General features: G+C 39.5%; 2 protein-coding genes across 6 annotated transcripts; both read right to left on the reverse strand.

The window, feature by feature from the left end:
- Positions 1 to 14614: 14614 nt before the first annotated feature.
- Positions 14615 to 60439, reverse strand: LOC109853042 (ras-specific guanine nucleotide-releasing factor 2-like). Of its 3 annotated transcripts, XM_020424748.1 has the most exons (26): positions 60196 to 60439; positions 57885 to 58097; positions 55653 to 55783; positions 52518 to 52637; positions 33546 to 33652; positions 30073 to 30220; positions 29009 to 29304; positions 28262 to 28491; positions 27762 to 27958; positions 26929 to 27054; positions 26742 to 26844; positions 24058 to 24309; positions 23515 to 23663; positions 23039 to 23427; positions 22768 to 22871; positions 22546 to 22653; positions 22229 to 22444; positions 21825 to 21995; positions 21397 to 21683; positions 21080 to 21204; positions 20192 to 20212; positions 18608 to 18989; positions 18318 to 18415; positions 17949 to 18231; positions 17449 to 17646; positions 14615 to 17288 (listed from the first exon to the last, which is right to left on the reverse strand). In XM_020424748.1, the coding sequence occupies exons 2-26, from the start codon at positions 57910 to 57912 to the stop codon at positions 17076 to 17078; spliced, it is 4482 nt and encodes a 1493-aa protein (XP_020280337.1). In that variant the 5' UTR covers positions 57913 to 58097; positions 60196 to 60439; the 3' UTR covers positions 14615 to 17075. The 3 variants fall into 3 exon arrangements, with proteins under 3 accessions (XP_020280337.1, XP_020280339.1, XP_020280338.1); XM_020424750.1 differs by lacking the exon at positions 52518 to 52637; XM_020424749.1 differs by lacking the exon at positions 20192 to 20212.
- Positions 60440 to 62719: 2280 nt separating this feature from the next.
- LOC109853059 (interaptin-like) lies at positions 62720 to 70155 on the reverse strand. Of its 3 annotated transcripts, none has more exons than XM_020424773.1 (17): positions 69807 to 70155; positions 69347 to 69499; positions 68938 to 69241; positions 68449 to 68738; positions 68188 to 68292; positions 68047 to 68115; positions 67746 to 67895; positions 67312 to 67518; positions 66293 to 66701; positions 65896 to 66114; positions 65334 to 65811; positions 64533 to 65235; positions 64006 to 64263; positions 63741 to 63911; positions 63361 to 63659; positions 63189 to 63261; positions 62720 to 63107 (listed from the first exon to the last, which is right to left on the reverse strand). In XM_020424773.1, the coding sequence occupies exons 1-17, from the start codon at positions 70014 to 70016 to the stop codon at positions 63039 to 63041; spliced, it is 4167 nt and encodes a 1388-aa protein (XP_020280362.1). In that variant the 5' UTR covers positions 70017 to 70155; the 3' UTR covers positions 62720 to 63038. The 3 variants fall into 3 exon arrangements, with proteins under 3 accessions (XP_020280362.1, XP_020280361.1, XP_020280363.1); XM_020424772.1 differs by having other exon boundaries at positions 69314 to 69499; XM_020424774.1 differs by lacking the exon at positions 68047 to 68115 and having other exon boundaries at positions 69314 to 69499.
- Positions 70156 to 72089: the final 1934 nt, after the last annotated feature.

Raw genomic sequence — 72089 nt, forward strand, 5'->3', positions numbered from 1 at the left:
TTACATTAATTAAATGAAGAGCCGAGTAAATATCATTTAATATATTCCTCAAAATGAACTAATAACAGATACGTATTACCATTTAATTGAAGTTGTGGCAATTGACAAGTCGCGTATAATATGCGCGCGCGCAAAGGTTCAGTTACTGTTGTCCATTTTATTACTCTGTAATTTGTTAATTGCCATCGGATATTATTTACTTTGTACGATCAAAGGTATAACGTTGATAAACGTCACGAGCAGAAGAACAGCTTAGTAACGTGCAATTTTAAATTATCTTGCCAATTTAATAATGGTATTATTGTTATTATTTTAAAGCCAGCGATATACAATCGTGTATGTTCGTTATTTTGTTTGGGGGGAAAGAGGGAACGGAACGAGAGTTCTCGCGTGTATCAACTATAAATACGCGTCAAAAATGTAAATCAACAACATAAATGTTGTTTTTTTTGTTGACCTCGTGCTTTAAAGCTCGCGGAGATAAATCTCGTGCAAACTATCGCGCAATATTTTTTTTGCGCAAAAAACCCATGATTGACAACAAACCGAATATACGTCTAATAATCCCCTTCAAATATCCGATTAATATCCGAACAAATTGAACGGTAAATCTTTGTAATATGCGATCGGCGTATTTGCAATAACACCCAAATTAAAGCAACAAATACTTTTATCAAACAACAAACAGTTTTTACAATTATTATCAAACAAATTTGCATCATCGATAATGTCACGTTTATAAAACAACATGACGAACAAATTCATACGCTATTTCTATAATCCGGTAATTTCTTGCTACAGTTAAAGCTTTAATAGTACAATTTCTTTACAAATAGAATCTTTTTATAATGATTTATGAATTATTTTAGTTTTTTTCTTGCAAAACGTCTCGATAACAATATCGAAGCAACTAATGATAGACGTTCGATCATCCGAACAATGCGCATCGGTGCGAACAGAGCGCGGCGGAATTGATCACTTCTTTCATGAGATTGGAAATACACGACGCAATGAGATGTGCGAATTAGCGCACGGTCATGCACACATAACACGCCTATAAAAGCCGTGGCGCCTACGGCGAGATACGATTGCATTAACCGAACAGCGACGGACGTACATACATACGAACGTACGTGGCGTGGCTGCGCGATAAAATTCGCCATATATTGAAAGACTTCCGTTCGGTAATTACGCGGAAGAACATTAGCGGCTGAAATTGCCGTAGCGGTTAAATGTCGAAGCTTTACTCCGGCGCGATACGGCGATTATGCACTTCGCCGCTAATCAAGAGAGAAAGAGACTTTATTTGAATCGGGAAGCTGCGCGATAACGTGCAAAAAAATTCGACGGTCTCACGACCTTTTATTTCTTTCTCAATGTGCTGTTTTCAATTATCGTTTACGTTGTTAATTTTGCACGTGTATTGCATTTACATTTACAAGTTAATTTTACTAGTTTTATATAAAGCGATTCTTTTTATACACACAAAGTTTTGTTTCATTCCACTTACCTTTCAATTTGCTGCTTGCAAACATTTATCATTTTACCTTCCGATTGATTGAGTTACACAAGACGTTTTCGGATTCTTTTTTTTTTCTGCATAGTTTTTCTTGTATTTTATCTTTACGGGAGGAAATTTCGCGACGGGTATAAACCGCGGTATTTACCGCGCGGCTCCGCGCAGACGGTAATATCGTAATTGCTTCGGAAAAATTGGCTTACTCGCCGAGAGGACAGATTACGTACACAGATACACGATTCGACGACGAGACGACTGCAGAATTCCGGAAAGGAGACGGCGCGGGACAGAGAAACGGAGAAACCAATTAGCATTTAGACGGGTTTTGCAAAAAACAGGAAGGATGAGAATCCGGAAGGAAGAGATTCTCTCTCTTTCTCTCTCTTTCTCTCGTGTGCGCGCGGCGTTAAAGCGGATCATCGAGAATCAGCCGAACGATCCGAAAGAAAACCACCACGAAAACCGACTACGGTTATCTCGTTTCCTTTCGGGTTCGCGATATAACGGCGAATTATCCGCGGATACGAAATGAGAATCTTGCGAGTCAATGGATGCGAAATCAAAGAGGCGCGAAAGTTAGTCATCCGTAATAATGGTAATAAGTTGCCGCACAGGCAATTAAGTTTTTATTACTCCGGGTGGTTGGGACATTGTTTAAATTATAATGTATGTGTGTGTGGGGGTGTGTGTACGTGTGTCTCATTGTATAATAACCGCGTCCTTGCAATTCCGACGGAATAATCGTTTTTCGGACGTGATTTTTCGTAGCAAACGGGTTTGCGGAACATTTTTTATCATACGATTGCGGACGTCAAGTTTTTGCACTCTTCTCGCACACGTCTCGCTGAATAAATCGTATTAAATAATCATGACAGAACACGTTTACGTAATTAACCAAATTGCTTATGTAAGATTTTTTGCGTTAACGAGAATCGTGTAATGCAATGCGCAACATTAAATAACTCTAATTTTTTTGCTCTCTTGCAAATTGGATAAAACTGGATTTAACGTTCAAATCAAGTTAATTAAACTGTAACTGGCATTTGTAAGATTATTAGCAGAAAGAGACAGAGGAGAGAGAGAGAGCACATTAATTAATTGTAACCGACGCTCGAGACGTTTCTTAGCTCCATGCAGCGCGTTAGTTTGTTCGATTAACGAATCGCGTCAAGACACTTGCGAAATTATTCACAGTTGCGAAGTCAATTTGTACATTGTCGCGCACCGTGTAAAATAAACGCGGCGCTGTGGATGTGATAAACTAGTGCATATCGAATGGCCACCTTAAAATTAGCCGACAAATGTTACGACGTCGGCCATTACGTACGTGGTGCACGCGCGCGCGCGCGCGCGCGGTTGGAAGTCACCGCAAAAAGGGACCCCTGTTTAGCACCTATCGCGGCCGATACAGCACGCAAAATGGTGTGCAAAGTGCATTAACTTCCGCGGATGCAAATTCCCCGAACTATAAATTATAACGAAGTAATTTCTGCGCGCTGACCCCTCGCGATAGCGGAAGCGCCTTGGGAGCGAAACGGTAATACGAATCTCGAATTCCGAGTGCGGATGCATGAAATGATTTGAATCGCGCGGTTGTCGCAGTTTATAGTTTGCATCGGCGAAGAGAGTTAATAATTCGTTATTGGAAAGTTATTTGGCGCGTTTTCCCTCAATGAATCTGTACAAAATTGTACATTCCACATCTCGGAGCTAACAAAGTGTTCGTTAATTGAAAACGAGAGATATTCTCTTATTTATTTATTTTTTTTTTTAATTATTAAAATATATTCATATTTGTTCGGAGATTTTGTACATGTCTGTTTGTTTTTTTTTTTTTTTTTCGTTGTGTTTGTACGATTACAAGCGACGCGCACATAAATTAAAGATAGTCTAATGAAACTTGAATGAATGCATATTGCGCAGACAGTTTTTGCGGTTGCATTTATGATTTCAGAAGACGAGGTGGACGGCAATACGTGCTCGGCATTTAGGCGGGAACAAGAAAATTATAGCGCTCGCGTAATATCGCGAGGTGTGTCCCACTTTTGCTTGTAAATACAATGTTTTCGTAAAATGGCTGGCTGGGTTGTGTCGGGAACTCTACGTTTTTCGAGGTTACCAACGCTCGTACATTGCTATGTAAATGTAGCGGTAAAGCGTTCCCCGCGCGCACCGCTGTTAGACGAGTCGTAAATTCGCGAACAGACGGTGTCACAGGGGGCGGTGCTCGTCCCGCTTCCTTGCCGGATAATCGAAAATTTGCGAGTTGAACCACACCGATCCCTTCGCGGTAAATTTACTCCCGATCCAGACGGATTGACTGGCTTTTTTCTGAAAACAGAGAAGAAAGACTCGTGCGAGTTCGCGCGTTGCTTTATTTATTTCGAATGATATAAAAGCTCCCGGTGACCCGATGTTTATAGGTTACACAAAACCTTTATTGTGTAGCACATATTATATCCAACAAAGCAACAGCAGAACAGACAATATATCAAAACGTCGAGAAAGGCGGGGAAACATAAAGAGAGCGCGTCTCTTTCTCTTTCTCTTTCTTTTCCTTTTTATAAAGATGAATATATTTTTTTATTATTGCGCGGGAAAAAGCTTATAAATCGGTTTTATAAAGAACAAAGCACGCAGTGCTTATAAATAAAAAAAAATAGAAATTAATACACATATAATAAAATATTGCGTTATCCGACAGTTTTTAATTGTCATGTTTAATTATACGTGCGCGCACGCGCGCGTTTCGCGTTATTTCCGACGTAGGATCTTGTTAATTACTATAGGCAAATCCCGGAGGTATTGCGAAAACTGTACGACCACGAAAAATTGCACGGTTGGCTGTATAGCGCGGAATACACGTCTAAATCGCGGACGAGCATTTCGGTCAGAATAATCGGATGTACAATGGGACGCGAGCGGATCGGACATCGACGATCTAACGACGGACATTTCGATGTGCGCGATTCGGCTCGCGGCGATCGCGGTCGCACTCGACCTGAATATTTAGTTAATAAGCAACGACCAATTGAAGCTAAAGTGCTCGAGTTGTTACGAGTACAATTATTCTGCGTCGATGGTATATGTACCGTGCGCCCTCACGGCTGCTGTGCTGCTGCTGCTGCTGCTGCTGCTACTGCTCTCCCACTCGGGCGAATTCGTTTGATCAATCGCCCGCCGTTCGAATCTCATTATTGACGAGTCATTGAACGTAACCGAATGAAAGAAAAACGAGAAAAACAGAGAGAGAGAGAGAACGGAATAATTTTCATTATGGGGGATTTCGATTCCCTCGTGCGTATACACATACAAATTCGAGTATTTCACGCGCCCTTTATTGAAAAAAAAAAAAAAAATCAAATAAATTGCTGAAGATTTTTATTTATCGAATAACAATTTGAATTTTTGTTCTTTGCGAGATAAACGTGTACGCGTCATATTTTTGGCGCGCCGTGATAACGTGTGCGTATGTATCTGTGATACAAAGGTAATTAAAAACTTGGTTCGTATATCTCTCGTCTAATTTTTGCATCAGTTCAGTTCTTATTACTACCACAATGAATTTTTTATACGTTCCATCATAAAACACGAGAAGAGAGTTTTTAGAAGCAACCGGCTAAATTGCTTCTGTCCGTCACACACACGTGCACACACTATATTTTATACAAAAGTCGCACAGGAGAGAACGAGAGAGAGAGAGAGAGAGAGAGAGAGAGAGACAGTAAGTTTTCTACGCGGTATTTATATTGAATTTATTATATCTCAATCCGAACGCTGCTTGCGCGGGTAAAAGAAATATGTGACATTTGAACGTAGCTACGTTGAAAATGTTTTATTCAACTCTTCCCCGACAATGTATGCACGTATAGTCACATTTCTAACCGCTTACATATGTATATATGGCGTCATGTTGAATGAATGGGATTAAACAATGAGGATTGTTCACTTATATCTCTCTCTAATTATCGCACGACTTGTGGATCCTTAAAAATTGTTATTATGCGCATTCGTGCGCGATCGAAATCGTACAATCCGCGAAACGTCCGGTTTTATCGCCAGTTTTATCGTTGTTCGCGCCGTTGAAATCCCCGCGGATAATGCATCGAGTGCTTTTCGAGTAGCTTTTATTGCGAAATCACATTACCTCGGTAATGCAAAAAAGACAAGTGACTGCCGCGTTCGTTCAGTTATTATACTTGGCTCTCGCGCGTGGTACTCGAGAATTCGTCTACATCTAATTGCTTATCAAACCGAAACAAGAGAAAAAGAGAGAGAGAAAGAAAGAGAGAGAGAGAGAGAAAGTGAAAACGCGGAGAGAAGTGCAGAACGCGCGTTGCACGCATCGAAAATACCGGTGCGATGTAAACGAGGGAACGAGCCAGGTCTCCCCGTTATGCCGGAATCATAATCACGGCCTTAATTAAAAGAGCATTAATTAAAAGCGTGCGCCGCCGCTCCTGCAATTAATAAAGATCCAATTTGTTCTCGTTACTCGACAACACGCGGTCCAGCGACATTTACCGCTTTTGCAGCGCGAGACGCGCTGAATACGCATAAATGTTACGAGAAAGCTCTTATTTTTTTCTCCGAGACTCGCGGAAAAAAGGCGGAATTTTTTTTTTTTTTTTGTTAGCGACACTCGCTCTCTCGAGCGCTTGTATCAGCGTGCTTGTATCAACAATTTCCGACCGAGACTTTTCGCGCGGGAAAACTCGATGATCGCCGGAAAAATTATATTACGGTCGCGACGCCCGTCGATTATTTCACGTCGCGAAATTTCCCTCGTTAAACAACCACAGCCGTGAAATGTGTAATTTCACCCGACGAAGAAACGATGCCACCGCGATTGCGACCGCGGATGCTGCGTGCGTTTATTTGTTAAACTGGAAAACCCGACAATCCATCGATACCACCGTAAACCTGGACGCGTTGTGTTATAGTATTATATATAATATTGACACAACATTAAAATGCGGGCTTCCATCGGCTATTGTTAACAATACAATAGGCGGTTTATATTCACGAGATAATCTCACGCTGATAATTACCGAGATGAAACTGTATAACGATGCGGGGTTATAAATAATAGAGCGCCGAACACGCGCGGCCGAACGATTCGTTGTAGTCAACGATATTATGCCGGTTCGGCGCCGCACAATACAACATGCGGTTCTTTCGCGAACAATCGCAATGTCATCGATGACGCAGTGATCCAATCACCGGCGGGGTGCGCGCAACTCTCGGTGACCGCAACGGTGCAAAACGGCGACATTGATTTAGTATCGAAAGTCTGAAGAGAGACAGAGTCATTATCATTTCGCGGTTCGCGGCGAACAGTAATTGAGGTTGATCCGCGGTTAATAATTCTCATTGTTTGATTCAATAACAAGTGTTATACAAGCGTATAGGTTTTTTTTAACTCATATTTTGACGCATATTTTTTACACGTGGCAAATAGTAATTGTATAAACGTAATTAACTCTTTAACTGTTCATTAAATTGATTGAAATTTAATTACGTGCTTCTTTATTACGACCGTCAAAAGTCATTAAGATGAAAATTGTCTTGACGTTCGAGGGATATTCTTTGCGCGCTTAACGACAATCGATTTTGTTAAATTATCTACAGGCGACATTTTGCGAGAAGTGTAATTTTAGGCCGTAAATTCGTTTACGTTCGTTTTCGCGGACAATTTCAACCAATTGTGAGTCTTATTTCATTTCTTTTATTGTTGATTCTTAAAATACTCTTATCCGTTTTGCACAATTGCGCGCAAGCAAGAGCAGTCCTTTTATTCACTTTGGCTTTTGTTACGTCACGTCGGAGAGATGTAAATGGCATCACGTGTTACGTCGAATTAGCTTGCGTTAAATGTTACACACGCCATTGTCCGCGCCACAATCGACTTAATCAAACTGGAATATGTACAACAAGCGAAATCGGCTATAGATAATTATGCAATATTGAATATACGCGAACGATCGTATTTATCTCAGGTGTGTGCGGGTGAATAGAATTTATACGTCGCGCACGTCACGGTGTTCTATACATATTTTATAAACTCGATGCGAATTTACACCGTGAAATTGCAGCGCTTTATAATTTTGTTATACAGTTTTAAATATTATGATAAAATTGTAATGTACTGTTAATGCCTGTTAATCCCTGTGTGTTTACGAGAGAAAAAGTTCGCATTGCGTGAAACAATATTTTTATACATTTAGTGTATTACTACTTATTAATTATATTATTTGTTTTTTCTACAATTCTACACACGAGTGAAGAGTAATGTGCTTTCTTGCTTTATTCAAGGTAAGTTACAAGACAGACTCGAGAGACAAACGATACGTCTTATCGAGACTGTTGCGATGTCGCGTTGTTGCAGTGCGTTGCCACTGCAATCAGCCGGAACGGACGAATGCAACCGTAAAACAGAAGCGCAGAATATGTCGCGCGGAGAAGTCGCCGTGGCGACACAAAATAAAAAATATATGTATATACATCCACTGTGTGGCGGTATCTACATGTAAATGGATTGTTTTAATAACACTGAAAGCCGCGACGCGCATCGAGAGACGTCGCCATCAGTGTGAGCACACAGTTTCGCACGAACGAAGCATAAACGAAGGCGATGTTGTTTTGTGTGTGCAGCTTTTGAGATATCCCTTGCGCCGCGTTGGGAGGGAAAAACCAACGAGCAGTCGCAATCTCATTGACGGGAGACTTGCTCGCTTGCGAAGGAGAAAATTTGCGCGCTCAAGAAAGTCTTCATTAATCTTTGATAATTAATGCGTCGGCTTCCTCGCACTGTTTTCTTTCGGCCTGACGTAAAGAATACAAAGTATATACCCGGCGTAGACAATATATGTATGTTCTGTTTTGTTTGCAACGTGTAAATATATATTTTAAAAGGATTTCTTCTCTTAGAAATATTCGTATTTTTTCTTTCAATAAAATTTACAAATGTACTTGAATAAAAAATTCTTTTAGAGTTTTCTTTTAATAAATTTTATATATTTATTTGTAGTCGCGATATCTCGAAAGTGTCAAGAAATGCGACAAAACAAATCATTTTACTCGACGCTTAGAGAAAATATTGAAAAATTTTATAAAGTGTAAAATATAAAAACCAATTTGTATGTGAAACAAAAAAAAGCAAGTATATGAAAAAATTTAATTTTTGTCTCCGAGGAATATGAAAAGGAAAGTAGTAGGACACAGAGATATCCGACACAGTGTTCTTATAGGTGCATCATAGGGCCGCGCGTCGCAAGTTCAACGGTCCGCTTTTGGGGATGGCTCGACGGGTTTACCACGGTTTAATGGCAGTCGAGTGTCCCGTGTACGGTTTGCAATATCGCGTGTTCAGCTGTGATAATTAAGTGTTACGGTTCTTGGTTCGTTATCCACTTAGTCGCCGCAATTACACGCCGGATTACGCCGCACATTCGGTAAAGCAAAGTAGCAATTTGTTCTAAAGCACCGGCAATCCAGATGAAGTATGACAGTGCGGCCGCGTGACCCGATTAAGACGATTATTATCTAAGATTCATTATTTGTACGCACACGCATTTGTAGTGCAAATATATTCGCGAAAAGACGCACGCATTTTTACAAAAAAATTAGATATCAATGTTATCTCACTGACGTGAAGTAAAGTAAACTCTTAATGGACGGAAAGCACGCAAGTTTGTAATGTGGTGTTTATATATAATGTACATAAAAATTTAAATTGAAAAACATTTCTGTAAACAAGTATTGTGTATTAAATCGTGTTGATTAATGGGGATGCAATAAAAATGCAAGAGAAAATTTACAGAAGAATATTTTCTATTTAATGTATACAGACTGAAGATTTTATAAAATGTTTAATAGACAATAGACAGTTTTTAACGATTACTGTGTAATATATTTAGAGATAGAGAGTAGCCTTTCTCTTTTTTTATATATTCTTTCTCTTTCTTTAGAACAACGAAATATTTCAACTGTTCAGTTTGTGTTTTAGCGACTTATAAACATTTACAACATTAAAATCTTGATTGAATCAAAGACAACAGCGAGACATTGTATGTATATACATACATACACATACAAATGTGTGTGTATGTATACACATATGTATATATATATATAGATAGAGATATATTTTACATTTATAACAGCTAATATTTTTTTTTAACTTTCGTGTTATTTACTTTTCTTTGATTCAATCCTTATTTGACTCTTTGATTCCGTTCCAACTAGATTAGAGCAATAATACAGTGTGTTGCGATAATATATAACATTACTTACATATTGTTTCATGACGAAAAAACAAAAAACAAATTATCGAGAAAGTGGCGGACGTTGCTGTTGTGCAAAATGATTTTTGTTACGAGAAGTTTTCTTTTGTTAATATTGGGGATATTTTTTCACGAAGCTCTCGATACATAATCTGACTTACATATGTACTTTGAGTACGTAAAATATACAGAGACAGATATTTATGTACAATGTTTAAATAAATCGATACATATACAATTTGTCTTAAATAGTTATATGATATAAGTATATATATATATATATATATATATACTTATATATATATAGATATACTGTATATATATACTGCGATCTACATCTGCAAAAATCAAATTTGTTCAACAGAGTCAGCGCCGCGCACTCTAAAAATCTTTCTACATTAGTACGAATGATACTTTGTTAACATTTACTCACAACCATCTGATGATTTGTGACGATTAGTGTTTTGCTTAGTTTACGTAAAGGAACATTATTACTTGCACAAAAATACACGCGCGGATCCATTCATTACACGCTTACATTACACGTACAGCAAGCCACACAATAATGACAACATACTTTTCATTTATCTTTCTTCAACATGTATTAACAATAATTAAATTACTACTCGCACAAAAAATTTATCTAGCTATATTCTCTTCTCGTCTAAACATTTCACAACTATTTAATTGTTAGGTGTGCCGGAAGAATAATATCCGAAAGATCACGTGCGAAAAGAGATGGAAAACAAATTTTCTACACACGTCCGTACACTCACACAACTGAATATTTAATACCGAAGATAATGTTTAGATAATTTTTTTTTTTTTATAAATTTAAATTTGTGTGAAGGTTAGGTTATTCGGAAACACGTGGATTTTAAACAGTCGGTTCTCTTTGTCGAAGAGATCAAACACAGTCACAAGTTCTGGAAATATATTTCTCTTTGCCCCTTTCTTATTATATCTTTCTAAAACGACATAATCTATTCTTATCGCTTAGAGTAATGTACTTCTCATTGAAGTAACAAGAGGGATGAGTGTAGCGAGCGAGGAAAGTTCGCAAAGCGGGAATACCGCGGATATCGAAGACAAGAAGTTATACCGATGCGGATACACGCACACGAGGACTTAAAAAGTCACGAATTCTAAAGCCGTGCTCGTTTCCCGATCCAACAATACGGTTTTCGCGAATCTGGTTTGAGTGCTGGTTAAAAAAAAAAAAAAAAAAAAATAGAGAGAAAAACGCGAACGCAAAACTTTTTACTTTTGCGCGCGCGTGCGGTATTTCTCCTCTACCGAAAATCCTTTCTATATCGCAGACCTCTCCAACCTCTTTCGTACGCACTTAACCCGTAAAACCGGAAATAGACGAAAAAGGAATCTCGCGCAATCTCGTTGTTCTTATATATATATTATATATATAGAACACAGGGTGTTTCAAATCTCAGGGCTTATCAATATATACAAGGATAACAATGTAATCGTGATTGTCATAAAAAACAAACTTCCAAAATTACATGTTCTACATGCAAATAAAATTGTTTAAATATCAATATTTTAAATTAATAAATATCAAAATAACTAATAGTAAATCGATACGTTTGAGGAAGTAAACAATTGAAGAGATTGTGATTTTTCCCGCGCGTGTGACTATTCAACTATACGCTTATTTAATTGTACGCTTGCGCTTGTGTCATTAAATTTGTGCATAGAGAAACGACTGAAAAATTTTTACAAGTCTTGCTCTCTGCTGTGTGATTGCACTTATATACGTTTTACAAGTGATTCTTTCGCCGTAACTAACTTTGACACTACATTTATTGTGCAGAATAGTAGATCTTATCATATTAAAAGAGATACCGCGAAATATATTCGCAGCGAATATTGTGCAGTTGCGATTGACGATTCAAACTGATTAATTTTATAATATATGTATATGTATGTATCGTCGTCGCAATGTTTGTTTTTCATCGAAGAAATATAAACAGACAACTAAGATAAAAGTACCAAAATTGAGCGGAGGTTCTAACATCTAGAAACAGATGGAAAAAAAAATAGAGAATATTTTAATAAATATTAAAAATTTAGAAAAGTATAATTTTTTAAACAAAAAAAACCTAAAACTTTCAAATAAAAAATTTACAAAATATTTTATCACACACGAAAAGAATATTATGTCATAAAATTCGTATATTAAAGCGTTCGAGTATCGAATTGTTTCTCTTTCACAATTTAGCAGTGTAATAAAATATTGGATGTTTTGAAAAAGTATTTTAAATTTCTCTCTTTTTTATGTATAAAATACTGTTTTTATATTTTATCATTGTGTCTATGTACAAGATTCATGAGAATTTGTCATTTTCAGTAAGAACATTCTCTTTATATGCGAACTTTAAGTGTCCCGAAATTGGTACTTTTACCTTATTGTGTCGCGTTGATATTAAAGAACGAGGTAATGTTGGTTAAAGACGGTACTTTAGTCTGCATTTAGGCTTCTGAACGATGAACGACAGACAAGCGACATGAGATCTAGTGATTGGATGTCATATATTATTTTTGTTATTTTCAATAATTACAAACACATTCCGCGTTGCTCGCTCCTGTCATTTATCGTCCGGAAGTACAAACGCAGATTTTCCGTACCCCGCAACTAGCCGTACTGATTTTATCTTATAATTTATAACAACAGTCAGACACATATTCACGGAAGTTGAAAATTCTTAAGTCATGCTTAAGGTACACAAATGATCTCTGCGCATTGCTTGAACCCTCAATTTGAGACTATATAATATTCATATTTTACACAAATATGTATACGATAATTGAGAGATATATATATTGAGTTGTAGTAATTTCGAAGCAATGAAGTAAAACGATTAAAGGTCCGTAAACTTTCTTTTCTGAACGAGGTATTTAGAACGCTGGAAGGTACACTTGGAAACATGATCGCCGAAACGGAACAGCAACCCTGTTGGCACTTTGACAATAGAAGAACAATGTACGAAATAATGATTTTTTTCTTCAATGCAATTTGCACGTAACAAGTAATAATCTCACTTGAGTGATATGAGATACACAATTGAACACTCTCTTAGAAGATCTAGCGAATCCTTCACTTCTCAAATTATTAGCATAGAGAACTTTATCTTTTTATTTTATTTATTTATTTTTTTTTGTTTCTGACCACGCGTAGTCTATCTAAACGGATGAACATCAGGTTAAATAAACAAACAAGAATCAATTGATTGTATACAAGATTTTGCGGAACGAGAGATTACTTCGTAAAAATAATAATAAACTATCTGCTTTACGTCGAAGAATAAAACATGACGCGAGTTCAATTAGATCGGATTGTTTTATCAGGTTTAATACTTTGTAAAAGACGTTAGCCGATTCTATCTTTGTACACTCTAGTTAGAAAATATTCTTCCATGTTATACGACAGAGCTGTCTAATTTGTGATGAGCGCAAGAAAGAAAGAAATGTTACCTAACAAACGCTTACTTAGACAGCTCTGCTATACGACGAGATCTACAACAAGTGGATACACGTTAATTCAGAATGTGATATACACAATTTGCCACCAATTTCTAAACATCATCTCTCGAGTCCAATTGCACATCGACGCTTATTAGCTCTTTAGCTTTCTCATAATCATTTCGACATTCTTTGTTTATCTCACTATTGTATCGAACTATAGTCTGGACTAATCTAAAAATATAAATATGGACTCTCCAATTAGGATTGATTTTCTAAAGGTTGTTGACACGTCTTTTACTATTTATCGTGAATATTTTTTTTTTTTTTTTGTCCAAATTGGCACAAAACTTTAACAAGATACAAGCGACTTCATTGAATTGCTACTCATTCAATACTGTTTCTTGTTTCTCATCACGTTTTAATTTCTGTAGACTCAAAAAGTATCACGCATTTAATTTCAAACTTCACTTTCTAATAGAAATTCCACGAGTTTCTTTCATGCGCGTCGCAAAAAATGCAGTGCATATTTAAGTACTATAGGTATCATATACCATTTGTTTTTTTTTTTTCTTCAAGGTTTCACTGATCGCGCTAAGTCTGTCGAAGACAGATTTTCTCAAATGCCCGCAACAGATATTGGCACCAAAACCAAGTAACAGATCCGTCGAACACAGATTTGGCGGCGGATTAGTAGCAGAAACCGAGCAGGTCAGAAAATAATTGTGGAATATCTGCTCGAGATTTATCACCGATTTGTCGATGATGATAAATATCAGCAGATCTGTTGCCAAAACTTAAGCCTGAAGTCTCACAATTAATCTCCGATTTGTTGCGATATTCCGCTCGAATTTATAGCCAATCTGTTCGCAAATCAGATCTGCAAATCTCATCTGTTAGCACTTTGCTTAGTGAAATATCGTATACTCTAAAACTAGTCGTACAAGTATATTCTACAAGCGTGTTTTTTTTTTTTTTTTTTTGAACAGTGTTCTTATTTTAACACATCGGGCGTTTGAAGCCGATACTAACGCGCGTCACTTGGAGAATGCAATTGTAAAAGATCTAAAGACGCACATATAGCGTCGTACAGACTCTAATAAAAAATCTGAAAAACGCATATGTGCGTCATCCAACGCCAATGTGATAAAATTTTTATTTTACCGGATTATTTATAATTTGTAATAATAATAATTTTTGCAAATCCAGCATCCTATATGGAGGAAAAAAATTATTTTGAAGTATATATGTGTATACATATATATATATATTTAAGCACATTCTCTGCACAACATCCTGCAAACGGCTCCTACAACCCAATTTATTTCATTCATTAGTTTAAAGTCTCCTGAGCCCGAAGAATCTTCTTCTTGTTATTATTAATTTATAATAATTTTTGTCAATAGGAAGCTATACATTGCTCATTGATGACTTGTATCATTGACGATACATTATATGTTGACAATAGAACGAAACAATAAGAGAACTTTTTTCTAATTTACAGAGAAGACAATGACAATGCGTAATAAGCTCGCGGAAACGCGAATTATACAAGTCCGAATATTTTTGTTGTTTGGTTTTTATCACACCGAAAGAATAATCATTTTAAAAACGTGGATTTTTTTTATGTTCATTCATATTCTGCTAAATATATATATATATAAATAATTTAAAGAAATCACACACACGTTTTTGCATGAAGTAGGTAATTTAAACTGCGATTTTGTCTAAGAAATTCTGAAAGTAATTTTTTTTCGCTTCTTTTTTTGTGATCGTAAATAAGATAAACGGGCGATTTACGCCCAGAGAAGTGTGCAATTTTTCAAAATTTCGGTAAGTACATTAATTAACGATAGTGATTGTGACAGTGATATGCTCCGTCTAATCGTAAAATTATCAGTAGGTACGATCGATTTTGCTTCACCATACTGTTCTTCGCGCTACTGTATATTTTTAGACTTTCATAAGAGGAATATGTGCCTTTTTAATTCAGAGCTTCGTAATTATCAAAAAGAGAATCTGCACGTGAACACAAGATCTTGGAATTAATTTTCGCCGTCGCAACATGAAAACGTTTGACGTTTGCTCGCGCAACACGTGTGTTTGGAATTCCGTTGAAATTGAAATACATATGATATGGCAATACTTTCCAGATGCATGATATTACACACACACATGGTCTGCGGATCACTCGGAGATTATAGTCGCATCGACTGTTTTTTTTTCTTTTTTTTTTTTTTTTTTTTAACAATAGCTATAATTCGGTAAAGAGAATTCGGGCTTAATGTATTTACAATTAATTGGTCACGCGCGCGTCGTTCTCGAGTGACGTGTACAAACAAAAACGGAGATGGCACAGGAAGATTCACGCGCGCGAGTAAACGTAATATAACAATCATCAAGTTTTATCTCGGTTTGAGATCTCAAAATGCCAGCCGTATCATGCAAGTGCACTCTCAGAATATTCGATTTTTTGTTTTTTTTGTTTTTTTGTTATGTACATCCGTGCCAGGTTACACGTTTTGATCTGCATGCGATTCAGACTTGAAGTACACTCGCATGTTAGGGAATGCAAAAAATCGAATGTGGGGTTTTTGCTCGTCACCTTTTCGAAAGGCAGCACTCTTGGAAGGAAACCGTTCGTTTACGAAATACGCTTGATTGGAAACGCGTGGTCCGCATGCCATGATTTCCGTTTTTTTTTCGAAAACAGACATTTTTCACATAAGACACCGATATTGTGTCGCATTCCGCACGGAAACGCGCGCGTCGCGCGCGTTCGCGCGAGTGCATCTAGGAGTTTTCTTAGGGATAGACGTGAGGATAAAAATAGATGTGCGTGTATATAGAATATATGTATATATTGTTACATCCGCGTTTCGTCCGTGTCAATCTGTGTGTCCGCCGCGCATGTAGATTATAGATACAATTATTGAATGTAATAGAGGCGGTTCAGAGATAGAAAGTGAGTGAGCGAGAGAGTAAGAGAGACATTGAATTGGAATTATATCAAATATAGTTGATATGTGTATATTTCTCTGTGTATAAGATTTATATCTCGCTTGGCAAACAGAGAAAAAACTTGCATCTCTCTCATCGATGTTTGTACAAGTTTGTACAAGTTTCATCGGCAAACACATTTAATCAAGAGAAAGTTTATTGTTTTATCTGATAATGTCAATGAATTTTAGAAAACAGAAGAATAATAAAATATTTTTAGAAGAGCTAATAAAATATTCTTAGAGAAGCTACAAACTGAAAAGTACGTCAGATTGAAAAGTTTTCTTTTAAAGAGAGAGAGAGAAAGAGAGAGAGAGAGAGAGAGAGAGAGAGAGAGAGAGAGACCGGTAGTTACATCAAGTCGTTTTCATCTACTTGACGAGCGAGTATTGTTGCTGTGACAGCAACAATTGGAATAAACGGAAACTAATAAATAGTTTTACGCTATTGATTGTCAAAGTACGATTTCCGATATTTCATGTTTCTTACGGCAATTTCTGTGTCTATTAATCGATTGCGAAGAGAGGCCGATTCTGTGCGACAATGAGATCACTGTTGAGCTTAGTTTGTCTAGCATTTAACGCAAATCGCAAAACATAAAACGACGACATAGACGTGGGCAGAAATGGACGGGGCTATTGCGCGATCGTTACGATCAGTCGCTAGCACAACAAATACATATTTAATAACTCGTCGAAATTTGCGTATTTTTTTTCTTTCGATTCATTATGTACAAAAAAAGGTCGGAAATTGAAGTTAAATGCTTTACGATTATTTCTCAAGGCGAAAGTAATTTATTTCATAGAAGTGACCGAAGGAGGCAAATTGGCTAAGGTGGAACTACTCAACCTGGACGTTCTCGGCTCGATCTCCAAGGACATGCGATACAAGTCCTTCTCGTTCAGCAAGAGCGACGTGTCCAGCAGGTAGTTGGTCACCTTGGTGATCAATTCAATCTTGTAGGGAGTTTGCTGGAAATGTCGTATCTCGCGGATCACGTGAGCGATCTGAAACAGCGATCGTGAGATTGGTTCCATGACGTAGCAATTCTGAGCAACTAAAGTAGCAGTGATAAAATACTGAGTTAAATGTACAACAATTAGTTTTTTATTTAATATTCCGCGAGAAAAAAATTGTTGTGCTGATTTCGCGAAAAATATTGCTCACCATTCGCATTTTCGAGAAATTTAAAAGACCGTCCTCGGTGAAATTTGGAGTACCTTCCTCGATAAATGAGAGATCAGTGAGGTAGAGACCCAGGTAAGGAATACACGGTGGATCGCATCGGTGCAAGGCGTCTCGCAAGTTTCTGAAGCGCCCGTCGGATGAGACGATGTGTTGCAATCTCTCTATCGTCTGCTTTGTCTGAAATTTTTGTCGTATACAATTTAATCTCGTATCTTACTTGTGTAACTTTAACTGTTACGTTTACGTAAGAAATTCACGAGACGTTTGTTTTGCAGATTCAACAGATAAATATCGACAAGATCAATTGCGAACTGTGGATGACTCAAGAACTCGTACGTCTCGCTGTCATTAATGCAATATATTTTGAATATTTGTAAATATACTGAACACTCTCTTGTGTGTTCGCAATCTGACCTTGTTAAATTTATTTGTTACGTTTAGGTTGAAATTACAATTATAAAAATTTACGATTGTCTTACTGTTTTGGAAACTTTTTCCCAAGTTTTCTTGAGCCTGTAAACGCTGCTGTTCGTGAACGCCGCGCAAATTTGCAACACGCCGTTGTAATTGTGAAGAACTCGGTTGATATCGGCGACCGCGGCCCATTTCTCGATAGCCGCGACTCTGGCCGACATGTTGGAACGACGGATGATCTCGGAGACGACCAGTTCCGACACCTCGTTGAATCTCTTTGTCATCAGGAGAATATGAGGCGCGCGGATCGCCTTGTCCGTCTTCATCCACGCCTGGCCCAGAAATTCTCTGTGAAACATATAAAATTTCTATACGTTAAAACAACCGGCGAGATTTGATTTTATTATTTTTATTTATTACGGTTCATTGCTCACTCGCTAGCGATGGAGATGAATATCTGATGGTCCAGATACGTCATCTGTTCTGCGATCTCCAGCGCGAGCAGCGTCTCAATGCTCTCCTTGCTGTGAATCTGAAATTCACACGTGTTAGTTTTTTTCTTAGACATTTTTTTGGACAATGTATCTCTCGAAATGTTTTGTTACATAGTTATATCTCGCATTAAGTTTCTCTAACTTGTCGATTTCAGAGATCGCACACTCGCTTGTATTATAAAATAATATTGAGCAAAAGAAAGAAGAACAAAGTATATTTCTTTACTCACTGGTGGCGGAGCCAGCAGTTTTTTCAGATCGACTTTGGCATTCTCGGGTCCTTCCTTAGTGATCAAAGTAAGAAGCTGATTGGCGGCCTTGCGTTCAGCCGGCAACAGATTGGGACTGTAGCAGATATCGTCCAGGAACTCGATGGTCATATTCTTCAATTCCTGGTCGAGTTCGAAATCCTGGGCGTGCTTGGACACCCAGTGTCTGAGAACGTTCAGTACTCTCATTGTCGCAGCGGTCGACATTACCGATTCCTTGCGTCTGTTCTTGTCCCGACAAGAACCGCTGCGATTCGGACCGTCGTTCGGACCCTTGTCCGGTGGATTGCTCGAGCCGGAAGTCGCGATGGCGAATGCGGCCGCCGCGGTGGATGTGCTGCTCCTGAATTAATAAAATTGCTCTGAGGATGAAATATTTAACGCAACATCGTGTACGACGACACGTGAATAAAATCGAAGTTCGCGATTATTTATTTCTTCTTTATTTCATTGGTCTACGCATGTTGTTTTCTACATTCTACGTTGCATTATGCGAATCGCTTCAATCGACAAGTCATTCGCGACAGATTTTAAACATGCTACATGTGTGCTAAAAGGAATGGAACAATATCACGGAATAAAAAACTCGGTGATCGTCTCGTGTGCTTCTGCAGTGTAGTTTTAATCATATTTACTATTTCTATAACGTAATAAGCATCGACAACATAAGCGAGTAATGTGTGCGCCCTAATCGGCTAAAGTTCTACATTACTCACAAGTCAACAATGTGAAGACTCGTTAAATTTACTAATTTTCATTATATTGTACCATGTGCCGCTACTATAGTATATATATCTAGAATCAAAATTGCAAATCGGCATAATCGAGTTTCCAGTTCGAATTTCGACATTTTGGAACGGTAACTTTTTTTTTTTTATTGTTTGCGTCTTTACGATTGAACTTAGAGACAGCGTATTCACACACATCATCGAAATTCGAACTCACAATAATATTATCGAATTCTAATTTTTGCGTTTTAAATATTCAGTACTATAAGCACGCATGTTAAGTGACAGGAAGCGACTATCGAATAGAAAAACTATTTCTATTTCGTTTAGTCCATTCATAGCTCGTTTGCTATAGTGCATTTTGTAAGTGATCAAACAGACGTGATGGGCGCGCAGTATCATTGTTATAAGCGAGCGCAAGACTCTATAAATGCGTAGAGCCTCGATGAGTCACGAGCAACGCCAGTAAGCTTCGATTCTCGGTCCAGTCAACCTGTAGTGCGAAGTAATTTGCTTCGGATTTGAATTCACGGAAATTAATTTCGCTTGCAGTTTTGAGGCGGAGTATAATGAAAGGCAACGCGTGTGAAAATCACATGACTTCCTTAATCGATACTAACTCTATACTTTGTATAGAGTTCAGACACAAACACAAGCGACATTTCATTGTTATAACAACAGAATAAAAATACAACACAAGAGACATTGTTTTTCTCAAGACTTTTTCGGACAAACAACACTGCAAGCAAGAAAGAAATTGTTGTCATGCCACACGTATACAAATGAATAATGACGTTTTCAAAATGATCTCACTTACCAGATGGGTTCAGGTCCAATGCTATGAGTGACACAAAACAATACATGAAATACAGTTGAGTAGAGACAGCAGCGGGGAAGTATTTTCTTGACTCAAAAGGGATTACTTTATAGCTCGACCTTGAGGATACGATGAGAAAAAGAGAATAAAATCTTATATCGGATAAGATGGAAAAGAAAAGTTTTAAAAGGTGATAATCGTTCGGCATTATATTAATTCATTATTGGTAGTTTATTTAAATTATAAAGCAAATCAAGGTAATTGATATATTTACAACTTAGTCGAGTAAAATATATATATATGTTACATGAAAATGAGTTATAAACTATTTATAAACATAGTTACTGCAAGACAGATCGTAATAGATAATTAACATATTTACAAAGTATATTTACAACTGTTTTGTTCTTTGATGCAAATAAATAGTACAACTTGATTGTAGCTCAAATTTTTGCATTAAAAAGACTGTGGGTTTTAGAGAAAAAAAAAACAAACTTTTTGTAACGTGTGAGAGAGGAAATTATATCGGATATAAAATTATCTACTGTGTGTCCTGCGCACTACACTATTAAAAAAGTACTCAAATATTCCATAAAAAAGAGATAATACTATTTTTATCTAAATCTCTTTTCTTTTTTTTTTTTTTTTTTTAACTCGTCAATTCCTCCCTCTAGAAACAATTCTAGTCATAAACCTGATAAATAGAAAAAAATGATGTCAAGAAAAAGCTCTCATGCGTCAGAAAGCGGAAGTTGCCATTTAACGGCACTCAACACTCAGCAAGAACGAAATAGAGATAATTTTCATCGATACAAACGTTCTTCAACTTCGTAAGATACGATAATAAAATGCAAGAGTTCACACTTAATGAGAACTGTTGGAACAAACCTTCGTTGGCTCTGGCGAAAACTGGTGATGACCACACCAGCCTTGCTGGACGCTTGATCGTGCTGGAAGTTGCCCTGTTGCGAGGAGATTTCTTCTTGCATCGATCGCCTGTTCGCCCAGTAATTCTGTAAATTCGATTTACGCGTTTATCAAAATATGACGCAAAATTTGCACAAATTTTGTCGAGATTACACTACAAGTTGTCACACACGGACTACGTTATACAAGAACCCGTTATTGAACGACGTATAGAGAGAAGACTGATTGAAATCTTCTCTCGACTAAAAACTTGAAACACATTTTCTTATCACACATACGCCGGTTATGGTGGAGATCGAACTGCGTCTTGTGCTGCACGGCGGAGCGGATGCGATCGACGCTCTATGCTCTTGATACTGTTGCTGCTGCTGTTGATGCTGACTTTGCTGAATTGCCGATTGACTGATCGGCTTAGGGGACTGTACGCTTTCCTCGTCGCCCGGTGCGGCTTTCTCCTCTCTCTTTGTTTCGGTTTTCTTGGGCACGAAGGTAGGAGTTTTTGGCGTATCCGGTTTGGCAGATTCGGTTGATTGTGACGGTGAATCGTCGTAGGAAAATTGTACTTCTATAACGATCATTTTTCTCGCGTTACGCGCATCTTAGTAAAGTAACGACAAAAACACAATATGACGTGGATAAATCCAAATTGATTTTCTCACGCGAGGAAAGATATAAAATTACAGATGAGGTTTAATTATATACACACCTCTCGAATCCTCTTCCGCTACTGGCGTGTCGGTGTCTTCCGAGACTCCGCGTGAGTAAGTACCTGTCTCTTGCGGACTCGGATCCGATCCCGATCCGGATCCCGTCGAGCCGACTAGTGTTACGGAACTCAAATTACTCGGCGATGACGGCGCACTGACTACTGTAACATCTTATAGTCGAAATCTTTCATACGTCAGAATTACTCGCTTTTTTTTGTATCCAGTAGAAGGCAAAGTACAGAAAATTTTACCTTAAGTGTTTAAAATTTCTCTACACAATATCCTTTTATTTGTAAGTATTTGATTATTTATACATTTTTATTTATTTTTTTAATGTTGATAAACATATGTGTTTTGACTTTTACGTATCTATCTATTGCAAATTAGTTTGAGGGCGCCAAACCTGTGAGCGTCTCTGAGCTGGACGACACGGCTATCACTTTCGGTATCGTTAAGTGGCATCCGTCATCCGTGGCATCCTTGTTATCCACGCGAATGCTGACTTTTCTCGGTGTGACTGGAGATTGCGACGCGCTGGATGGACTGGACGCTTGTGGTGTCGGGCTGTGCTTTATGATCGGTGCTTCGGAGATCAAACCAAGTGGTTGTTCTTCATCGACTAACAGCAAATATGAAAATTATTTGAGAAGCCTCTCGAGCAATATTTTTATACGATTAGTTTTTAGTTAAATTATTTATTCCTTGTTTCTCATTACTCACGTTTCGTATATCCGGATCGCCAGTGACTCTTCGAATTGTATCCTATACTAGTGTCGTAGGATCCATGAGATCTTGTGTCACGGCTGTCGCTTATTTCCGATCCGTATCCTACTTATGCAAACGCTATTATTTATCAAACAATTGACTCAAGTTTATTATTGATATGTCATCATTAATCGCTCGTTAAGTTTTATCGGCAAAACAGATCTCAATGTTGTGCACCTGATACTGAACTAGCGCCGCTAGTTCGTCTCGGCGAAAAGCTGCTTCTTCTTCGGTCTTCCGCGTGCAATTGTTCCGAGGTTGTTCCTAGCACGTCTAAAGATCTAAAATATAGATATAAAAAAAAAACGATCGAAATATACTGGAAATACTTGATACTTCATTATAGAAATTTTTCTTTTTTACTGATTGTTTCAATTATTCTTTTTTAGAAGAAAAGTTTTTTACACTTAATGTAATAATCTCCAATAACAATCTCTATCGTATTTACACAAGGGATCCGGTGGTGCAAGGCATTTGCGCGTCTGGCGGTTCGGCCTCGTAGAAAACCTTCTTGAGTGCTTCCAATACCGTGACGCCGTTGGTAAACACTCGGTACGTCAGCAGAAACGTGTTAAGGAAATCAATACTGAGGAATCTGAGGTCGGTCAGTCGCTGCAGCAAACGTTCCGGCGTCGCGGACCGGATCTGCGGCACTTTGCAGGAGTTCAAGGTACGACTGAACCTGATGTCCACGTCGTCCTTGAACAATTTCGGATCGTTGCGGATGGATTGCGGCATTGTAATGGAACTGGTGTCCGACAATGATCCGCGCAGCAAGTCGTTAAAGTGAACGTTGTCCATGCATTGGCTGATATCGCTGATCCATGCTGCTTTCTCCTGCGAGAGAATTTGATTTAACGTGATTTAATTGTGAAAATAAAATAAAAAAATTTTTTTAATAATATAATTCGAGATGTTACTTGCCTGCATAGTAGGAGCCACTAGGTGGACGGTCACCTGCGGTCCACCGGATTTCACGTCGAGTAAGATCTTGAAGTCGCGATTCTGCAACTGGGAGCTACTGCCGCTGCCACTTCCGCTGCTTTCACTGATGCCGCTTGACATCGAACATACTAACAGTTCTCAAATCAGTTCACAGTCGTTACTACTCCGTAGCGCTGAATGAGTTCTCTTTAATGTGTTCATTTGAGGCATTTCCAACGCGGTGGTTCCTTACACGTCTTTCCATGAGAAACAGTCAAAATAATTCGTAATAAAAAACTACAATGGAGACCACGCACGAAGTAAAACATGTGGAATAAAAAACAGAAACTTGTGTTGCGTTGTTGTTTTATTTTACATAATTTAACAAAAAAACTCAGCATCTTGACTTTTCTTTTTGTACTTTTGTCTTATTTGATTATTCAGTCAAGTTTAATTTTGCAATTCAACAATATGTTTCGATGATTCGGAGAAATCTTGAAGTAAGTTGATACACAATCGGAGCTTGTCATTATGAATAATTACCATCATCATCCGTGGCACCCTGATCGCTCGGGTCCTCGATCAGCACCGCATCGGAAAGTGGTATCTTGCCGATCTGCGGGACAAGATTTAATCGGCCGTCGTCGTCGGACTGACGAGTCGTGAGCAGCAGATGATTCGAGAAGAGGAAGCACTGTCGCACAGCCTCTTTGTCGCTCGTGCTTTTGCCGCCGAAAGTAGCGCTCAATCTGCTTCGCGCACCACGCGGTTTGTCCACGAGTTGTATAAGAGTACCTGAAACACCGGCGGGATGGATGTCAGATCGGATCTCACGCAATCCGCATTCAAGATCCGCCAACGCGTGCGTGTGTGTCGTGACAGTTATTATTAAATGCCGACGATATTAATCGAAGAAGCGCTGGAGGAAATAAACGCTTCGCGCTGATAAAAATAACTCCATCCCTCTCGCGTGACAGCTTCGACATTGGTGACTCGTGCGGTTTCTCAAAATAATCGATGCAATTAGGGGAGGTACCGACGTGCGTTTAAAAATAACATGGCGAACGTGCTACGGACGCGAAATTCGCAATATCGTACCTACGGCATCAAGGCTGTTGCTGACGTCGACGTAGAGATTAAAACCGGCATTACTCCGCCGGAGTTCGGTACTGGAAAATCAAACACTTCCGAACTCACGCACATTAAAATTACGCTGATTTGAGGTCTTGGATTAAATCTCTCATTTAAGTAAAAAAAAAAAAAAAAGGACTCAAGCATATATAACATAACCGAACCGAAAGATCTCGAAGATATCGAAAATATAAACATCATAAAATTGAAAAAAATAAATAATGGCTCTTTTTTGAAAATGTTATTAAATGTACGTGCGTTGAGCAGTCAATTATATTAAAGATCCTTTGTTACAAAAAAACTGGTTTTTATTGCGTATTTGTTTCAAATTTGTGTAAAACCTTTTGCAAGAAGAAAAAATCATTTGTTATCAAAGGAACTTTGTTGTTAATTGAATCTGATTTGTTATACACAATTCATAATTTTGTTATACAAAATTCTCATTGCATGTCTTTTGAGCTCAAATAAAATTCTTATCTAACGTTTCTGAATGAAAAACAACAGGTGCGTACCTTGACTAATGATAGTTACAACTTAATGACATCTCTGCCGGTGCCTACGTGTGTGCAAACGAAAAATCAGTTCATCCTTGAATGTGTTTGATTATTCTTGGTCCCTGGTACCAGCGTCGCTTGATCCTTCCCTTGTTCGCCGTTTCGAAGCTACGTTTATGCAATAAATTTGCGCACCACGTCGCGATACCGTCGCAATTTTCACGCACGTCGTCAGGACACACCGCGGCGATAGACCGACAAAATGGCAACGGCGCAAAGATCGCCCGCTACTTGTTTTCATCCGTTCGTCGACCCCTGGCCGCCGACACCGCCGAACATCCCCGCGCAATAGCAACGAATTTTCCGACGAAAGCAAGTCGTTCTCGAGCGAGACACGTTTCGCGCGAACAATCGAGTTGATTGATTTTTGATGTCGCGAATGAAACCCGAGAGACTAAATAAGAAGGACGATCACGCTCGTGAAAGGAGCTGTTCTGCTGCTGGCGACTGAGGAACGTGATAACCATGTGATGCGGCGTCAAACATGAGAGATGCCAGGACCGTATCAAGCGATTCTTGTCGGTCTGGACCGTCATAGGCTTGTACTACTTAAAACAGTCTTGTCGCACTTGGAACAACATTCGTTCGCTGTTCCGAACAAATGTGTACGACGCATGAAATTGTGAGGTATCATTTTTCGCGAGCTCGGACTTCCAAGTGTATTTCACACTTGGATCTTTTTTCCACAATTTTATTGAATGGGATTATTTGATTCCGAAGAAATTTATGACAATTGCTCAAAGTATGATTTCTACAACCGCGTGGCACTCCGCTCGCGCGTTATTATGACGCAAATTTGCCATTAAGACAATTGATACGACATTAGAACTATCGAGACCCGCTAGTAGTACAACTGTACGTCAGCCCTGGCGAGATCTCACCGCGCAGGACCGAGGCGAAATCAAGTGCAAAAATATGTCGACGCCACCAAGTCGCGTCATCGATTCCGAAATTGTAACCAAGCGCGCTTGCGTCCTTCGCATCGAGTTTCCGATCTTTCCCTCTCTATTCCCTTGACGATGGAAAGCTCATCCGTACCGACAGCGATCAAGTTTAGATTCGAATTTCCCGGCAATAGATAAACTGAAGAAAATGAACGTGCGACTTATCGCGAGAAACTTTTTTGCATCTTATCGACTTTTTCTCTCTCTCTCTCTCTCTCTCTCTCTTTCTCTCTAGTGAAATAAAAAGTTTTATTCTTTAATTTAAAATTTTTCTTTTATGATACGAGGATAATCTTGTTTTACTGTGAATATGAATTATATACGAACAACTTTGTAGATTATATTAATTTTACGTGGTTAAATAAAATTTTTATACACTTTTTTACACTTCAAAATAATATAACGTGTTAAAACTTACTTTAACTTTTGCGCTTTCAAACTTGTTGCATTACACATGTATACGTATGATTAATACACACTTCTATCTTACAATTAAAGTTTCAGTTCTTTTTTGTAGAATAAAATTTTTAAATTAATTTTTTATAAGAAAAAAAATTTCAGTTTTATAGAAAAAAAAAGGATATTGTTACGCACTTACCCTGTCTAACAAAGACCTGATTGACGTCCAATAAAATATCACAACCTTCGACAATCATCCGTTCTACGGCTAGATTCTTCCTCAGATTTTCAGTCTCGCTGACCTGAAAAGCAGAACATTATTAAACGGATATTGATTTAATGCTTATAGTTAAGATTAGCGACATGCAGGATTGACTGATAAGTACCTCGTCGTGCATTTGTCTTGAGAGATCCTCCAGCTGTTGCCTGGCATTCTGAAGGCTCTTGCGTTCTACATGATCGTACGGCGTGTGCGCCAACAATTCGTGCAAAGTAATTATGTATCGTGGTATCTGGAAAGGGAAAAATTATTCGTAAAAGTGCGGTCGGATTAAAGAACTTCGTTCAATTTAACTTTAAACAACAAAGAAAATTTAACGAAGTAATAATAACTCGACTTTCCCTGTACGAAAATTTTAATTGCCTCCCTCGAGAAAAGTTGAGATATAAAGTCAATTAATGTCAAAGTTAATTAATGTCTCTTTCCGTAAATGTGGGCCGCGAGGACAGAAATTTTACTTTATGATGTACAGTGCGAGCAGTGTCAATTCATTGTATGTGCACGGACGATAGATTTCAGAAGGAATTTTTCGCGAAACTACTCTCGACGAAAGAGCGGGAAGAGAGAATGCTCATTTTCCGCACTACCGAGTTCACTTATCGTTTTACAAGATCGTCAGACCTCATGAAATATTCATGAGCGTTTCCAAACTACTTTATACACAATCGATCGTTCCCGAGAAGGGGAATATCATATCATAAGGATAATAGTGCCATTTTTCTGTTTTATCTTTTTTCGCGCAAAGAAAAACTAGTTTTTCTTGCGGGACGATAAAGATTGATATAACAAAAATTTAATAATGATTTTTCATTCAGCAATAATACGAGTCCAAGTTTAGAACAAAGTTGCAAACTTTGTTTTGTTCGTCTTTTTTTTAGCTTTAAGGAAGATCGTAACGCTCGCAAAACGCGCACACGACGAGCTCACGGGGATATTTACCTGGTGCATAGGATACGTTAGGAAGGTCTCGAGGGATCGTCCGTGGCAGGCAGTCTTGTTTTCCAACCTATTGAGCAATGCCGCGAACGGGGGTGACGATTGCTTGCATTCAGTCAAGACTTGAAGGCTGTAGTGGTGGTTTCGCACGTATTCTTGATATATCGATAGCATCGGTAGTAACATGTCGAACAGGTCACCTGCGCGCAATTGACGTATCACGATTGATCAGTATACAATTTCTCCTATAACACGTTCCTATTAGAAACCAGTAGAAAGCAGCAGAAACCAGTTATATATACGCAACTATTGACACAAATTACAATTTGTTTCTTTTTGAAAGAGAGAAGAAAAATCTTCAAAACAAAAGAAAAGAGTAAAACCTTTCGCCAAGATTGCGAATTTGGAACAAAAGAGATTTATTTTTGCCAAATTATTACGGAACAAAAGACGGCTCCGTTCAATATATGTCTACCACCACTTAAATTTCGAGTAGCACGTACCTAAAACTAAAGTGGGCCAGCTCTCCATACGAGAAGTGAGACCCTTCAGGAAGATCTGATGAAGGAACAGCACGGTCTCGCTATTCAAAAATATGCTATTGACGTCCTCGTGACTACATGGGGGTTTTTTCGAACTGGCAGCCATCTTGAAAGGCCTCACAAAACAGCTCACTAAAATCTCCATCTGTTCCGTGTACTCCTCCTCCGCCTCCACCATTTGAAACACCAGACTAAAATAGCATATATATATATATATACGACATTTATTAAAAATATCTTCCTCGGCCAACGCAAATTAAATGAAACCCAATAAACTCGCCGGTTTTATGCGACTATTATATACCGCGAATGAAAAGAATATCAGAAAATATATCGAACTACAGTTGATTAAAAGAAAATCTCTCAATAGCGCGGCGGAAAAAAAAATAAAAGCGAAGCTTCCATTCTCTATCGCAAACAATAACGTTTCCAGAAATTTTTATTAATATTGTACAATTTAAATTTAAACGGAAACCAAAAACACAAAAGAGCATTTAATGTTAACTCTATTTTCCACGACATATTGTTTCGTGTAAAATATGTATCTTGATGTTTCTGAACGCGGTTTTCAATCTCATTACGTCCTCATGTAGTTCCGGACAACAACAGCGATGCAAACCGCGTGATTCGCGAAAGCACATTATATAGAAAGATGAAGTTTGCGAACAAGTCGGATACGTCATCGGTCTGACACGACGCAACAATTACCTGTTCCGCTTGCGCATGCTCTCGGCGTGCGGGCTCTTAATGTACTGTTCAACGATCTGCTTCCAGCGTCGCCGGCACAGCCAGCCTCTGAAGAAGCTCTGGACCTTCTTGATTTTCTGCATCTCGATCGAACCCTCTGTAATGCCGCGTAACGCCGTGTCGGCGGAGCCGTGTGCACCATCACCAAACGGATTAGCCCCGATGTATAAACTTGCCGTACCCTGGGACATAGTCCTTTGAAAACACGGCCGGTATGCCGGCGCCACCGGTCGAATGTCCTTTTTCAGAGAGCATATCTGTAACGACAATTGCTGCGAAATTCACAAACGTGATTTCAAAAAAAAAAAAAAAAAAAAAAAAAAGATAATCCTTGATCAAACACATATCCGTATTTCTTGTGTAAACCGAGCGGGGATGTTCAAACGAAGAAGCTTGGATTGAATGTCGAATGAGTTGCTCGAATGAAACGATTTTCGGTTCTTTCCTGATCTGACAAATTTCGTTATTTAATTTTGATATCAAAATTAAATATTAGAGAAACACGAGAGAGAAACTAAAGAGTCGCGGCGAAATATTAAAAATGCAAAGCGAAAATGTGACTTCAATTTCCGGACTTCGCGGTTAGACTCTTCGTTAATCATTAACTTTCTTCCGCGTAACTGAATGGATCGTAAAATAGAAACGACTTGATTAAATTTTATCAAGTTCTATTATTACATGTGCGCGCGCAAAAAAAACGCATAATTAAAAACACATAAACTACACAAAATATGAAAATAATTTTTCGTTCGCTTATGAGTAATATTACGTCGGAGAGAGAAAATTTTATTTGAATTTTCATTACTGCAATCTCGAACAGATTAATGCAAGATGTATTAAAAAGCCGGGAAACGCGCACAGATTTTCCTCTGTTACGTATAAGGGAGAGTTTCAGAAAATTTACTCGTTGCAGACGGCAGTAAAATGTGTGCAGTCGGTGGATGAAATGAAGGTACGCACGCTGAATTACCGGGGAAAATATCATGAGGCGGATACGCGGCAATACGCGGGTTGTTATGACTGACCTCCGCCCGTAGCTTTTTTATTTCCGACGTCAATTCATCGCACTGCTGGGTGTACTGCCACTTGGCTGTTTTCTCACTGTCTACGATTTGCAACAGGTGCAGGTGCTTTTGCTCGAGCTCTTCCTTTTCCAGCAATAATTTGTTGAAGCTAGAATCAATATCCAAGAAAGAGAAAGCCGGATTAGATATCGGCGCGCGATGTTGCCTCTCCGTTGTTCCGCGTTGTTTCGAGCTTAAAAATGTTATTTAAACGGACTCGTGGTATAAAAAACAAAAAAAGACAAATAAAACGCCAGATCGTACGTGGCCTGGAAAAGTGCGCCAAGCGCACGTCCCGGGAATTTTGCGTGAAAACGAAATTACGATTTTTTTACCGGTGGTCACGGAACAACTGAGAAACGGACTTTTGCGAAAATAGTCGCTGACGATCAGCACAAAAAACACATAGTCAGGTTTAATAGTTTTGTGTGTTTTTTTTTTTTTTTTATAGTTCTTTATTTTGAATTCAAATTTTATTTAAAGAAGGAAAGAAAGACGCAAAATATGTTAGTGAAAGATTGAGGACGAAGAAAAGAAAGATTGCAGATAACATGTTATTTGTACGATTTAAAAACAAAAAAGCGTCCACATTAGTGACAAAGAAAACAGTTAAATTCCGAGGCCAGATAAGTGAACGATAAAATTTTCATGGTATTTTTCTCGTTGAAATCTCGCTTATGTAATCAGTTTGTGTGTTCGACATTCACGTCTTATTCTCGACGTAATCTCGGCGAAAAGGAGGGATCAGTTCCTAGTGATCCGATTCCGAAAGTAAAGTGATACGAGTGATGAAACTCGAGACAGGGATTAGGAATATCCTCCCTTCAAAGGGAAACTTGCTACATAAGACAATATACCATACGTGTGCTTTTCTCATAAATATATTGTTATAAGCAAAAGTACGATACGATTCTGCACAAAAGACATTTTCAATATCTGTAAATTATTCTCTTACAATATTTTTTACTTTTATTTTATTATCCTTGTGTTTTTGATAATAAATTTTTCTCTTTATATTCTCTTCCGAGAATTTCGTTTTTACTTACAAAACGTACATAATTATTCCTACTGCCAGCGCGAAACAGAGAATGCAGAATAAATGTTTTCTTTCTGAAATGTCGTAAAAGATTTTCCGAGTAAAATTTTAGCTGAGAGTCGAGTTTATCTACACAAGCCGTGTATAACACGAGCTCTCAGCTTGCACTTTCGTAATGTTTAGACACAGCTTTGCCTTGAGTGTATTGTATATCCAAAACAAGGACTCGAGTCGAGCGTTCGATCCGCATTTTGTGAAAAAATTATCGCGATATCAACAACCCGAGCTTGCTGCGTGACACGAGATATATTCGAAGAAGTATCGCACCCTGTGTTTTCGAGCGAGCCACTGCGGAATTACCGGAGTAATTCCGGATATCATTATCTATGCATATTACGGTGCCGGATAGCAAGTAATCTGAGAAGGCAGCCACTCCGCCGGGATGTGTGTGGACGATGTATAACTTGGCCTATAAAATGAAAACCGCGGAAGTGGGAAAAGAAGAGAGAGAGAGAGAGACGAAGAACGTAGCTTCTTCGTATGAAATATTTAGACACGCATTCTTCTCTTTCTTTGTGCACAAATATATTGCTCGCAGTGACTCGTGCGTTTAAACCTCGCGGACTAAATTAAATGAATCTTTCTTTTACGTGCGTGTAGAAATAACAATTATTGCAACCTTAAATCAAGTGAATTAAAAAAAAATACAAACATATATTGCGCGCACACACACACACACACAAGATTAATTAAAGAAAACATTTTACATTCCTGGTAAACTAATTAGACAAATAACAGATACGAGAAAAGAGCACAAGCGAAAGAGAGAGATGTATACGTGTGAAATCGATTTGTTATTACGTCGGAATACAAAACAAAGTAATCAAAAAGTGTCAAGTGAAAATGCGGATCTGTGGCCACCATTTTTTTTCGCGTAATAACATCACGTACGTTACACGTCCCGTGACGTGAAACATTAGAGCAACGTTCAGTGCATTCGCGAGCGTTGGTAGAACGATCACGTTCTTCGCGAGAGAAGCACCTGTGACAGAAAAATTACCGGCGGAAATGGGTTTGTAACCTTCGGACCATCTCTGGAGTAAACCGGTTATAAAGATTGTCGTTGTGCAAAACAGTTTCCGAAGGTCTTTATTTTTTTCAAACCCCTGAAATAATTTGAGGACAAACACTTCTGAACAGTGTGCGTGTTTTATTTTCTCGTTGGAATTGTTTATTGTTTTAAATGTTGTTTTATCAACATATACGTATCAACATGTTCGATGGCGGAAAATTTACTTTGCAAATTCTCTTTCCTTGACACGGATCAGAACTCCGCGGTAATCATTAGTTACGACCCCTGGTCTACCCCTGTTTCTTAAAACGCGTTTGATAGCGCGATGAAGATTACTTCGGCGATAATGTGCGCAAATTACAGCAATGGGATTAATAGAGGGGAACATGGCTGAGACGGCTCGATGTTAATGCAATGCTCGTATAAACGTATTTATCAGCACATCAGCGAGATTAAGGGAGTCTCCTGAATAATAGTCGAAGTATAGACTGTGCGCGTGTCTGCGATGTGTATGTGTATGTGTGCGAAATAGAAACACAGAGTTTGTCAGAGAACTAAGTCAATTGTCAACCCTTCATCGCTACAGGGGAATTATATACGTTCCCCTTTTTGCTTTATTAAAGTAAACACATGATACTTCGATCGCGCGATATTTACAACTGGTTTTGTTACTTTATTTTTTTTTATACAAATAAACTAAACTCGTTAAGCGCTCTAGAAAAGCGAAATATAATCGCAATATCGGAATCGCGAACTTTAAACTTATAATATCGGATTAATGAAGTTCTGTTTCATCGCCATGAGGCGCCGGAAAATTACGCGAATCGTCAATAATTCAATTGTATGCAGAAAGCTTTTATATCGCTACTGCTATCGAAGATCATATTTGAATTCGCTCAAATATCATCAACGAATATCGAATATCGTTAATGCTCGCGTAGTTGATTTTAAATAATCGGATGGAAGATTATTTAACGCGGAACAAAAAATTGATCGATAATACCGTATAGTGATTTTTTTTCAAGAAGATTGTCAAGTTTGCGACACGTTTCGCGATATCGATTCTTTTGTAATCAGTGCGCGGGAACAAATCGGTGAGGCGCTTTTATGATTGTCGCGAGTGAAATTAATCGGCCGCGACAGATTTGTAATTGGAGCTTCGAATTTAAACGCCGCGGCTCGTTACTACTCCCGGTCATCGCGGGATGATCGCGAATGTGATTTACGAGATCGGGCGGTTTGCAATCTTCATAAATCAGAGTCTACGCGTGCGTCGCGCATTTTAATCGAAAGGGCTCCCGATCTTCGATTCAAGTTGTCGTTTACCTAGCGTCTCGTATCGCATCGATCCACTTTTTGCATTCTGTCTCCGTGGCCGCTTTCAGCTCGTATTGCCGTTGGTTCTCCTTTCTGTACGATATCGCGAAACAGTGCTGCAACAGAGAAAAAAATTGAATTTACTCCTAATGCGGCGACAATGACAGGCGGGGTCGGAAGAAACGGAAAAACAAAAATGTGCGCGCGATTTCTCTGCATATTACACAACGTTCGATTTGTGCGCCGTGGTGGGAAGAAGAAACGCGCTGTGGAAGTTACGGAAGCAAATCGAGGATGCGTCAAAGGGGGAAAAGCGCAGAGAGAAAAGCGAGAACACATCGTTTTCTCTCTGTGCCCGTTTCTTTTTCCCCGACCGGATTCAATTTGTACAACATCTCGCTGTTTATAAGCCGTGCAAATCACGAAATCATTTGAACACAGATTTTATTTATTCCGACCGTTTCGCCAGTTCGCGAAAATCAAACAGTACAGTGCCGTGTGTGTATTCTCCGTAGGCGGTATTGCTCTCGATTTTTGCCAGCGGATTTTATTCGCACAATTGTTTTCGCATTAACTATGCAAACCCTTATCGTGATTTTATTCAGCTCCGGCGATATTTCATATTCGTATAAATCAATGCCGCATACGATACACAGCTGATATTACTTCCGTGTGTGATTTGCACGGCAATTTCTGCGCACGGTATTCGCGCTAATTATTCTAATCAAGAAATTAATATATTATTCCGTGTATGTCTCATGGCTCAAGTATTAACTGTATAAAAACAAATTTAATTAGAAAAGTAATATTATATTCCGTACATGTTATTTCTTGTTCATATGTCACATATCTCATTAAACGTATACACACGTATATATATATATATATACGAAAAAAAACTCTTACACACGTACATACAATCCATTTGCATGCGTAGAGATAATATATACGCGTCACAAAGTCTCGCATAACTATTTAAAGAACGGAATGCATTACACGTTGCACTTTACGGGCAGCTTTCCGTATCCTGTTTGTGTCCGACAGCATTCCGCGAAGCAAACACGTGGAAATGGGAGATGATCCTCCCAAGAGAAGACCTCTTTGACAGTTTTCACAGAAAATTCTCGGTCGGGTTTTTATCTATTCATGAGACCTGTTTGGCAGCGAACATCTCGCATTATGCCGCGAGCGTTTTTGAAGAACGCGAGATATTTCTCATCACCTTCTTGACATATAGCCGGGATAGGCATACCAGGTCGACCGTGCGTGCAATATCCATCCTCGGCAAACACGATGAGGTCGCGATAATTTTTTTTTTTTTTTTTGTTTTGCTTTGTTTTTGCAGATTCTTATGCAGATTGACGCGTGCGTTTTTTGAATTTTGTAATGGAATTAATCCGCGTGTTTCGGATATTAATGCGTGCCGGTTAATTACACAGAGAGACACATAGAAAAGGTGCGACCTAACTTTTTTTATGTGTGGTGATTTTTTTCATTCTATTTTGTGCGACTTCAGCTTTAACACACAGAAGTAACAGCTCTCGCACAGAGCAGCAGGTATTTCGCACGAGATTACGAGATGCTCCCGTCACATATCTGTTTGCTGCGCAATTCCACGTATATACATTAACTAATTTTCGCGATTACGTTGATTCTCTGTTGTATCTCGGATTGCGCGCTGATAATGAAAATTAATTAATTAAAGTTTGAGGTGACGAGATGTGTAAAATATAATTGAAACTGTTGCAACACTAGTAAAATATACGATAATTATGACCGAGAAGATGAGGAGGCGATTACATGCTTTAATTTTACGCAAATTGAATATTTGCGGTGCACGGTAGCAGAGAGCGGTAAGTTTGCGAAACGTCAGAGGTCGCGATTGGAGGTTATTAATTACATTTTATCACTTTATTTAACACACGTTTCAATATTTCTCCTTCAACAAAACTATATAAATGATCGAGCTGTCACCTCGGATTTGCTTGAAATCATTTTTGTTTGCGGCAAATATATATACACATACTTGTACAGAACGTACATACATATAAATATATGTATATATATATATATGCACAGAATGACGTACATACATATACAGAATGGAACGTCGTACGAGCCGATAGGTCTGTGGCCCAAATTTACTTCGTCTACGCCACATTAGCTTTCTATAGGGGGCCATTACGGGCGGTAATTGGTGTGCGTGCGTCTGAGCGCTCGAGAGACGCGGCTAATTAAAGCGCATTGATATTACTTAAGCTTCGTTAACTGGTTCTGCGCTGCGCGTCGGCCAGTCAAGCGGACATTTTGTCCGCATTGATTGTAACGTTCCATTGTTGAACGGCGACAAAAGGTTTGTGATAACGTTGTCGTACATGTGTGTGCACACGCGACATAAGCAACGGGCCAATTGTAAGTGGAATCAGAACACAATGACTTATCCGTGTGAGAGAGAGAGAGAGAGAGTATATTCATGACCCATATAAACCCCGCGAAGGTTCGTCCGAGCGAACTAAGTGATTTCTATGATATTAACTTTCTCGAAATTTTCGAATCGCGCCGTGTCACGGAAGATACACACATATACACAGTTCTTGCGCTATATAGTCTCAATTATGGAAACGCCATTAGTTGGCGCACACTATCGATTTTCGATGTCTAAAAATATCACTCATTGAGAGATAATCCATTATTCGAGACTTAGAAACGCGCTTTATCAATTCCCCGCGGAAAATAAAGGAAGTTAAGCGCGATCTCATTTTCTTGTCATTATTCCTAATTAGATGTCTTTACGTAATAAAGGCAAGCGCGCGGGTCTGATCAGAAATACCTTACTCTACTAACTTCTCCCCGCGGGCGCGCTCCCCGAGACTCTCAATATTCAACGACACGATTCGATCGAACTACCTAGAGACGGGTATGCAGATTCATCCGCGTTGGATATTTTACTCGGCTTTACATTGTTCAAATTATGTCAAGAAACAGATGAAAAGCGAACGCTCGTGCGGCATTTTCGTTTTTCACGATCGCTCAAGCAGAGAGACGAGAATGTTGAAATATTTTATTTTGAAAGAGAAAGTACAAACTTTGAAGAAGATCGCGTTCGAAAAGTTCACGGTGCAAAAAAAGAAAGACACGTTGCCGCAAAAAATCGGAGAAATTAGCAAATGCGCTTCGATTGCAGCTTTTCATCTGACTTTGAATGTTTTATTCATCGTAAAAACTTTTCGCATCAAATTTACATTAGATGTGTCGTTATGCAAATGACGGATAGAAGAGTTAGCAAAATGTGTATATATAGCACGTTGTGTGCATATAAGTTCTCGGTTTTTCTTGTATCACGATAGTGCTTTCGCACATAATTTCACATTATCTCGCACTCCGGGGGCGACATTGTTTTTACAGTTTTACATGCATACAGACTACTCTACAATTTTGTCATGAAAATTCATGACAAGTCCTACAAAGCATTGCTTCACGCAACGAGCACGCCGCGGAGAAATTCCTTGTGTACCTACTTTATGTAATGTATATATTATGTTGAAACGCGCGTGCCACACACTTGAGACTTATGGGAAAATTAAAACACTTGACTTTATGCAAACGCAATATCGACATATGTCCGCTATTGGTAGACAAAATCATATTGTTTTTTAAAGAAGAAAATCGAGATTTGTTTGTAATATTTTAAATTTTTTGAATTTCTCTCTCTCTCTCTCTCTCTTTCTCTGTTTATGTTCTCACACAATATGCGTTTATTACAGACTTCCTAAATAATAATGTCAATTTTAAGGTCGTTGCGAAAATTAAAAAACCTTCTTTTTTACCGGTAACACGTCGCAATCGATCAATGTAACTTTTTTGCACGAGAGACTTCCCTTTTCCGTGTCTTTCCGAAAGACACGTGGATTTAACGGAGATACGAGAATTCTGGAAAAACTAACGCGCGTCTGAAGGATCAGGCCTCTTGAGAACGCAAGAACGACGGTGAGACCGCGTAAACGTATCGTAGTTCCCACGTGTATTTCACGAGCGTTTGCTCTCGAAACTATACCACACACGCGAGGAAAAATTTATCTCACCGCTTTGTGACAGCTGTGCTCGTGCACATTGAGAAATGCCTATTTATATGTACAGGCCAATTTATTATAATCGAAAATTATGCGATTCAGCTTCAGACAACTTCTCTAGCGCAATATATGTTTTCGATGCTCCATTTCATTTTGTCGTAACCCACACATTTCATATAATCATAGTTGAGACTCAATTACGCGTATGAGATAATTACAAAGAACTAATTATAAATCATTTGTTGTGCACTTGCCACGTTTAATGAATTCTTAGTTTATTTACGTGATGTTTACGTCACTTTGACGTGCTGACACTAAAAGCGACGCGCATGGAGAAGTTCGAATTACCACCTCAGTTACACGCAGTAAGCCAATACTGAGCCAGCAATCTATCACGCGACTATCACAGGATTTACGGTTTATCTATTCACACGAAGCCACATGTTTGCAGTTATGTAAGGATAATTTCTGACTAGTTCCGTGCGGAGAAAGCGTTTCGTTCTGTTAATTTATTCAATATCGTGCAGGTTATTCTCTTTCTAGTTAAAAAAAATATATATATGTGTACATATTTTTCTGTCTCTCTTTCATCAAGACAAGACTTGTGTCGACTTACATTTAGATTATGCGGTATATAATGAGTCCCAGCTGGTTCTGTTCGCACAGAGAATATCTTGACTAACTTGACTCCGCAGGAACGAGAGTGCCGCATCGTCGTTTTAATTATGACAACATAAACATGAAGAATCGTACACCACAAATGTAAACCCAGAATTTCCATAATTTATATTTTTACTCGTAATTTCCGACGTCGTTTAATATTCTTCTCTTCTGCGTTTTTGTTCAACAACAAGATGCGCAAATTGCGTTAATGACGAGTATATTATAAAGTAGATGATTGTGTTAACGCGCGTTCGAATTTTACGTCGAGCTTTCAGCTTAATTTAGAATTACGCGCTGTTGCATTACGACGAACCTAGTAAATCTATTGTTTTTGTAGAATTCCAAAGAGCGCAAATGAGCTAGTTAGCTGCGAGTCATCGCTGTTTGATAAAAGAGACTGCAGTGATAATCCCGCTAGAGAATTTAATGCCAGCTTAATAGCCAGCTTAATAGCCGTTCACCCTGAACTTTGTCGCATCCGTGAAAAGATCAAAGACACAACAGCGTCACATCAAGCTTATTTGCTTGTAATTACTCTGCGAGCTTTTAGATTTCAAGATATATATATATATATATATAAACACTCTTTTTTTCTTTCAATGCCTACAAGTTATAAATTGATTGTCGAACCTCTGTTAAACCGCAAATGCAAATAATTAATATAAATCCGCTTAATACAATATATTGGTAAAATACGGGTTTATACATATATGTATATACATGTGTGTGTGTGCGTACATATATATTTATTTGTAATTTTTAATATGAAATTAAACTCGATTCAAATAAATATTATTTTCCCACAACATAACATCAAAGAGTTGGTTTTATTAAAATGGATGAACACAAAAGACGATTTTATTCTATTGTATCGACAAACAATTTTGTATTTTTTTTTCTTTCAAAACTGAATATAAAATTTTTTGTTCATACGACAAAAAAAACTGCATGTATTTCATGCGAAAGAGACCAAAGAGCAAATTGAATTAAATTTGACCTATTTTTGACAAGCCTCGAGATATTACAGAAACACGTGGATTAAAAACCTAGAGTAATTGAATGACTTCTATTTTCGGCATGAATCAATTGTTTAGGTTTCCATTATCTCGCGAGCAAATATAGAGAAAATATTTTTCCCCGTGTGTAACAAAGTTGCCATATATGTAACGACGTAATACATCGTCGTGAATCCCTGCTGAAAAGTCTGCGTTCGTGTTTATACATATATTTTTTAACAGCTACTCGAAAGTTGCACGACGACACTGCGATGCAATTTTTATAATACAGCTCGCACATGAGAAACCGAAAGCGCGTTTAAAATAATACAAAAAAGAAAATACATAGAATATTCCCGCGTATAAACGACTGTGGAGATCTCTAAAGAAAATACATGACTATAAATTTAAAACATTTACAGAGAAATGGAAGATTACATGACCGAGAATAATAACTGTTGTCTCTTTCGAAATTCAGGTCGAGCGCGTAGAAAGTAGAAGTCGGTTCACATCGTAGGGATAAAAGCGATCAAATGAATGCAAAATTGGAAAATTTTTGTTTTCAACAAACAAAAATAAACAAAGTATATTGTGTAATTCTTGTAGACTCAAGTAATTTTTACTTGCGCTTTTGTTATGTTTAATGAAACTTGTAAAAACAACTTCTGTACTTTTTTAAAACTTTGTTCTACGTTTGCCTTATTTTGCCGTAAAAAAGCAACAACAAAGTTTGTTTAATTTCACAAATGGTTCGTTCTTTCTACAATGAAACACCGACCGACTTTTTCTACACAAAATTACAATTAATTAATAGCAAAGTTGTACAAGTCTATATTCTTTTTTACTCTCGAAGGAAGTTCCTCACGTAAACTTCGCGAACTATCGCGTAACAAGATTCTCGCAACACATTCTCGTGCAGCCATAAAGCAGCCATGATTCGCTTCGTTCGACTCTTCTCGTTGTTGGATTCTCGCACATGTGACGGGTCTTCAATAAAATCACTCGCGTCAGAGCGCCTCCGATATCTTCGTTGCCGACGACGTGTAGATGCGCGCAGCAATTCAAACAAATGGCGTTTTCCGTTATATTTCAGCTGGTAAAAGATTCAATAAAAAAAAGAGAGAGAGAGAGAAAAAAAAAACAAAATTTCTATTCACCAGACGCCATTTACGCTCGCCATTGACGCACTTGTCACGATAACGGAGCATTTAACGTGCAAACCAAAACCCACAAATTGCCAGTTAAATGCAAAATAAAGACCCAGGAAGCGATGCAATGGGAAAAATGAATTGCGATACATTCTCGGTGCTATAACTAAAACACTTAATCAAGTTTTTTGGACACGCCATTTCGTTATGCTGCTATATGACCAAGGTAAATTGCGCTCGGCGAGAGGGGGAGATGTGCTTGCGCACACAATTCCTTTGCAGGAGAAGGTCGCAGGGAAATTGAGATGAATGCCAAGGGTAAATATTTGACAAAGAAAGGGGAAATATAATTCACTTTCTCTCTGGAAACAAAGTTGCTCCTGCTTATCCGCTCTGCAATATACAGATGACACGACATATATATACAATATACGGGGGAGAGGAGGAGGGAAGTATAACGCGACGCAACGGACTCTGGCGTGTATACGCGCGATTGAATATTAGCTCGGCAATATGTTCGCGTCATAATTAATTTATGTTAAACATAATGGGAGCTGGAATTTCAATTTGTGAAAACGCCCGGAAGCTTATTGAGATGCTTATGTGCGCTGATATATTATATATACATATATTGTCGTAAAAATAAATATCAAAGGGATAATATTACATTTATTCTATAATATTACGTTAACGCTTTCCCGAGTTCGGTCATCGAGTTAATGAATCCACAATACGCGAAACGAATTAATAACGTTGGCGTGTTTTCCAGAGCGCGCGAGCAAGAAACGCCGCCGCAAGAAATTCCACGGATAAAGAGCACGGTGTCATGATAATGGATTGAGAAGTCGTATGACAATTTGCAGCGGATCCTTTAATTAATTAAATTGAGCGAGTCGCGCGCGTTGTCGTGCGCATTCTCTATTCCTTCTCGGAATATATTCGAGAGCGCGAGAGATATACGTGCGCGGCGAAGTTTTCGCCATTAATTAGCAACGCAATATTAACGACGCGTGAAAATTATTTGGTATTTTCGCTGTGTGAAGGGGGAATTTTAACTTTTAACACACGGACATATCAAGCATCGTGACAAACGTGCAATTAAGAAAATACGAAAAGTAAAACTTATTTCGCGTCCGAGGAAGAAGAAGAAGACGCCACGCGTTTTCACTGCGGATTATTTTTTTTTTTTTCTGCCGAGAGACTCGTTAATCTTCCGTAAGGAAGGAGAATCTTCCGGAAACGAGAGGGACGCGAGGCGAAACTTGGGAACCAAGGTAAAACTTGATGTACGTGAAAAAGCACAGTTCCGCAAGAGAGTCCGTCGACAAACTGGCCGAGAGGACATTGTTTAAATTCTCACAGTTCATCTCGCGCGCTTCCGCTACTCACGACCTAAAATCTCGTCGCTGCCCGTGTCCTCGTTCTCTCACCGCAACGGCTTAGTGGAGTGCGATCGCCCTTGGTTAATCTTAACTGTATCGCGCATCAAATGCCGCTGCGAGATATGCCGGCTCGAAGATTTGTCCCTAACCGACAGACGTTCGATCTTCTCGATGGACGTTCGATCTTGCTGTTAATATAGCGGCAGCGTGTTGTGCGCAGCTTGTGTCACTCTCGCCCCTTCCCTCGCTTGACGCACCTTACAATCGGATGCATTTGTGATGGGCAGAAATTGGTATCCTTCGGGAAAAGCCGGATGTGTGCACACTGTTAATCCGGTTGTTCGTCAAGGCAGATGAGAGAAGATTATATAGTTGATCTCTCTATACAGCTTTGTGAATTAACATGGAAGATACGTCTTGATGTAAAACATAGCAACAATATGAACACAATTGAAACAGTTTAAAAGAGTTTTTAGAGGGCAAAAAAGTTGAAAATTATTTGCACGTTATCATCAGACGCGCAAATCAACGATTTTGAGTGAAAATTATCACGGGAAGATGCTAACTTTTCAGGAAACTAGCCGCTGATGTAGAGCCAATAAAATACTTTTACTCTTGGTTGTGACGTTTAATTAAACGAGATAACAGACCGCCTGTCGCACGTACGTCGTAAAACGTCAGAACAGTCGCAAGTAAACGCATGCGAGTCTGATTTTAATTTTAACGTAAAGCCACAAAAATGTAATTAGCGATAACAAGAAGAGTCAGTAATGTGTAAAAAGAGAAAAAGAGAGAGCGAGAACATGAGAGAGGGATATGAAGAGAGAGGAGAGATAAACGACGGGAAAAGCTGCTCTCTACGCTAGGTAAGCTCCCATGAGAAGCTTATTTTTAGCTGGAAACAGAATCGATTCATCCCTTCTGATGCTATGCCAGTTGTGATGCCAGCACTACGTCGAGCCCCCAAAGCCGCGAAGCGGTTGAAGGGGAGGAAGGACGAGAGTGAGAATAAGGCCGCGACGCGACGCGACGAGAAGGGAGATGTTCAAGCGACAGAAGGAAAGAGAGACGCGAGAAAGAAAGAGAGACAAGTATAGGGAGGAAGAAGCAGATAGGATACGCGAGATATACACAACTTGCGTGAGACTGTGCACGTACATACGTGCGATGCAGCAACAGGCGAGATCAGACCACGCCAGTCTCTAGTGCACGGGCGCTTCTCTCTTTCTCTCTCTCTCTATCTCTCTCTCTCTCTCTCTCTCTCTCTCTCTCTCCCTCTCTCTCTCTCTTTCTCTCTCTTTTTATCTACCTCTCTCTGTTTCTCTCTTTTACGTCCCGTCGTGTTCCCCTGACATCCTTTTGTCCGGCCTATTCCGGCGTTTCTACCCCGTGGCCCTGTTTCGCAGCAGCCGTCGCTCTATACCAGAGGCCGATGTAAAATTCAACAGCCCTTCAGCCGGCTCAGCATCCAGCGTGTTTTATTTCAGCGAAATAACCCACCTTCCTTCACGCCGTCTCGCTCGGATGATTTCGAATCAGGACCTTGTCAATTTCCACGAAATCGAACAAACGTGTCAAACTCTCAAGGAGGAGGATTTTATTCTAAAATCTTTTTTTTTTACCTGTGCGTTGCTTTAGCTTGCGCAGGCGGATAACAACACTATTAATTTCAATTGCTATGTAAATCGGTATCTATATATATACATGTATGAAAAGTTTCAATGAAAAATACGCGTGTCTTGATAAAATTTGAGGATTTTAGGATAAAATTTCAACAAAAAAATGTCGCATTTTGACACAATTAAATCATTCAAAGATATTGCCCGATCTTGATTTATGTACTTTATAAGTTAAACAAATAGTTTGCATTTTGCCTCGATAAGAGAGGAAGATGCATTGAAGTTAATGTGGAGCAATCGAGAGCAATGGCGATCGATCGATCAGATGAAGTGCTCGACAACTTCGGCGTCCATCGGTAGGTTGACGCGCACGGTCGTTGCTCGTAATTAATCTTTGTACTTGACAATGGATTTACTCGAAGGTATCGCGAAACATTGTTGATGAAATCGATACAGATCGGCGCGCGTATTGTCGATACTTAGCTCAATGCGCGACTTCGCGCCGATATATTGAGCAACATCGTTGTTCATTAATTTGCAAAAGTTAATTAGCATGTTGCGAAACTTCATCGTTACCCGACATAAACGTCACCGCCCGTAACCACATTTAATGTAATATGTTTAAAATATCCCCTCGGGTGCGGTTATAGGTGCGCGATGGACGTGAATTTTATGCACAATTCCGATATAATCAAGCTCTCTTCCGACAATTTTATATGTGCGCTGGTTAATGCAGTCGCGTCGGCGGCCTTGCGACAAAGTGTGCAATAAAAGAGCGCCTATACACATTTACTCTCCGCTACTCGTATATATAATATAATCGCCGAGCATAAAAACAAAGTCATTTGAATGTGATCGATCGAAACTTCAATCTGTGTGTATCAACATTGTGAGACATTTCTCATCAAAACTTGATCCTAAAATCCTCAAACTTCATCGGTACGCGCGTGTATTTGTATTCTTCATCGTAACTTCTTGTATACGACGCGACTGTATTCAGAAATTAATTTATTGCGGCGTTATCCGCGCGCGCGAGCCGAGCGGCGCGCAGATTAGAAACAGCTATCAGAATAAAATCCTTCTTCTTAAGAGTCTGACACGTTTGTTGGATCTCGTGGAAATTGACATGGTCGGAGTACAATCGAGGAAAACATTTATGTGTGTTTCTATTTGATAGAGGGATGCGAAAATACGCGATAAAACGCGACAAGAGAACATTCGAGTCACGCTTGACCTCGCGCTCGCTCAGGAAAACGACAATTTTCTGCAGCTAGATGGCTTCAATTTTATCCGTTACACACACACATACACACACACATATATATATATATATATACATATATATATATATACACACACTATATACACCTACAAGATTTACGGGGGATGGGTTTAATTTCACGATGGCAATAAGGAGGCGACGCGGACAGGTGTAGGTTATCAGCTGCGCAACGACGCGGGCCGAATTAGCAATAAGAACCGATGATAACCAACGTGTGCAATATCTCTTCGGTGGAACGGAACCGCACGTGGCAATATCTCGCGGTCACAGCTGTCGCGGTACAGCGTTCCCGAGGCGACGGCAGTTCAGTCGTCGTGGCGGACCCGTCGAGTTAAAAGGCCGCAAATGCAGGGAACGCGTTCACGTCCGATGCACTTTGCGTGCACGTCACGAATCGCACACTCTGTCGGGCACACTCGGCGGCCTCTGCAGAGACTTGGTCTGTTACGGGCTTCGAGAATCAATTAACGGCCAAGTTACGGCGGTCTACCAATGTGCGCGCGATTGTGTCGCGTGCGTTGTCGTAGTTATAATAACGCTCGTGCATAAATCACGCACAGCGTTGTTTTTTTTTTACACTCGGCGTGATTTTCAGCTCGAAAATTTCGACTAAAATTTATAATTTATAAAAAATAAAGTATTTTTTTGCGTCAGTGTTGGAGAAAAATCAACAATGTGTTTTTTTTTTTTTTTTTTAACCGTTCTTTCTATGCGGATTTCGATAAATTTGGAACAAATTGGATTTACGAGCGAAATAAAATTTGGCCACACAGAGCGGGATATTCGGACAATTTTTCGCGAGGCAAAATGCGTATATATTACTTTTGCCGCTGCATATTTTAACAACGCACAGACAATTTCAGAGAAACAAATCTCCCATACGTCCTGCAGAATCCATTTTCCAAAGTTCCATCCCGCAGAATCGGCATACGACCCTCAGGGCAGTCTCTCGTGTAAAATTGCAATTCCGTAGGGCGAGAGCCGGAAGCGTTTTTCTGATATCCTGCTCTTCGCTATCTCGCATCTCTCAACTGCGCGTAGATATATGTGTGTATCTGAAAATCTCTTGCGACGTGTACAAAACGAGGGCGTGCACGTAATCCCGGACAAACAGATTTCGTTCATTTTTCATCACGTCGACCGACCGTCTTTTCCGCTGTTTAATCGCTTACTTCGGTGTTTGTTTGACCTCCTCTTCAAGTCGCGCGTATCTCGTTCGATTATTTCGCCACTCGAAACGCGGACTGTATGTACATTCGCGAGAATTCCCTTTTGAGAGAATCCCGCACACGCGGGAATAAACGCGGCCAGCGAAAAAGTGCAACGCGAATATACGGAGTTTACGCGAGTTTTATTATAGCTTATTACACCACACCGGGTTGTGACAATGTCATCCCGAGTTAGTTTTTCGCGTCGCGCGCTTTTATCGACGATATTGATTATAACTTTTCCTTCTATCCACGTTTGCCATCCCTCAGCGCGTTATTAACGTTAACGCGCGTATTAATTACAACATAATATTAATTAGCAGACTTTGACCGTTGCGTATTATAGCGAAGAAATAATGGATTACGTTGTTTATAGTATCAGAACGTCGGGGCAATTGTGGTACAATGAAAGAGCGATTGGACGTAAATTCGGTATAACAATCAATCGCAAAGCACAGAAGCATACGCGCGATCGAACGTATATCGTACGTCGAATCGAAATTGCAAATTTCGGACGTGTTCATAAACCGCAAGTCCCGCAGAGGCGACGCACGAGCGGCTACACATTTTGAATAAAGCGCGAACTTTCGAAAAATTCACCTCTCCCGCGAGTGCCATTTGTTTGAGCAATTCTAGACCCCGGGATTCTATGGCGGAAAGCATGAGCACGATTCTGTGCTCTGTTACGAACTGAAACGTACGGTCTTTTGAGAGACTGTATATACGCCGTAAGGTCAAGTGGAATAATTGAAACCTTTGAGCGCGAAATCGAGGAATCCAATAACTTGCCAGTATATTTGTCGCGATGAAAAGATTATCAGAGAAAAAATCAAACGAGGAGATTTTTAAAAACGTCACGCATTTATTTCGTGTTTCATTTCCAAAAGCACAATCGATTGTCGCAGGAAATAATATATCTCGCGTTTCGTTCGCCTCAGTTAACAACTAATATCGAACATGTTGGACGTGTTACATATAAAAGAATAACAAGCGAACATCGAGAGATTCAAAGAACGTTGTTATTTTTACGCTGTGTGCGCAGACATGGGTTTTATTATATCGAGAGAACGAACTAAAATTAGAGGGAGAGAGAGAGAGAGAGAGAAAGAGAGAGAGAAGCCCGTGGTCCCGCAAGGTACAAGAAATGGAGAAGCTGTGATATTCTCACGACATCCATTATCTACATTAGATTTCGACGAACTACATAAGAGGATAACAGCCGGACCGGCATGTTCGATAATAGCTACATCTTGTACGTAATTACACGAAAGCGGATCGCAACATTGTCGAAAATGTACACGCGGTCGAGCGCGGAGGCGTTTCTGACGTGTTTCTCTTTCCAAATAAATTTCTTTCACGTCGTATAAATAAAACAACAAAAAAAAAAAAAGAGAAACGAAAAACGTCAACAACTAATCCAGGCGGAAATGCGTGATTTTTCCACAACAAACAATCGCGTTCTTTGTACGTTCATGAGAGATGGCTCTCTCTTTCTCGTAGCGTTCGTTTATTTTCTCGATAGCGTATATGCGACACCTGTGACGCAAGCCAAGTAAATTAAAAACCAGCAAAATGTTGCCTGTCGTATAAACGGACTCGTCGGCGAGATATTCTTGGACATGTATAATTAATAAGTCATACGTCGCGACCGTGACGCAAGAGGCGAACTTGAAAGTGACGAAAGAAAACGCCGCGACTGGGTCGCGCCTATGTAATGGCCTTTATGCGCTAATTACAGATCGGAGTTGTAGTAACACGCCGCGGGATATTTCTGCACCCTCTTCTGCAGATGAGCGTGAAAGAATCACGAACGTGCAAATCGCTCGATTAAGAATCGTCGAATTTAAACCTCCCGCACGTAAACGTTTCGCTACATCCTTGACCTCCTCCTCGCGAGAGGAGCATGAGCAAATAAAGAGACAGCATTCCGGTGTGCCACAGCACAACTACCGGGAAACATAATTTATTGAAAAACGTCATCCTCTCTCACTCGTGTCAGGTTGTCCGTGCTTGCAGAACTGGAGCTGGATGTTCCTGTCGTGATGAATCGATCATGGGGAAAAAAGTGAAATAAAATGACAGCGATCGCCACATCTGTATAGAGACATACTTGAATGTTGAATAATTGAGCGGGAACGATGCGACTCTGACTCTCTCTCTCTCTCTCACACCCTCCCTTATTCCGTTCGTCGCGTTACGGACTCATCGAACGACCGGATTGATTAGAAGTCGGTCAGAGCGGCAGAACCATTAATAGGTAAAAACAAAAAGTGAACAAAGCGAAACGGTTTTACGATCCGTGATGAGCGCGACCGGGGTGACGAGCAGCGACAGAAAAATGTCTCGTTTGTGCAACAAACAACCGTGTTCGATAATGCAGTAAATCCGAAGCAGCTGCCTCCGGCACGCGAGAGCTATAGAATATTCCAGCACACGTGGTTTTCCGAGAGAGGAAGATCTACATTTGTCCCAGTTCTAAAGTCGTGCCTGCAGAAGTAGTATGGAGAACAGAGAACGATGTAATATTGAAGAGATGAGAAAAATCCTGAGCGACGATGCCGCTACGGTAAACATTACAACTTCGGGTATAGCTCGTAGGGATATTAGTCCGTTTCGAACACACAGTCTAATTACCTGTAACATGTATAGGAAACATGTATAGGAGATGTTCAAAGTAAGTCTTTATACAAATAACTGGATATGTACAACGCACAGCATTTCGCTACCGCAAAGATGCAGTAATTAAACCACGTTTGTGATTAGATCGATTTGCCTTCCCTCCCTCGGTAGGGAACCTAATTATTGAACCAAATTCAATAATCAAAATTCAATAATTCGTAACTAGCTAGTATAAGTCGTCGCTGTTCGTGTAATCTTCAGCTAAAGGAAGTACGCGCGCAAACGAGGAAAGGATTCAACTATGTTGCAATTACGCAAGTTGAAGCGCCAGATTGCGGAAACGCATTCTCCGCGTTGCAACGCGTACCGAAATTGCGCGTTTAGACACGGCTTTGTTCTATTCGGCGCTTTTCAATTTTACTCGCAACTTGGTGGCGCGGCCGTGTTATTAGTCGACGAAAATGAGAAGCTGATTTAACACAAGGATGCATCATACATCGAAATAATTTGAACGTGCTGTCTGTTAAACCAACGTAACGCGCGGTTTCGCGTTATCATCTGCCAAGCGTCGTGTTCAACGAACGGAAACATTGTAGTTAATAGACTGTCAATGTCGGGACGGAAACACAATATATATATATATATATATATATATATATATATGTATATATATTCAAATCGAAACGGTCCAATATCTACGAACGTGTATTTTTTTACGACTCAAATTCTGTTTTGTTTTCTACTACGCTGAAACAATATTTTATTTAAAAAGATATAAAAAAAATTCACTCGCAAAATAAATAACAATATTTTTTTGTTTATGTGTTCTTTCGATCTGGTTTACGTTTCGCAGAAAGCTGCTCGTACGAGATAGAATTTTCCTACGTAAGTACGATATTGAAGTGATTTTGTTTACACGCAACCAGAGGAATCATACTGTCATCGTTGTTACAGTCGACGGTAACAATTTATTTTGGCGATTTTGATTGGCGAAATGACAGCTAAATCAGCAGCATGAAATGCGTTAAATTTCAGGTGTTCTTGAAGAACAATTGACAATCACGTCGATACGTGTACAAATATAAGTACAGTATCAAAATATTAAATTTACTAAAATTGTAAGAATATATTACATTTACCAAAACTATTCATTAATCGTCATCGTTCTATATAGCATTACGTTATATGTAGCATTTGAGAAAAAATGTACGAAAGGAAAAAAACGAGCGTCCTGAATGTCTTCTCGAGACGAAGCGGGTTTTCTAGTGGAGCTCAAGAAATTGATGAAAAAGAAATGCACATTGCGTATCAAAAGCACTGGAATAATCTTGTTCCAGTGCAACCCGCAGCGCGAGCCACTTTGCTCGTAAACGATTACCGACGTCTTTAATTAATTTACGTTTGCCGAGTAAACACGTTTTCCGCTGCGCCAGTTGCGAAAAAAAAGATGAGGCGGATAGAAAAAGCGCCGTGTTTCTTTCGCGTCACGTCTGGAGGAAAAAGAGGCTACGAAGCCCGCGGCTATCTCGCGTCGTTGCATTCCTCTCTTATAGGAGGCGCACGACGCCATCCGATAGACAATGGTGTTGGTAAAACGAGACGCGAGGAAGTGTCTACTCGAACGCAAAGAAGACTGACGTCCTCGTTCTTGCGACGTGACATTACATCGGCTCTGGCGTAGATTTCTCCGCGTCTTCTTCCCGCTGAGGACTGCGAGGCAATCTCGATTTTGTGAAGCGCGTGCTAAATCGAAGTCAAGTACTCTTGATTCAGTGAACTCCGAATAACTTTGACAACTCTCGAAGCAATTAAGAGTGCAATTCAACTAAAAGTATTTTGATAAAGTTGTGTTTCGATTCTATCCAGTCTCTCTCTTTACCTTCAACATCAAAACGTATATTACATTAAGATATTTTGCTCATATCTTTTATTTTTAGAAAAAAATATTTTTTATTTAAATATGTTTAATCCTTCACGAACGACATGGGTCTCTCATTCAAAAATTATGCATCGGCGTCTTTAAAGTAAAATTTAGTTTTTTTTTAACGCTTTATATCTTCGAGACTATTAGAAACACTTTTTCAATTTTTATACTGATCTAGTTTTTTTTATACTGATATAGAATTGTTCAAACTTTCGATTCAAAAAAACAAAATTGAAAAAACAAGTTTTCTACTACAATATTTTTTTGCGCGATACTTTCTATTTTACATATTATCAAGATTATAAACTATCGCGTATAATAATAAAGCGTAGAGCGTTAAATCTTATAATTCTGTTTGGTATAAATATTGCCCGATGGAAAATATATGTATAGAAAATATGTGGATTATATATTTTTGTTTTGCTAACAAATCGAAGTTGTTATTAAAACAGCGCTCTGAGCGAAACCTCGAAAACTTCGAACCGCGCGAATTCTACGAACGATTGGATGGAATATTTCGGTGATAATTGCGGTGCTGAAACGAAGTCGAAGGGCTGTTAAAGCGGCCGCTGAAGTTACGACCTCGCATTATTTTTCGCAGCAAGCGCGTGCGATCGATTTATCGGTTGCAACGAAAGTGGAAATAAGGAAAAAAACAGCTTCCTCCATGTCCAGGAGACCAAAAGAAAATACTGGACGACCGATATATCTTTAGAAAAAGCGGGAAAGCCGGCAAGCATCACGTGACCTTTGCAGAAATCGATACGTTCTCTATTATCTCACGCGTTTCCACATGTCGTTTATGGGAAATCTCTGTTAATTGCTCGGCGCACATTTCGGGATGAGTTAGTTCTCTCGAAAGTTATATAGAGTTCTCGTGTGCATACGAAAACGCGGCGTAAAATCTCCCATTCAATATGTAACAATTACAGACTTCGCGGTGACAAAAGCTCGAGAAAGGACTACGTATATGTGTGCGCACGAGTTTAGCTAAAACTTATTACTTAATTAAAGGTGTTGAAAGTAGTTATTTGAAGAAAGGAAGAAGTTTCGGTACACACATGTATTTAGTATTCAACACGAGACGTATTTACGTTGTTGAATAGAAAACATTTCAGATAAAGTGCTTGTATACATATATACAGCGGAAAAACTCTCTCTCGCAAACTCTATCGCGGAAAATTGATTTTGCTAATTACAGTTCAGTTCGAAACTTGTCAGGTCGTTAAAAAATTCACGCGCGTGTTTTGCGCACACAGAGGTTTTATTTTTTTTCAAAAAAACTCAAACGAATATGCGCGAACGAATTAAAAATATCGCGAGGGGTCGCAAACCGACGACTATCTTTATGTAGGTTAAAAGCCGTGCGTGAAATTTTTTTAAATTAAGTTTTCAAACACGTGCTCCTCTTGAGGTGTGTACAAACGACACATTTAGCCTTTGACATTAAATACATTAGCATATAGTAAACGCTTTTGAATTATGCATTATGTACGTTTTGAAACACGGCATCAGGAATAAAGTTACGAGATTACATTTATATTTTGAGTGTCGCCAGACAATGTCGCAGTATAAATTGCGGGAGGAAAAGAAAACGAAAAAGTAATATTAAATACATATCATATAAAAGCGCTTTCTCAAACTTTTCTATAGTACTTGAGCAACTTTTGCTTGAATTTCACGAACGCGTTGACTTAATTTTCTCTCTCTCTCTCTCTCTCTGTCTCTCTAAAAGTACGGGAAAATAGAGAGCGCGGCGGTAAACTTTGTGAGTTCTTCAGCAACTTTTTCGATAACTCGACTGTCGCATATGCAATTCCTATTGACACATCCATAATATTAAAGCGGAACATGCGCGCGCAGAATATTCGCAAAATGTTTGGGGGAAAAAACAGCAAAAGCGAAACGTTTGATTTGTCGAGAATTTTCGTTTTCCCAACGGAAAACGCGGTATTTCTGCGCGGTTGAAAGCCTCGCGACTGTGAATAACAAGAGAGAGAGAGCGTCGCCTGCGCTGTCGGCGATCTTTTAAAGCAACGCGTATCAAGACTTTGCGCGCACAGTACATTACCTGTTTATCCGGCTCCTTGCCTTTTACGGCGGTGATGAGTCGATCGCAGTAGCAACCCTCAAGCAGAATGACGCCGCTGGGGCGCGAGCACATATCGTTCTCGTAATAGAATAGCAGATTCTGTAACAGACGTCATAGTCAGGGCGAGCTGGCTTTCTCCACGGATCGAGAGAAGAAAAGCGTGAGATAGCAAACATCTGTAATTTTTCGTAACCCTCCATGGAAATAGGAGAGAAAGATGTAATGATGTCGTGTAATATTTAATGCCTCGTGTCTGAGAAATATGGTTATATGTCACACGGTCGATACACATCTACATACATTCGTACAATACACCCACCGAAATGTATCCGGACATTTTAATGATAGTGATATTTGGGTATTTTGGAAGGTATTGCAGTATTTTGTTGTGTCCTCGCGCGCGGTTCGAGCTTTCGTTGCTAGGGTGTAACGTTTTTTTTAGCGTCAGAAAGCACAGAAACGTCTGATCACACACACAAGGTTCACTGGGAGATCGCCCCTTATACGAGAAAGAGAGAGAGAGAGAAAACGCGTCATAAAATATTAGACAAAGCCGCCTTGCGTATATATCTCTGTGTAATTTCTCAGAAATTTTAGTTACCTCTATTCGGCAGTAATTAAATTTGACTTATTTAAAGCTACATATATAGCATAAAATTTATGCGTTTTCGATTTTAACGCAAAATTTTGTTAAATACATAAAAATGTTTAATTCAAACACGATTCAATTTTATATTAATGAAATAATGACGTGTATTATATTTGAGGGGGGAAAGAGGGCAGCAGGAAAGTGGTTTTGTTCGACTCTCTTACGCGCGTGATAAAACACAATACAAATTCATCCGCCGTTATACCGGATGAGATAAAAGCTGTAAAATAATATTATCTGTTTTGCACACGTGTGACGTTATGTGTGTATGCGCGCGCGTGTATGTATACGTGTCAAATGAAATAATAGAGCGCGTGTCGTGTCGGCGGCTGGACGATTCGCCGAACGAACTCGCCGGTGTACGGACGGTGCGCTCTCATTTCATAAAGCCTGTTACATTTACGGGCTATTCCACCGGATAAAATTTGCGTTTCGCTGATACGTAATACAAACCTCTGAAACAAATTTCCTTTTGTCGTCACGTGACGTTATCGACAAACATCTCGAAACATTGCAATCGTCGGTTTAAATAGCGCCGACGTCGCGATATTGCACTCATCTATGACGCGCAACCGACCGATTACAATCGAGAGAGTTCGGCTTCCCCGATTAACTACTCATGCATATATATTTGTACAGAGAAGTATCGTCGACTAAATACCGACAAAAATCATTAACCGGGACGCTACACATCTGTCAATAAAAAAAAAAAGCAATTTGCGTTGATGACATTCGTGTCGCGCAATAAAGTTTAAAACGAATATTGCAAAATAAAAAAAAAAGTGAGAAGGTTGTACACACATGTACACACACGCTCTTTTTCTCTCTCGCTCTTTCTCTTTTTATCTCCAACTTTTTCAACGTTCAGAAGCACGAATCTTGGATTAACTTAATTTCTGTCTGGGAAATTGCGTGTTTTTATATATAAGACACACTAACTCAACGCGATAAGGATTCTGTTCTTTCTTTTAGGTTTAAGCTGCCGGAAGAACGACCGTTTTCTTTGAACATGAGCCGCGTGAAGCGGTCTCAAGGACCGAAGTTCACGCCGGTTTTCTAGTTCAAGATAAACGCGCTACGGAACTATCGAGCTTTAAGTTGAGCACGAACACGAGTTATCTTTATTACCCAATGACTCGAAACGTCTTCGGGTGGTCGATTAATCGTGAGAAAGTTCCTCCGAGTAACTCCATCGTGCGCGGATAACGTCTTTGTGGCGAACTCGGTTCTTTCGCGAACGATCCGAGAAAGTTTCATTCTTATTCATTAATTATTTCGTTCGATCCTGTCGAAACAAAGAAAACAAAAGAAAAAGAAGCCAAATTGAGTCTTCTGTATCTGTGACGTATTGGATCGTGTCAAAACAGAAAAAAAAGTCCAATATTGTCTCTCTGTTTATTTAATCCCACCTATTAGTTCCCGGCAAGTCATCATAAGTTCCCTTGTTGTGTGACAAAAGTATGAGTGTGCGTGGAAAATCTCCACGGGATTGCTTAGATTATTTTTCTTCAGAAGCAAAATTACGTAAATGGACGGGGAACGATTTGCGGGGAAAGTTTCGTTGAAATAAAACGACCGAACTCATTTACGATGCGATGACGCGACTCGCGTCTTTAATAAAATAATTAATTACAAGTTTTGTGTTTGTAATTACGGTTTTATGATTGCGATATAACGAAGATTTATCGGCGATTTCGGATGGATATATTATATCACGACACGAGAACGAAGTTTCGGACGAAAGGCGGAAAGGAAAACTCCGCTCGCCCCAGAAAGTTTCTGGCGTACTATATATAGATCCGCATTGATGACGGCGAACATCCCCGTTCGCGTTTCTTTCTCTAATTCTATTAATAGATTCGTCCAAAACAGGAAGTTAATGAGAACTTATTTTTCTTATTTTTCTCTTATTTTGCAACGTTTGCGAGAGAGTAGGCGACGGTACGTCCCCTTGAGCTAAAGAAATTTTGTAAATCCGAGAAGAGAGGCAAAGAGATGAGTCGTGCACGAGAAACACAACTTCGCGTAAACTTAGACATTGTCGTGATCTTATTTCGATGGCTGTTATAATAGTTGGAAATGCTCAGGTATTACGTCGTTTCGAGGTAACGCCGACTACGGAGCGCGCGATACTGAGTTTGCATTAACTACCCGCAAAGTAAACTTCTCCCGAGAAGAGAAAAACTTACGTAATTAATCTCGAAATACCACAAACTATGCGTTATTAAGCGGTGATAGTAAAGATTTTGGGAAAAACGTGAAGAAAGAGAAAGGAAAGATGATACGGGAAAACGAAGAATCGAAATCAAATGTACAATTTGGATTAAGTGCGGTGTGATTTGTGTTCGGAAAGAGAAAGAGAGAGAATTGCGAATTGGGAATCTGAAAATTAAAACGTCCGGTTTCGGTGTAACAAGTGGAGCGGCGAATCACTCTCGGCGACAAACGGCAAACAATTGACTGACCTGATAGAGAACGAACCATCGTTGCAGCCACTTGGTGGAATCGGCTGTCCGCTTGTGCAAATATCCCGCCAGACAAGTATCGTTATGGGCTTTCTCCGAGAGCATGATCAGCTGAGCATCGTTTACCCTCACTGCAACACACACCGTAGATACATGTCGCTTGTAAATGGGTGGCAATTAAAACCGACCATAGCGCGTATAAAACCGATCGTGTCCAGATTTCGGGGATAAATTCGCGCGCGCGGATTGCGTACACGCACCATTGCGCATATACCCTCGAACGTAACATGCAAAATGAAACGCGAGAAGATTGAGTTTGCAAGTTTTCGAAAAAATTTAATATTGTAATTTTATTTTTTTAATTTTATTTATTTATTTATTTTTACAACCATCTCGCGTTGCATAATTATTTCCATGTTTCACGTGAATTTTGTATGTATTTAATCTCTTGGTTTTTCTCGCGCGTGTTATTTGCAAAAGTTTTGCATAAATTTTTTTATTTTGTTTTCGCAAGCACATTTCGAATCGAGTGTGTGTATGTGTACGCTCGAGAATCCGCGTTGCGCTGTATTCGCTAATCAGCATGACATGTAAATGCAAAATTACATGCGGGAAACATGTCCAAAGCGCGTTTATCGCGCATAACACAATGCGCTGCATCGCAATTACGCATCGAATTATCTCGCTGCGCGACCGTTTCAATAATAGCGCACAAAGTACCGGCGAATCTTGTTTACGGCATTGTATCGATGTAAATATTAATAATTTCACGAATGTAGACGCGAGCCGTGCGCTATCGTTAAAGTCGTCGTCAAATGTAAATTATTCGTAATTAAAATTGCTGCGGTCGTCGCGCTGTCCGGGAAGGGGGGCACGATGAAATTCCGTGACGATAAATGATTCGCGATCGCGAAAATGCGCGCGCGGCACGTTCACGTTTGTGAACTCACGATCAAGAATTCCTGATCTGTATCGGAACTAATATTTGCACAGTAGCGCTAGAGTGACAGTCGCCCACACGCGCGCTCGAGCCACTTCTGGGATTTCAGTCTGTCCTGATAACGACACAACGCAATGCAATTCTCAGCGGAATCGGTGTAAATGTAACTTTGGTTTAAACAGCAGCCTTTTCAACTGCGCAAAGTACGTGCAATCGACCAGAGTGCGTGCGTATGACGTAGATCGCAATCCGCGGTTATGGGCGCTCGCTTTTCGCGAAACTCCCTCGTGTGTGTTAACTTAGGCGAGAAGATACGCGCGACGTTTAAGAAACTTTGTTCCACCTCGACAAATCGAGGACACCGAGTTTCCTCAGAATGGGCGAGCAAATTTCACGTAATTCGCACCTGTGCGTCATGCGCGCGTGCACGGAATATTGTAGTAGGAATTGTCGCGTGAAGAATGAAGCGAGGGATGAGTGAGAGAACGCGCGGACCGTGCAGCACGCAACGCCGATTGTTTATATTTTAACGCGCTAATACGGATGATGCGCCGATGTTGCAGTGTGCCGTGCAATTTACACAAAACGAGCACTTGCGCAAATTTTAATGAAACAGAAAGAAAGAGAGAGAGAGAGAGAGAGAGAGAAAGAGGGAATAAACTTTCACAACATAAATATTATAGTTCGTACAACGGCGAAGTATATCAAACCTTTTGAAGCGTTTCGCTTTCAACATGAACTTCGCGATAATGCACTTTCGTTTGTTGAGATGGAAACACAAAAGTCAAGTCATATTAGTCATTTTACGAGCGAGTTTACTACCAGTAATCAGACATTTCACACCTTGGCGATTAATTATATAAATACCAATTAAATATGCTCGCGCTGTTGTTTTCCGCGAGAAATGCTCTCTCTCTCTCTCTCTCTCTCAATACAAAAAGCTCACAATCCGAAACTCATAAATTATAATCCTTTTATATTTCGAATTTTGCCGAATAATAATGGGCGTTACGTGCGTGAATATTTTACAATAATGCTCGTTAATCGAGAGAATTAGCTTTAATAAGAACTATTTGTTAATTATTATATTCCCATTTGTGTGTGACGCTACTAAACAATAGATCATGCGTATTTCGGAACAATTATTATATTAGTGTATATAACATAATAATTAATAAAGTAACTCTTTGTGCAAAACCAGAGAATTATGTGACATTCTATAATTTGGTACTGAACTCGCACACTAATTAAACGGCAAATTTGATGACGCAAAAAAAAAGACGAGGTCTCACCTGTTCTTTGCATCTTGGGGCTGAGCATGATCACACGGAAGGATGTCTCCCTCACGTAGATTCTCACAGCGGTGATTGATTGTCCCGGTTACCTTGTTTGTGTTCCAATAATGTAGAAAATAACGCCATGTATCAACGTTAGTAAAAGTCACGGGTCGATCGGCTTCGGGAGAACGTCGGTAGATACTCCGAAAGTTTTGTGCCGTTGCGCATCTGCAACACGAAATGCGAGGGGAAAAGATCCCCCCGTTCGCTGAATAACGCAATGCGTGAGCAGTTGTTTGGCAATACTGTTAGTCTGTAAAACCGCGCGGACCACGAATTATCACACGGAAAGCAAAGTTTTGCTATTAAATCAGGTTTGCTATTGAACAAAAAATAGACTTAGCAAGTTTTTCTTGCTGATCACGTACTACCAACTAATCTTCTTGTTATTTCGGCAAAACTTTTCTTTTTTGTGCATTCTTGTCCGACCAGAGTAAACTTTGCCGATTGATGTTACACGTTTGACAATGTGTGTTTGTCGAAAACATATTGACATTTGATTCTGTTCTCTCTCTCTCTCTCTCTCTGTCTCTCGCGAGAGAGCGGAATTGCTATCGCATTACGATGGGACACGGCGCGCGCGATAATGTTAATTTGTAGAAAATCAGGCGAATTATTAACTCGCTTCGCAAGCAAATATTGTTTCGATTCAACAAAATTGTTCGCATCTCTAAATAAACGTCGAGCTAAACCCGCGCGCGCGCGCACGATATTCCGCGACGTGCCTATGTAAATATGCGTGTCACACTGCAATAATATCGTTTCACGGTGATTTAATTGGAACCGTGTGAAATCAAAGCCGATTTTCCGACCGCGTTTTAACTCACGAGATTCCGTCTCTTGTGTCGAGCTGTCGATGCTGTTCGTTTTCATGTATAATATCGGCATTCTTTGTTTTGCGAGTCATTTCCAGTTCTCTGTCTCTCTCTCACACACACACACACATACACACAAAACCAAGGGTACGACCGGCCGCTAAAACCAGGAAATTAAAGAGATGGCATATTCGCAAGATTCACGGAAATAAGATTTTAAACTATTTACGATTAAAATCGATATTTTCGAGTAATAATTTAGCGATAGAGTGCGAGACTTCAATGATAGCCATCTCCCGTTACGATTGCTTCCGATCGGACTAATTGCGAGTGTAACTTTGCCGCTTTGTGTATACGTTGCTGGAACATTAATCCTTATTTCGGTTAAATGGTAAAAGAGTATTGATTTTCTGTAATTGCATTACACGTTAAAGTGAACGACAAATAATCGGTCTCTGTAATTCCTTAAATAAAAGAACAATTTGTTTGGCTCCAAAACGCGGCAAGGAAAAGTTCAACAAATACGTTTATTATTTTGCGCTGTACAATTCGTATGAACAAAACATTTAATATGTAAATTATTTACACAGCTCGATAACTCAATAATTGATTAAACTTAGCCGATATTTTGCAATTTATTTGCCGTAACATTAATATATGCATTATATCGCGTTAATTAGGATGACAAAAATAGAAAGAGTAGTTCAAGTATAATCAATCTATTTGCAGGTATAAAATATTGCGTTATACAATAACTGATTTTTTTTATTTAAAGCTCGTGAGCGGCGCGTGGACGACGCTCTAAGAGTTTTCCCGATACGCTCAGCGAGAGAATTCAATTTTTTATAACTACTTGCCAGACACAACGTTTCCATAAATATTTGCGTGTTTTCCAATTTCGTAATTGCACACTCCCCGTTTGTCACTTTGTCATTTCTCTTACCGAGATTTCCATTTTCATTGTGTTTCCGCTCGAATAGCGTGAAGAAACGCGTATTCGATCACAGAAAATCGGCGACGAAAAAAGAGAGGATAAGAAATAAGTATTTTTGCCTTGGGACATTTTTTAAAGTCCGATCGCTTTCATTCGCATTCGCATTCTTGTGTATTAACAGCTTTTTTCGGTCAACATCAGGACAGAACTTATCATCGATTTCTGCAAAAAGAGAAAGGATCGATGTGTGACGAAAAAATACATGAAATTATAATGAAAAAATCTTTGGAAAAGAATTATTTAGAGAACAGAATACATTTTTCGGTCTCATAAAAGTGTCACGGGGCAATTTTGGAAACACGTACGAAGGCGGGTAAGGACGATCGTTTTCCCGTCAAACGTCAGCGACTTTCGAAGTTTTCTTTCAAAGACGAAAGAAAAGAAGAGAGAAAGAATGGAAGAAATTTCTAGACGTAATTTTTTGTTCACAGTACCTGTTACACTTCTGCGCACATACCTTGTTGCACACACCTCCTCCCAAACCCCTCGTCCGCCACCTCTCTTTCGCCAGCCTCCGAGTCCTCCGCGAATAATCCCGCCTTGCCACCTGTTCGTGCGTACTCTCAAGACCGCATGCCGTGACCACCACCCTGTTTTGTTCTATCCCTTCTGCTCCGTCTGTGACCCCGAGCGATCTATCGATGCGATAGTTCCTCTATTCGCTTGTCTTTTTCTTCGGTTTTTCTTCAAGGTAGGCAAGCGACCGCGAAATCGCACCGAGAGGGGCTCAACCACGCGCGCGCGCGCGCGCGTCACCGGTATTTTTCTTTTACGCGCTAGTTCACCTCGTGACGAGTTCTCGTGATGATAACAAAAAAACAAAAAAAAAAAAACAAAAACAGAAAACGCTTCACAGACGCCGGTTTTTTTTTAATTCCCGGCACAACCGGGGCGGTGATGTGTACGCGCCCGATGACAGTGGCGGAGACGAGGTCCCGTAGTGGCGGCCGATGATGACGGCGGCCGACGCTGTTCTTCTCATGATCGTCGCGGGATGCGACGACCTGCTGCGCGATGCTGCGGCGTTGGGGATCGCGACGTGCCTGACGCGCGAAGGGCGGCCGACCGACCGTAGAGGAGCGCGTTGCGTCCCTCCGCCTCGACGACGGCGCGCGTCCACCGCCCCGCGAAAGGATCCCGGAGGCTGCGCCGGACTACGTACGTACGCGCAAGCTCGCAAGCCTCGCAAACTCACCCCCGTCCCCCGTTTGCAAGCTATCCCTAGGCGTCTCGCTTTCTCGCCCCCTGCGCGAGCGAGGAGAGAGAGAGAGAGCTACTTGTAGCCCTGCTCTCACTCTGCTAGGCACTTGCCGAAGGGCCTTGTATCCGCAGCACCGACAGCATCCCCATCGGCCGCGTAATCCGGGCTGAGCAATACCGTGTATACTCGTAGTAATAGCAGAGAATGTTTATTTTAACCCTGACGCGCGGAAAACCTCTAACTGCAAGCAAGGAAATGTGTATGTACGTAAATGTAAACATTTTAGAAATGAAATTTTTGTTGAAATAAAAGAAAAATAGAAAAAAATGTGATATGAGACAACATGTATACAGTAGGATGTAATGTGCACGTATAAGTGTGTGCGTGTGTAGGTGTGCACGAGCGCACGTGTACGTAAGCGAAAGGCTATTGCGGAGGGAACATGCGGGCGTGCGCCCCTGTGGAAATTAATAATGCGCTGTGACAAGAGCCACATTATCCGTGACCCTGAGTAATCCGTCGAATGCGGCAACGGTATAGGCGGATTTTTTTGCATCACTCCTGTGACGCTCAAGTATTTGTGATGTTTCTTTTAATAACAAAAACCGCCTCGTTAAATTTAGAATAATTTTATTTTTAAAACTATCAGAGAGGAAAGAGAGAGAGAGAGAGAGAGAGAGAGAGAAAGAAGAGAATGGGTTTATATTACAAAACCGGTATATAAATTAAAAGGTACTTAAAAGGTACGTAAAAGTCTAAGTAAACGGTGAAATTCTGTCTCTCAGATGATCCTTGACATTTGCATTTTTCTTCAGGTTTGCATCTTAAACTGATCTTTCTTCAATTTTTGCGCCGTAATATATGAAAATGTAAAAAACACCGACGGTTCTCACGTTTTTCATTAAAGAGAGTCCGTTTGAACTTTTGACCTAAGAATCCGGTATCTGAGGTATCGATCGACGATTTCGATACACACGCACACCTTGCGCATTTAGCTTCTCTACGTCATAATCTGCACAAGAGAAATCTATTTGTGCTCGGCAACGTATCCGATGTTGTTGTTATCCGGTGTAGGCGTCACAGAACGAAAGGGAAATAATGCCAGGCACGTACATAATTACGTAATGAGAGCAGCGTATAAACAGTCGCAAAGTGAAATTATAGATAGGCTCCTTTTGATTCTAGTCCGATTTATATCATTGTAGGCGCAACCGAAATATCGCAGGGACGAATAATAATGGGAACGGACTCGCGCGCGCGCGCGCTCACGTGCTTGCATATGCGCATCTTCTCATGCATTAGAAGCGATGGTAAACTCCGCAAGCAACAGATGTAATTTACCACCTCGGGATTAACGACAAAACCGTGTGTTCATCGCGGAGAGAAAACTGTTCCTTTCCTTAAAATCAAGTAGTTGTCGGGATGATCAAAGGAGGGTATTTTGTCAGTGCGAGTATCACAACCGCGGCATTGTAGTCTCTGCGGCGCGCCGCAGATTCTACCTTTGTACCGTGAAGACTCTGAAGCATAGCGGGAGTTTCTCTCTGCTCCAGTTTTCCCAGGATACAACTTTTCTCGGACTACGGAGATTTCTTCGAAAGATACGTTTCTTCTTTCTCGCGCAAAGCCGACGTTGAATCATTCGCGTATATTTTTGCGTATACACTGACAAGAAAACAAGTTTACAAAAATACTCCGTATTTTTGCACACGTAATGTACGTCGTACATATATTTATTTTATAAAACTTATATGTTTTAAATACACACATACAATGCCGTTTACGAATGACAACACGGATGTATACAACTTCAAATTAGACAAATTATCTTGTAATAGCACAAGTAAAAAATAAAGAAAAAACTCATCAAAAAAAGATTGCTCCGAAAAGAAAAGAGGTAAAGTACATATACGTATATAATAGTTTCTAGGTCGGTTTTATAAAAGATAACATTGGCGGCAAAATCTTACGTTAGCAAGCGCGATCACGGAATAAGAGCAATAATACGTGTAGGTGATAAAATATTTTATGCTCATATTCCTTCTCTCTGCGTTGCGAAAATCTGCGTTGCATTATGAAATATCCGCACTGCGCGGATATCAACGAGCGTTGTTTAATTTATGTTGTATGCTACATTGATAGATAAATTTCTCTCTCTGCCGGTCAAGCTGCAACGCGTTCACATGCATTTTAGAAAACGTAGAGCGTATTACACTTTAGGGATTTTAATTTCGCGCCGATGTACTTACGATTCTATCCGTCTTAGATTTAGCGGGCGTTAGATTTTCCGCGCTTTCCGACTGATGCTTCTTCTCGGGTAATCTAAAAAACGTCGTTGTTGCAAAAACAATCGTGTGAACGATTGAAATATCGATAAAATTAACGAGAGAAAGAGAGAGAGAAATACTCGAGATGCGTCACCTGTGCTCCTGTTTGCTCTTTAAGTCGTGAGAAAACAACTCCGTTACGGTAATTGCTTTGCCGTTCTCGATGTTGTGAACTTTGGAAATGGATTTCTTCTTATTTATTTTTCTGCTTAAAGACGTCTTGCTTTCGCTCGTGTGTTGCAAGGTGAACTTATTGAAGAACTTGTGCTCTTCGGGACTGTGATTCCTCGCCTCGGTGTATGACGTATCGTCTGACTTGCCGTTCTCAGCCGCGCGCGAGCTCATAATATCGATTCGATTATGCAGCTCCATCAGTTCCTTTTGGTCCAGCGACTGGAAAAAGAATAACAATTGTGGTAATAAATCGACGCGGTGAGATAATTTATTCATCAAACTTGTTCGTCTGTGCGTTACCCGTAGCCAGCTTTCCGCGTCGAACGGGCTCTTCTCGATTCTCATAATATCCTCGAATCTCGCTTGCAATTGTTCGACGTTTTCATTGTGTCTTCGGCGAAAAGCATTTAAACTGCTGTCGTATTTCTTTTTCATTATCGTTAATTTGCTCTGATACTCCTCCACTTGGATCTGTCGGAGATTGAAGTTGGAACGTTCGCAAGAGAGCATATTAAAAAATGTTATAAAAAAAATACATGTACATATATATTTACATCTTACGCACTTTTACTTTATTTTGTAACTCGTTTTTCTCTTGCAATAAATAAGTGAGGCACTCCTGAAGATTCTTTATCTCGTAGTCTCTCAGCTTCACGTTATTCATCAAGCTTTTAATTTCCTGCTGTTTTTCCTCGTACTGTCTTTCGAGGAATCTTAACCGGCGCGAGACGTTTTCAGTATTAAAATCCTCTTCTTGAGCGAACGAATCCAATTTATCACCCGTGCGTCGGCTCGTGCAAAATTCCTCATCTTGTTGACACGCCTGAAGGCAATTTGCGAATATTACTCACGCATTTAATGTTGAGACACGCTGTTACAATCACACAAAAGCGACAACATAATTTCGTAATATATACGAAAACGCGTCCGAAGTACACGCATTTCGATGTGATAAAGAAAAAGGTTTTTTTATTCAACGACCTATACTCACGGCTTCTTTCAAGTCTTTTCGTAGTTTAATTTGATCCTACATATTAAAGAGTCTCAATTTCTGCTCTTTTGATTTTAATAATTCTGATTTTTTACATGTACCTTATCAGAGTGCTCTTTCGTCTGTCCCGCACTCTTTTCGTCTTCAATGTCAATAAGAGTTTCATCCTTTCGTTCGCTCTTCGACTCCTCGATGTGCTGCGCAATTTCTGTGCGAATACGCACGATTCTCTTATAAATTTTTTCCGGCAGCGTCCACAGCGCGTCTTTCAACGATTGTGTCGTCGTGTCCTCGTGAAACAATTGATCATTAGTGCTTTTTACGGTCTCGATGTTCGTCCTCAGCTCCTCGTTTTTACGCGACAACTCCCGCAGCTCGCATTCAACGCTCGCCGTGGAGTTCTGATAGATCGCGATCTCGCTCTTCAAGTAGTCCACTTTCGCCAGCAGCTTCTCCTTGTCCGTGTCCAAGTCCGACAGGCTCGTCTGCAGCGCGTTCATCGCGGCAACGTTGTCGCATTCTCTCCGCAGCAACGAGATCGTGTCTTCGCTCTGCGCGAGTTTGATCTCGGTCTCCGTCAGCCGATCGCGCAGCGTCTGATTCTCGTCTTGCAGCTTGACGATATCGCTGTGCTTCTGCGTTATCATGGCGTCGTATTTGATACTCTCGTGCGTCAATGCCAGTTTGTTCTTTTCATCTCTGGATTTCAGATCCGATATGATCTTATTGTTTCTGTAGACGGTCTCGTTCGCCTGCACGAGCTCGTTCGTAAGATCGTTGTTCTTCATCTCCAGATCGATCAGTCTGTCGAGCGCGAGTCAAATCAAGTTAAAAATAAAACAAAAGTTACTCGAAGGAGAAAAAATTTCAAGTATAAGAATAACCAAGAAGAAAATACCAACTTCTTTCTCATATCGTCGATATTTTCCGTTTCCGTCTTCAGAATATTGATTGTCTGTTTCAAAACTTCTATCTGCTGATTTAGTTTACATATCTGTTCCCTTTGCGCTCTTAATTTCTCGTTTCGCGCGTCGTTCTCTTTCGTGAGCGCGCGTCTCAATTCGACAAGATTAGCGTTCTCGATTTTCAACGTATCGCATTCCACGCGGTAGAAAGAAATCTTATTTTCCAGCACGGTGAGATGCTCGTGCAGCTTCTCGATCTCCGTGTCTCTGTTGTTGATCGCGATCTCCATCATCTTTTCCTTCTCCAGCATTCTCTTTCTCAACTGCTCCTGAATCGCGCAGTCGCCCTCACCCCTTCGCAACATGTGCTCCGTCACTTTTTGTTTCAATTCCGCAATCTCGTGGTCTCTCTTCTGCAACTCCTGTTGCTGCCGCGCGAACTCTTTGACGATCTGCACGTGGTGATCGCCGGCGCCTTTTCAAACAAATTTCCCATCACCATCATTGACGCACGCGTCACGTCTTAATGGAACTCGCGTGACATTTACATGCGACATACCTTGAAGAACCGAGGATATCTCGTGTATCTTGTCGATGGAACGTTTGATGTGAGTCGCGAGGGCGCGATCGATCTCCTCGTACGAAATTACTTCGTTCAGTTTCACTTTCCCCGATCGTTCGGAACACGTCGTGGTGCTATCGACATCGTCTGATTGAATTTGAACGTTGATCACTTCTTTCGACGAGTCGTCGTAATTGCTCGACGAGGTAACATCTTCTGCAAGCGTTAAAACGGAACTTTAAAAGAAGGAGAAAACATTTCGCGCATTATATATTGATGTAACAACACACACGTTATTTACTGTATAATCGGAGAATATTTGAGAGAGAGATATCCAATAGTTGTCTGTGTATACGCGCGTTATTATTATTTAAACGCGTGTTTCAGAATATACCTGCTGTCGGCTGGATCGATCCACGTCCCATATCAAAATCTACGTTTGTTAGTTCGCTGACGGACAATTCTTGGCTGTAACATGCCACACAAGCCTTTAAATTATCTATCCCCCGCAGACGATTGTGTCGTTCTAGTTTGCACTCCTCCAACTCGGCTATGAACGCTTTTAAAGCCAACAACGCGCTCTGCACATCCAGACAAGTGTCGTGCTCACACTTTGTGTACTCGCAAATGTCCTCGTACGCTATCTTAGACTCGTCCAAATTATTCAGACTGTTTTTTAGCCTGTTAGTCAGATTACCGACTTCACGCTCCATGCAAACTAGCTGCGTTTCGCACTGCGAGATCTTGTTGTTTTTGACCTGAATCTCCTTTTGCAAACTGGCCACTAAATCATTCATCTCTACCTGATCGTGAACAATTACTATGTAAACAGTTTTAATTTTACATTTATACACAACACGTGTGTAATAACGTGTGTGTGTGTGTGTATGACGTTATTTTGTTTAACATGAAATATAGGATAGAAATATATATATATAAAAACTTTTGCTAGAATAACAACCAAACTGGTTACTATACGGACAGAGAAAAAATTTAGTACATCGACAAGTTTTTTCCATTCTGTTTATATAACAAGCAAAACTTTTTTCTCCACGTGTCGGAATAAATAAATATTTCATGCAACAGTCTGTTTCTCATATTTCTTAGAAGCTATATTATATTTTGTTGCGTTTGTAAAGTTTGTTTTGTACATAGATGAAAAAGAAGAGAAGTTTACTAAACTCAGTTAAAAAATTATCTCTACCTTTTGTATTATTTTGTTTAATTAAAACTATGCGTGTACATGCTGACATTTTTTCAAATCTGCAATTCGTGAAATGTACTTCATTATTTTCGTCTTCAGCTGAATTATTAATGTGATAAACGCAACGTTGAATAATCTGTTATTATTAATTAAATCAGCGTGTCATTAACGCTAATGACACTCGATGTGACATTGCGCAAATAACGCACCTCACGATTGTCAGCCGTAACGGACATTTGCTTTATCAACGTCAACAGTCGTTTTATTTCGTCTTCTCTGTCCATCAGGGTGCAACTTTGTTCGTGGCACTGCTTTTGGAGCATATCCCGCTCCCGCCAGACATTTTTCACTTGCTTTAAGGCGACGCCGCAGCTCTCCGCTTCCCTCGACAAATGTTCCATCTCCCGCACCTTCCGCTAATTTATCGCAATTTTTATACACGTTATTAATTCTTCATGTTTCCCGGATTCGATTGCTCTATACAGCTATAATGCGTTCCCACACAGAACAAAAATCAAAAGAAACCTTCTTAGACGCCTTCGTAGAAACCTTTATTAGATAATTCGCATGTGGACGTCTAATGGACATCTAATGAGGTTTTTGTTCTGTGTGGGTTATGATAATTTACTCTGTTTTTGCTAACTTTAAGAGACTCATTTTCCGCAGAAACTAATTCCGCCTCTTTAACTTGTTTCCCAAGTTTCTGGATCTCCTGCGATTGGAAATAACAAACTTGACATTTCCTACTTAACTCTGCTTTTAGCTGATCCACCAGACACTCTGTGGAGGAGAGCTGCAAGAAAAAAATTAACGAAACTGAGTTGAGAAAAAAAGAGAGAAAGTTTGTGAAAAAATTTTTTCCATAAATCTTCTCTCTCTCTCTCTCTCTCTCTCTCTCTCTCTCTCTCTCTCTATTTTTTATTTTTTTCGCGTAGGATTATTACTTTTGCACTCAGCTCTCCCACTTCGTTGTTACGCTGGTCCTTCATTATTTTCAACTTCTCTTGCATGGTCTACGAAGCAAAATCCACCCCGATAACTATTACATTTTCATAATTATAACGCGGCAATAAATATCAATTTACATTCAGATTACGCTTCAGAATATTCGCGTTTTCGTCCTTTTCCTTTAATAAAGCCTGCAACTCCCTGTTTAATTCTCGCAGCTCATCCAGCTCATCGTCCTTCATCTGAAAAACAAAGATATATATGTGAAGTTTATTCCCTCTCTCTTTCTTTCTCTCTCTAGACATGCACATTATAAATAATACACGTAGTACACGGTAAATTATAATAAATCTTTGTTCGGAAAACATTATATATTAACATAATATTCTTTCGCGTACACCGAGTTCATTTTTCAAAACGATGATTTCCGAATCCTTTTGAATAATAACTCTCTTGTGGTTCTTCTCGCAAATTTCGGGATCCGTGTTCACTCCTGACTCGCTTTCGGATGTGGACGCACTTTCGCTGCTCTCGTAATACTCACTGGAAGCGGAATCGACGTTAGACTGTTTGTCGTATTCGTCAATATTTTTACATTCGTCCGTTTGCACAGCGACTTCGCGAACTTCCGCGAGCATCGCTTGGAAAGATGCGTCGGCGTACTCGATGCAAGCGTGATCGCTGCTATCTGCAAAATTCATTGCAGCTCGATGAATCATTCCGATCTATTTTTAAAACAAGACGCAGCAAAACTTCTTTCGCAATTTATCTCGCTTTTTAACTTTTCCATAAATCTTCCCATCGAATTAAAACGAAAGGAAATCCCCGCGGGATAGCTTTTATACTGCAAGTTGAATTTCTCTTTTGTTTTTTTTTTTTTTTTTTACCTCGCGTAGTTTTCTCATCAGTCAGTATATCGCAGGACATTACGCGCGGAACCAGATAGGCATTACTTTCCAATAATGGATTCGTATTCAGATTTGCTTTCTGAACAGGCGTGTTAGTTAGTAACCAATTGCGGATTCCTTTGCTATATCGATAAGGATGAAAATATATGGACAGGTACGTGTCGAAATTCTGCGAGGACGCAATATTCGCATTGAGTAATTCGCGTCCCTTCTGTGGGAGCGTTCTTATTACGGGCTCAATCCTCGTTTCTTCCGTTTCTCTCGTCGCGACAGCGGCTTTGTCCTGCAATGCGGAGATTGTGAAGAGCTACTATGCGTCTCAAAAAAAAAAAAAAAAAAAGAACAGAAATCTAACGTCACTGGAAACGTCATTTGTCAGTAAGCTCACGAAATTCTCCAGATACTTCTGCTGTTCCGACGTAAGCCTCAGGGATTTATATTTCTGCAGTTCTCGCCGCACAGCACGAAGCTCACGCTGAGCTTGAGCCGTGAGTCCTATCATGTTTTCCATTACCACATTGAATGGCACCACTCTCCCGGGCTATAAAGACGAACGAGGTATTACTTTGTCTTTTGCTCGCGATACGTGATTCATTTAATAAATAAACAGAGACGTGTGAAGAATAACGTGATTTCTGATAAGCGAGATATAAGCGTGATGAGAATATTCTCTCAATTATTTCTCTCTCAAGTATTAATAACGATCCGAGTCTATAATTACTCGGCCAACAATTTTTAAATCGTTCATAATCGCAAGTATGACTATGCAAAATGCGCAAATTCGCCTTTACATAAATAATGATCTCTCTCGGTCGCAAGGGAATTTAAAATTGGTGTCAGAAACGAACCGCAGGGTCATGTTCGTTGAGCTCGCGAAAGTAACGCGAGCACTCCAAAGCGTTCGGACTCCAAGCTCGAATATCCGTGCATGAATTATACAGCTTCAGGCGACCCTCCGATCGTTTTTTCGGCACGACGTAATCCCCGTACGTCAGTGGCACTCCACTGTTTGGTCTACCCGCCAAAAAAATACGCGGTCCGTGCTCGGCGTAAGACATCTTTCACTGTTTTCTCTCTCTCTTTTTTTCTTCTTTCTTTTCCTTTAACTTCTTCAATTATTCAGAAAATGTTTGCTCACTCTGACGACACGAAAGCGCGTAATTTTTCACGAAACTCATGACTCGCGTACGAGGTTACAGATTTTGGCTTTATCATATTTTTATTTACACACGTGTACCATAGTAACGACACATACACACACACATATGAGAAGATCGATATCAAGTGCGATTTTTTATAGGGAGATGCTTTACATGAGTGGGAGATTATACAGGTAAGAGTAATAGAGTGGCTTCCACGAAAAAAAAGTACAATAAAATATCTTTATTTCATAAGCTGCCATTAAAAAGAATTACAGCGTTAATGTAAGTACTCTCGCGTTCTCTTTTGTAATTTATTAACTATTTCTTGCCCGCATTAAGGAAGTGCAAAATGCGGCGTAAAATATAATAATATGTAATTTCATCCCGTGAAGTCTAATTTAGCAGTGTCGTTCTTCGCGCGTAACAAGAACAAATCAATATAATAAAGCACATAACACTCATAAAGAAAATACATAATGCGAATGTATCCAGTTCGCGTATATTCTATTTGGTTAAGTACAAAAGTGGATCCTCGGTCTCTACGGTAATGGAAAATACGTACATTATTAAATCTAGAATGATCATCTTACACAATTACGCTAATTCCTCTAAGTCATTCTCTCACTGAAAACCACACACACACACACACACGCACACACATTTTCTCTTTCTCTTTCTCTCTCTGACTCACATACCGTAAATATCTTTTTCCAAAAAGATATTTTTTATTTTTCAAATATTATACATGAGTTTTTTTTTGTAGCGCATGAACATTAGAATTAAATTAACAGACTTGAGAAAAAAAAGTACATGTCAGCGGGAATTGATAATGCGACGAAGAAATTGGCAATGATCCGTGAAAACTAGCGCTTACTGCGGAAGTCCAAGTAAACTATTTTGCAAATATATGAACGAAAATACAAACTCAATATAAAAGATAATATATGTCATAAATTTATATATATATATACATATATATATATATATATATGTATATATGTATATATATATCTTTCTATATATATTATATATACACGTTTTTCTCCAGATTATAAGTAGAAAAAGTAAAAGCGCGCATATAAAAATGGATTCGTATCTACAAAGGCAGTATAGTTTTTCTCAGAAACGGTATTTCAATTTCTTGATTTTCAACATCTTTTTGAGTTTACAATTGGAATGTGTAATGTCTTGAAAATGCGATATTTCTCAACACATGTTAAATTCCACTTTGATGAAAAGGCAAAGGCTCGCAAAAAACGCTATTTTTACATACGTGTATAAATAAGAACGTTAGTTTTATTTTTTTTTTTTTTTTTACGTTTTCATGCCTATCCTAAAAAAACCACGATTTACGTTGCAATTCTTATTCCGCGCGCGCGTACGCACGCGCGCGCGCAATTGGATAACATAGATAAAAATTAAAATTAGAATTCGAAAACTTCAACAGTCTAAACATGCGACGGACGTGTGGGAGATACACGAATAGGCGTGTGTGAATGAATATATAGAACATTTCAATATGAATGTGTGTAAAAGTAGCTAGAATGGACGTATCGTAACAGTAAGGCCACTCTTTTGCTTTTTGCTCTGTTACGTAATATCAAACTAACTTATATATAAATAATCTTTCCGACAAAATCAGCAATCGTTACTTACAACGGCATCGCGATAAGACGGCTTTTCTCACTTCTTGACCATTCGAGTCTCATTTTCTGCATTATGTACAAGTTATTAATCAATGATCTCATCTTGATGATAAACGCGACGTACTGTGTTCTTCAGTCCGAAATATACATATCTTAAGAAAAAAATCGTATCACCGTTTCGTAACTATTCGTCTTTTTAAGTACATATTTCAATTTCGCGCAAGCTACTAGTAAAAAGTTTTATAATACTTTGAACATACAGTCAATATATAAATTAACTCTCGAGTATATGTACGGACAAATAATACTTGATAATAAAGTGGTCTAATTAAAAGACCAGTAT

This window comes from Pseudomyrmex gracilis, unplaced genomic scaffold (assembly GCF_002006095.1).
Source record: "Pseudomyrmex gracilis isolate BER0280 unplaced genomic scaffold, ASM200609v1 scaffold_42, whole genome shotgun sequence".
In the NCBI taxonomy this organism is placed as follows: Eukaryota; Metazoa; Arthropoda; class Insecta; order Hymenoptera; family Formicidae; genus Pseudomyrmex; species Pseudomyrmex gracilis.

Coding starts and splice junctions, on each gene's coding strand:
- LOC109853042 (XM_020424748.1), bottom strand. CDS start 57,912: ATGCTCAGCCCCAAGATGCAAAGAACAG. Junction 55,784..57,884: donor CCCCAAGATGCAAAGAACAG/GTGAGACCTCGT, acceptor TGTGTGTTGCAG/TGAGGGTAAACGATGCTCAG. Junction 21,684..21,824: donor AGCGGAAGAGGATTCGAGAG/GTGTGTATATAA, acceptor TGATCGTTATAG/AAGTACAATTTTCCTACGAC.
- LOC109853059 (XM_020424772.1), bottom strand. CDS start 70,016: ATGTCTTACGCCGAGCACGGACCGCGTATTTTTTTGGCGGGTAGACCA. Junction 69,500..69,806: donor TCAACGAACATGACCCTGCG/GTTCGTTTCTGA, acceptor TCGTCTTTATAG/CCCGGGAGAGTGGTGCCATT. Junction 69,242..69,313: donor CAAATGACGTTTCCAGTGAC/GTTAGATTTCTG, acceptor TCCGCATTGCAG/GACAAAGCCGCTGTCGCGAC.